The 71,781-nt window shown below is 44.1% G+C and overlaps 1 protein-coding gene across 1 annotated transcript; it reads left to right on the forward strand.

The window, feature by feature from the left end:
* The first annotated feature begins 382 nt into the window (after positions 1-382).
* Positions 383-39,114, forward strand: SIAH2 (siah E3 ubiquitin protein ligase 2). Its single transcript, XM_077290762.1, has 2 exons — positions 383-1,082; positions 36,723-39,114. Exons 1-2 carry the CDS (start codon positions 693-695, stop codon positions 37,278-37,280), a joined length of 948 nt encoding a protein of 315 aa, XP_077146877.1. The 5' UTR covers positions 383-692; the 3' UTR covers positions 37,281-39,114.
* The last annotated feature ends 32,667 nt before the right edge of the window (positions 39,115-71,781 follow it).

Raw genomic sequence — 71,781 nt, forward strand, 5'->3', positions numbered from 1 at the left:
TGGCCCTGACCGGAGAATCACACGGACATCACGTCCTCAAAGCCAACACAAGGCGGGAACTGCCGGCTGCACTGTGCCATTAGGTGGTCGTGCTCCATGTCACCCCGACATACAAGGCGAGGCCAGCAGCGAGACACCGAACACAGCTCGCCGGCCATGAGGGGAGAGAACTACCGCCACCCTCCTGCCCGGCAGCCGAGAACAGCACAGGAGAGGTCCGGCATCTCAGCCCCTCCGGGCTCCACCAGCATCTTCTCCTCCGCCCATCGCCAATATGGTCACATGACTTCATCTCGCACTAAAAAAACAAGAGTGATGTCACATGACTGCGCTGTACCATGTGACTGAGTCTCGTCTCCGCACCACAGCCCCCCACCCTGTGCAGTGGACACTTTCCCGCCAAGTTTGCCACACTGACAGCTGACGTCACATCCAGAGACCCAGTCTCATGATTTCAGCAGGCTCCGCCTCCGCTCCTCACATGGCGGCTGTGACGTCGGCGGCGATGACGTGTGACAATGTTCCAGAAGGTAGGCAGAGCCGTGTGGCCGCTGACAGCCTGGAGGGGCGGACTGTGTAGGAGCCCGGTGACCGCGGAGTGCTGAGCCGTTCTGCCTCCCTCCGGTGCCCGGAAGCTTCCTCTCTGCTTCCCCGTAGCGCTCCGCCCAGTTCCATGGTTGATTCGGACAGACATGAGCCGCCCGTCCTCCGCCGGACCCTGTGCCAGCAAGCCCTGCGGTAAACAGAAGCCGCCGCCACCGCACACGCCATCCCCCGCGGTCACCAGCACCACGATATCCGCTGCCTCCGGCCCTGCCGCCCCTCCACCGTCCCCGGCGGCGGCAGCGGCGATCCCGGGCCCCGTGTCCCAGCAGCACCACGAGCTGACGTCGCTGTTCGAGTGTCCGGTGTGTTTTGACTATGTCCTGCCCCCCATCCTGCAGTGCCAGGCCGGGCACCTCGTGTGTAACCAATGCCGCCAGAAGCTGAGCTGCTGCCCCTCGTGTAGGGCGTCCCTCACCCCCAGCATCCGGAACCTGGCGATGGAGAAGGTGGCGTCCGCTGTGCTCTTCCCGTGCAAGGTGGGTGCTGCCGCTGATCCCCGCCCGGAAGTGTGTGTGATGGGGCTGCTACCGTACAGGAGTATACCTGCAGATAAGGGGCTGTTACCGTACAGGAGTATACCTGCAGATATGGGGCTGCTACCGTATAGGAGTATACCTGCAGATATGGGGCTGCTACCGTACAGGAGTATACCTGCAGATATGGGGCTGCTACCGTACAGGAGTATACCTGATGTTATGGGGCTGTTACCGTACAGGAGTATACCTGCAGATATGGGGCTGTGTGACCGTACAGGAGTATACCTGAGGTTATGGGGCTGTGTGACCGTACAGGAGTATACCTGCAGATAAGGGGCTGTTACTGTACAGGAGTATACCTGCAGATATGGGGCTGTGTGACCGTACAGGACTATACCTGGGGCTGTGTTACCGTACAGGAGTATACCTGCAGATATGGGGCTGTGCTACCGTACAGGAGTATACCTGCAGATATGGGGCTGTGCTACCGTACAGGAGTATACCTGCAGATATGGGGCTGTGCTACCGTACAGGAGTATACCTGCAGATATGGGGCTGTGCTACCGTACAGGAGTATACCTGCAGATATGGGGGTGCTACCGTACAGGAGTATACCTGCAGATATGGGGCTGTTACCGTACAGGAGTATACCTGCAGATATGGGGCTGTGCTACCGTATAGGAGTATACCTGCAGATATGGGACTGTGCGACCGTACAGGAGTATACCTGCAGATATGGGACTGTGTGACCGTACAGGAGTATACCTGCAGATATGGGACTGTGCGACCGTACAGGAGTATACCTGCAGATATGGGGCTGTGCTACCGTACAGGAGTATACCTGCAGATATGGGGCTGCTACCGTACAGGAGTATACCTGCAGATATGGGGCTGTGCTACCGTACAGGAGTATACCTGCAGATATGGGGCTGTGTGACCGTACAGGAGTATACCTGCAGATATGGGGCTGTTACCGTACAGGCTGTCAGTATACCTACAGATATAGCGCTGTTACCGTACAGGCTGTCAGTATACCTACAGATATAGCGCTGTGTTACCGTACAGGGTGTCGGTATACTTACAGATATAGCGCTGTGACTGTACAGGAGTATACCTACAGATATAGCGCTGTGTTACCGTACAGGAGGAGTGTCCTACTGCCCTCAGGGCCCTATATGCCAGTGTAATGGTCTCTTATTCAGTGCAGTGCCATGTGTGTAATCAGTCGCCAAGACATCCGCCTGTTGTTGTGAATTTTTCAATACTTTTTTTTATAACTAGTGCCATTTTATCTGTGTGACTGATACCTGTAAAATAATGCGGTCTCCTTTTTAAGGTATTGTCCGTGCTGAAATAAAAATTCCGCAGTCACTTTGGAAGACTGCAGGCTGGTGACAGCATGCTGAGCGCACACTCACGATTCCCCTGCACCCCGTGGGCGTTCATGTGCTGACACCTTTCCTGCGCTTTTCTTCTATGGAGAAGAGCCAAATGAGACCTGTCGTTATATGATCGCCCACTACAGTGGAATCATGACCGTGTGTATTATATTACATACACAGTCACTATTCAGCAGTCTCACAGAGCAAACAGACATTTTTTTTTTCTTAAACTGAACAACCCCTTTAACCAAGGTGTTATGAGGTTTTCAGTACATATCTGATGCACACTCCTCTTCAGTATGGGTGACGAAGGTCTGTAATGACATAAACCTCAATTAACTAAAGTCCACACGATTATTGTGGCTTCTGCCCCCATGAGGTAGGACTCTGGCCTCCGTCTGAATACAAAGGCATGGTATTCACCAACCTCAGGGATTTGATGCAATAATAGTGTACCGCATGCTATGTGTTTTTGTGGTGAATGGAGGCCTATGACATCAGTCTATGCGGGGAGCAGTTCCTGGCAGATTAGCATTCAGACTTTGACCATAGTAACGTAAACTAGACTTGCCAAGACACGGATCACATTATTCAGTTGTGTTGTGGTCCTGCTGTGTCGTGGCTATATGCAGGGCTGTGGAGTTGGGAAGCCAAACCACTGACACCGACTCCAGACTCCACAGCACGGGTCACTACTGAGCATGTGCATAAAGTGCAGCACAGATTCATCTCCGCTAAAAGCCCAGATTCCTAGATCAAGAACAGAACAAACATAACATTTCATAACTTCCCCAAATCCTTATGATGATGCAGTGCCCGGGGGGGGGGACTAGATGTTATAAGTGCCAGGGTCGGCCAATAATAAAGAAATTACTAATGTCACAGGCGGCGTTGTGGCGTGCTAGCCCTGTGGCCCTCACACTGAGCCCATACAGCCTTGGTGTGTGTGTGCACGCAGTTTCAAGGATGGATTCTGACAAGGGTATTAACATAATCACAAGGGAGTCTTTACTGTATTCACTTCAAAACACATAGTACATAGCGATGGTAACACAGTCTGTCTTACAAGCTTGAAATTTTAGGTAGCAAGGGAGATGGTCACCATGACGTTTAAGATAAAATCTTCCCTGATAATGGTTTAAATAAAGTGACCGGCTGACTGCTGGTTATATACCGGGTTACCAAGGATAGGCCTACACAGTTTGGCTCACTGTGGAAATCAGGGCTGTGGAGTTGGTAAGCCAAACCTCCGACTCTACCAAAATGGCCTCCCACGCTATGACTCCGACTACAGCTCTGGTGGAAATAGTGTTCACTGCTTACTCACAATTGAGTCCTGATACAGCTCCATGTCGCAGGGCGTACAGTAGAACATGAGGCACTCACACTGGCGGAACCATTAAAAGCGTAGAGTGTAGCAGAAGAGCCCTCTATTATTATTATTATTATTATTATTATTATTATTATTTATTGTTATAGCGCCATTTATTCCATGGCGCTTTACAAGTGAGGAGGGGTATACATAATAAAAACAAGTACAATAATCTTGAACAATACACGTCATAACTGGTACAGGAGGAGTGAGGACCCTGCCCGCGAAGGCTCACAATCTACAAGGGATGGGTGAGAATACAGTAGGTGAGGATTCTCTTCTGTCTCTATGAAGATTGAAATATTAAGATGCTCTCCTGGTGTAGGCTGGTGCATTTTCCTGGCCGATTGAAGATTAACCCCTTTACGACATCGGGCGTAATAGTACGCCGCGGTTGGACCCACTCCCTTGGATGTGGGCTCCGGCGGTGAACCCACATCTTTCCTGGCACGTCAGCTGTTTTGAACAGCTGGCATGTGCCCGGGACAGCCGCAGGTGGAATCGCGATCCACCCGCAGCTATTAACCTTTTAAATGCTTCTGTCAAACGCTGACAGTGGCATTTAACATGCGCTTCTGGCAATCGTGCCAGAAATCCGCCCATCGGATGGGGGTCACCCCCATCATGTGATCGGTGGTCACCTATGAGTTGACATGACAACCAGAGGTTTCCTGGAGACATCTATGGTTGTCACTGCCGGCTTGCTGTGAGCGCTGCCCAGTGGTCGGCGCTCATAGCAAGTGAGTAATCTACATACAGGTTAACTGATCATCGCCTGTATGTAGCAGAGCCGATCGGGTTAATGCAGCAATAAAAAAAGGATTAACCTGATCACTAAACAGCGCAGCAAGGAAAAAAAAGTCAAAATGTCAGAATTATGTTTTGTTTTTTTGTTTTGGTCGCAATAACGTGCAATCAAAAGATTGTATATGTACCAAAATGGTATAATTAAAAACGTCAGCTCGGCACGCAAAACATGAGCCTTCACCCAACCCGAGATCACGAAAAATGGAGACTAAAAATAAAAAAAAATTGCACCATTTTCTAAGTTTGGATTTTTTTTCACCAGTTAGGTAAAAGAACTTAGACATGTTTGGTGTCTATGAATTTGTAATTACATGGAGAATTATAACGGCAGGTCAGTTTTCAAATTTAGTGAACCTAGCAAAAAAGCAAAACAAAAAACTCTGGGATTGCACTTTTTTTTGCAATTTTTCCTGCAAAAAACAAGCCCTCTCATGGCCATATTAAATAAAAAGTTATGGCTCTGGGAAGAAGGGGAGATGAAAACGCAAAACCGAAAATACCTCCGATCATGAAGGGGTTAAGGATAGCGGGGCCTAGGCTAAAGGCAGAGCAGCCTAGGAAGTAGACTTATCCTCAAGATGCTCTGGCTGTTTTTTCTTTTTCTTCGCTCCTCACAGGAAGGAGAGGAACTCCTCCCCTTCTCCTCCCACAGCAGCTTCTAGAGGCTTCCGCCTGAAACCAAGCGCAGTGTCATGTGACCAAACTCTTGCACCTTTACACTTTGGACAGTAGATGGCACTATAGGACAGGTTATCAAATAAAAAAAAAAAAAAATGTTTCCAGCTCCTGGTAAAGTTCCCTCCTTTCTGTATGTTCTACACCTTGTTTCACCTGTTTTGGATTTGTGAATTATCTGCCTGTGCATTTAAGGGTATGTGCACATATAGATTGAATCTCTGCGGATTTTTCCACACCTTTTTTTGTAAATCCGCAGGTAAACCGCACTACGGATTACCTGCGGAATTACCGTGGATTTACCGCGTTTTCTTTGCGGATTCCACCTGCGGTTTTACACCTGCGGATTCCTATTATGGAGCAGGTGTAAACCGCTGCGGAATCCGCACAAAGAATTGACATGCTGCGGAATAAACAACGCAGCGTTTCAGCGCGGCATTTTTCGCAGCATGGGCACATGTCTTCCATAGGTTTACATGGTACTGTAAACGCATGGAAAGCTGCAACGGATTGGCCGCTGCGGATCTGCAACAAAATCCGCAACATGTGCACATAGCCTAAGGGTATGACATGAATTGACATGCTGCGGAATGTAAACCGCTGTGTTTCCTCACATTTTTTCTGCAGCATGTGCACAGCAGATTGCATTTCCCATAGGTTTACATTGTACTGTAAACGCTTGGGAAACCGCTGCGGATCCGCAGCAAAATCTGCAGCGTGTGAACATAGCCTAAGGGTATGTGCACACGTTGCGGATTAGGCTTAGGAATTTCTGGTGCGGATTCTGTCTCTCCTGGCAGAAAACGCACCTGCAGTTTTTTGTGCGGTTCCGCAGCGTTTTTTTGTGCGTTTTTGCTGCGATTTTCTTGCGGATTTGCTGCGGTTTTCACCCCTGCGGTTTTCTATAATGGAATGGGTACAAAAACGCTGCAGATTCACAAAAAGGAAGTGACATGCTACTACTTTTAAATCGCAGCGGATTTTCTGCAACGTGTGCACAGCATTTTTTTTTTTCTCATTGATTTACATTGTACTGTAAATCAATTGCGGATCTGCAGCGTTTCTGCACCTCAAAATAATGCTGCGGATCCGCAGAGAATCCGCATCGTGTGCACATACCCTAAGACTGGACTACTTGAACTGGTGAGCTGGCATAATACTCTTCCTATTTTAGTGCAGAGGAAGTGCCTCAAGTTCCCTAAGGCCGGTTTCACATGTCAGTGGCTCCGGTACGTGAGGTGACAGTTTCCTCACGTACCGGAGCCACTGACACACGTAAACACATTAAAATCAATGCATCTCTGCAGATGTCATTGATTTTTTGCGGGCCGTGTCTCCGTGTGCCAAACACGGAGACATGTCAGTGTTCGTGGGAGCGCACGTATTACATGGACCCATTAAAGTCAATGGGTCCGTGTAAAACACGTACCGCACATGGACGTTCTCCGTGTGCCGTGCAGGAGACAGCGCTCCAGTAAGCGCTGTCCCCCCACATGGTGCTGAAGCCGCGATTCATATCTTCTGTGCAGCAGCGTTTGCTGTAAAGAAGATATGAATAATCAATTTTTTTAGTGGTATTTCGTGTTTAAAATAAAGCTCCATGTCCCCACCCCCTGTGCGCCCCCCCCCCCCCCTGTTCTGAAAATACCCGGCTCCCTCGTTGGCTGTCGCTGCTTCCTGTCCTGGCCGCACCTTCTACTGTATGCGGTCACGTGGGGCCGCCAATTACAGTCATGAATATGCGGCTCCACCTCCCATAGGGGTGGAGCCACATATTCATGACTGTAAATGAGCGGCCCCACGTGACCGCATACAGGAGAAGCTGTGGCCAGGACAGGACACTGCAAGGGAGGCGGGTGAGTATTTTCAGAACAGCGGGGGGGGCGCACAGGGGGTGGGGACATGGAGCTTTATTTTAAACACGAAATACCACTAAAAAAATGGATTATTCATATCTTCTTTACAGCAATCGCTGCTGCACAGAAGATATGAATCGCGGCTTCAGCACGATGCAGGGGACAGCGCTAAACTTTAGCGCTGTCTCCTGCACGGTGTGTGTGGTACCCAGTGGGCACACGAGAGGCACACGTGTGCCACAGAAACGCAGGGGCACACGGACACGGATAATTCCGGTACCGATTTTTTCCGGTACAGGAATTATCTTGACGTGTGAGACTGGCCTCAAGCGGTATATGAAACTGGGCTTTGGAGAACTCCTCAGCGTTCTTTAGATACATGTGTATGCCGTTTGTTGTATAACACCTAACAAATGTCCAATGACTAGGCAAAAAGAGGACATAAAACTCAAAAATATGTATACACAGCACAATAAAGGTATCCACAAGACCACAAAAGAGTATAATCCTTCAATTAGTGTTTATTAAATATACAAGATACACAGAGAAATTTCTTTTAAGTAACCACAATAAAAAAAGAGACCCACTGGAAACCAATAACAAAGGACACACTGTGACCAGCCCAATTTGCCACTGCTGTTGAATAACCATGAGTTGATGACTCTCATATCTCATTTCAAATAGAAAATGGACAATATACGTCCAAATGTGCAAAAATACATTTACCGTAGCTATGAATTTACATATATATTAATAAAGTGCATAGTGCATCAAGGTCAAAAACCGACCGTAAGGTGCAAAATCAAGCTAATGATAGAGAGACAAAATATACTCACTGTGTAGGCTGGCTAGGTGCTGGCAACAAGAGGTCCCCGCCGCCCCTCTTTTTGCCAGCACCTAGCCAGCCTACACATAGTGAGTATATTTTGTCTCTCTATCATTAGCTTGATTTTGCACCTTACGGTCGGTTTTTGACCTTGATGCACGATGCACTTTATTAATATATATGCAAATTCATAGGTAAATGTATTTTTGCACATTTGGACGAATATTGTCCATTTTCTATTTGAAATGAGATATGAGAGTCATCAACTCATGGTTATTCAATAGCAGTGGCAAATTGGGCTGGTCACAGTGTGTCCTTTATTGGTTTCCAGTGGTTCTCTTTTTTTTTTTTTTTTTTATAGTGGTTACTTAAAAGAAATTTCTCTGTGTATCTTGTATATTTAATAAACACTAATTGAAGGATTATACTCTTTTGTGGTCTTGTGGATACCTTTATTGTGCTGTGTATGCCGTTTGTTGTGTATAATGTTGAATTCACAAATCCACGTGTCACGGTCGGAGTACTTGACAACGGTCTTCTAGGATCTTTTGTGGCTGCCGGTTTCAGGCTGGGAGACCTGCAGCCGTTCCGTACACAAAGCATGACACGAGTGTGTGAATACAGCATGATTCATGTGGTTACATGAAGGTAATGTCCTATTTATATGGCAGTACCGTTTAATATGGAAATACTGCTTTAAGACTCAGCCAGACTTGCCAAGCTATTATCGGCGGTTTTCTTTCACTTGCCCTAAATGGTGTGATTTTTTTTTTTTTTTTTTCTGGGAAAAATAGCCCTGCTACATTCTTTCCTATTTATAGGTGAATACAAATAAATCTGTGCAGTAGAGGATACGGAGGAGAGTCTTTAGTATGAGGGTCAGTGCGCACAGAACGCCAGCCCAGAGACCTCAGCTATTGGTTTTGCTTTGAGCCCCCGGCATTTGTGAGAAGAAAATTTTACTTGTGATTGATCTGTCATAAACAACTGAGGTCATACGTGGCTGCACCTGATGTGTGTGTGCTATGCGGAGAGCTGCCCTCTTGACACACGGAGGTGGAATAGACCTGGAGCAGCAGCTAGAAATGGCCAAACATGTAATTAGCCCTATCCTTCCATTAGGTCACCACGTGCCTTCTATAGGCTCTGTACTGTGGAGCTTTTAATACTCAGTCCTGTTAGTGGTTGTGTACTGTACTGAAGCTCCCCAAATAGATGATGATTTCCCATCTCCCTGGAGAGAGGTGCTACCACACTATGCAGTGTCACTTATTTAGGGGCAATTAAAGTCCCATTCTAGGGTTGGGGTTATTGTTTTTTTTTTTTTTTTTTTTTTCCCATCTGTGAGTTCTGTTGTGTGTATTGTGATCCAGGAGAAGGCCGACTTATCACTTGAAGTGTCAGTAGACAGTGACTGATAGGTATTTTCATGCACACACTGTACATGCCTTGCTGATGGCTAATAGATGGTGAAATAACATTAAAATATAATTATTTTACTGAGCAAAATATATTTGGTTCCTATTTCGCAGAATACATAGGTTCTCCTAATTAGACATGAGATTTTTAGCAGACTATGTCGAACACCAGCTTTAGGAAGTGGTTGAGGTAGAACTGTTTGTTAATTTTGCTGCGGATTAAATCTGCTGTAAATTCAGCACATAGAATTGGCAAGTTGCAAATTTTCCATGTCAGTATCCGTGTAAGGATTGCCAATAAAGTGTAGATAAGGTTTGTTGAAATCTCATCTACTTACCAGGTCTACTATTCTGGTGCAGATCTTCCACCGCAAATATCTGTTGTGTGGCCATATTGTCACTGAGCTCAAGCTGAATTGTCGCACCACAACTCTAGAAGGTGATCTGGCCGAAGTACAGACCATGGTGCACGCATCGGCTGCTGGTGTTCTGGCCGAACTTGACAGTCTGAAATGGATGCCTTTGAGGCTGTTGAATTCAGGTTGTGAGAAACCTGCCGGACCATGAAATGTGGAGCATGACACACACGTGTGAATGTAGCCTTAGTATAAAAGGGTAAAACCATGAGTGACTTTAGAGCCCAAAGCTGTCCTGTCTGAGTGGCAGCGCCACGTGGTGGTCTATCATGTTAGCGATGCGAAGTTTGAACCTCTTAGTGATGAGGCCAAATTTTTCAAATCTGACCAACTTTGAATGATTTTCCCTTGACTCCAGATAGTCATAGCACACAAAAAAGATAATAAATGGCATTTATCTCATGTCTGCTTCACTTAAGCACCATCTGTATAATGTTTTTATTTTGTGAAGATCTTAAAGGTTTAACCCCTTTCTGCCATCCGATGTAATATTCTGTCCATGGACGGAATAGTACGTCATGCCCTTTAATGCAACACTGCGACTTAAGTCGCGGTGATCGCATTAAAATTCCTCAGGGAAGATGGTGTCGGAATCCCAGGCTGCGTGCTCCCCCATCTGGCCTCCCGATCGCTGTGATTGATTGTTCAATTCTGAACAGCCAATCGCATCCTTTCTCATTGTTTCAGACAATCAGATTGGCTGAAACAGTGAGGTCCCAGGCTAGGATCAAGTACCAATGTACTCGATCCTAGGCCGGTGCCTGGCAAAGCCATTCATTGGCCAAAACTGCTTAGATTGGCGTGATCGATCACATCGATCGCGCCAATCGCCGGGCACAGCGGCGATGTTACCGCGCTGTGCCCTGCCTGTACCGGCTTGGACCGGTGCTGTAATAGCACTGATCCTAGGACAGGCCTAGTATGGCCTGCATCTGCTGATTGGCGCGATTGATGTAATCGTCGATCGCACCAATCACAGGGCACAGCTGCGGTGTGACCGTGCTCTGCCCTGCTGGTGACCTGCCGGTGAGCTCCGATTCTAGGCCGGTGCATAGCATCACCTGCGTCACCAGGGCCACCTCTGATTGGTGGGATCGTTGTGATCATCGATCCCACCAATGACAGGTCACAGCAGTGGTATGACCGCTCTGTGACCTGTCTGACTGCTCTGCAGGAATCCTCAGACTAGCTGAGGATTCCTGCAGAGCGGTAACACAGCTAATCTCCTCCTGTGCTGGGACTTGTGGTGTCACAGTAGCCATATTTTAAAAACCGCACCCCACGACGTGTTCAAAACCGGTCAGGTAGTCTATTAACTCTTCAGGTGCTTTATGGAAATTAATGTAAAGTGACATGAAAGAAAAACGTTGATAACTACTGAACAGACCGATATAGCCAGCAGACTCAAAGGCTGTGAATTGGCATGACGACCATCAGGACTACACAGTCATGATCTGAGTGCTGATGGGAATAAAGAGGGAGCCCCACACTCTGTCTAGATGCCATAGTTGCTTTTGACATCAGCATCTAAGGCGTTAACAGCCATAGTCTGTGTCCTCACTAATTGAGGCCGATGCAGCAGGGTGAGAGCTACAGTGTACAGCCGACAGCTGCTGCATGTTCACCAGTCGGCGATGTTATTCTCTTGTATGTCAGGGCAGTAAAAATATGTATTGGCCATCACTATGGGGCTAGAGGGGTTGTTCTCTACTAGGACAACCACTTCTTGAACTAAATGTTTGGTCCCAATCTAATATATAAAGGTGTGTGTGTGTGTGTGTGTGTGTGTGTGTGTGTGTGTGTGTGTGTGTGTGTGTGTGTGTGTGTGTGTGTGTGTGTGTGTGTGTGTGTGTGTCCGGGATTGGCATCTGAACCGTCACAGCTACAGCCACAAAATTTTGCACAGTCACACGTCTGGACCCCGAGAGCGTCATAGGCTATGTTGTGAGGTGAAATTTTAACCCCGCGCTTTCCAATTCACCAAACAATTTTGCCCCTATCTACATAATGGGGAAAAATGAAAGGAAAAGTGTTGGAGGCAAATTAACAGCTGCCAGATGTGAACAAGGGGGACTTAAAGAATGACAGCGATGGCACCAAAGAGTATATACTGTACAGTTGCTAAGGTGGGGCCCCAACATGGGATAATCACCACACCACCACGGGGATATGAACACACACACAAAATGCGCCACACACTACCACGTGCTCGAACACATATACCACCCTCAGCGCACATTTCACCACACATACACCAACCTCGCCACATAAAAGTAGAAACACAAAAGTCGCCGCTCAAAACTCGCCACGCGCAAAACTCTCCACATGCAAAACTCGCCACACGTGCAAAACTCACCTCATGGAAAACTCGCCACACGCAAAGCTTGCACACGCAGAAAAATTGCCACATGCACAAAAGTTGCAACACATGCAAAAGTTGCCTCACACAAAACTTGCACATACTCAAAAGGCACCACACATAAAACTCGCCACGCGCAAAACTCGCCATGTGCAAAACTTGCTGCACACAACTTGCTACACTAACCTGTCACATGCAACTCGACACACAAAAAGTTGCTACACGCATGTCGCCACACAAAACTCAACACACACAACTTGACACACGAAACTCGCCCTAAAACACACACAAGTCTGGTATTATCCTTCAAAAATAAAAATCTGATTAATAAGCAGACAAACTACAAGAGCAACAAATGTACCATATAGGAATCCGGCAGCTGTCAGTCACATGACCTGTCTATTATGTGTATGTGTGAGCTAATATATACTGCCAGGGGGTGGGCTTCCTGTTGGCTGGGGATTTATCAGGCTGCCAATTTAGCTTACAAATACTGTGGTAAAAATACTGACCAAATAACGTGTGAACGAGGGCTAATACAGGAGGAGATGACATACAGATATATACTATATACAGGAGGAGATGACACACAGGTATATACTATTTACAGGGGAGATGACACACAGGTATATACTATATACAGGAGAGATGACACACAGGTATATACTATACAGAGGAGGAGATGACATACAGGTACATACTACATACAGGAGGAGATGACATACAGGTATATACTATATACAGGAGGAGATGACATACAGGTATATGCTATGTATAGGAGGAGATGACATACAGGTATATACTATATACAGGAGGAGATGACACACAGATATATACTATATATAGGTGAGATGACACAGGTATATACTATATACAGGAGATTACATACAGGTATATCTAATATATAAAGCTGAATGTGTGTATGTATGTGTGTATGTCTGGGATTGGCATCTGCACCGTCGCAGCTACAGCCACAAAATTTTGCACAGTCACACGTCTGGACCCCGAGAGCGTCATAGGCTATGTTGTGAGGTGAAATTTTAACCCCGAGCTTTCCAATTCACCAAACAATTTTGCCCCTATCTACATAATGGGGGAAAAAGTGAAGGGAAAAGTGTTGGAGGAAAATTGACAGCTGCCAGATGTGAACAATGAGGACTTAAAGAATGAGAGCGATGGTGCCAAAGAGTATATACCGTACAGTTGCTAAGGTGGGGCCCCGACATGGGATACTCACCACACACTGGGATATGAACACAAACACAAAATGCGCCACACACTACCACGTGCTTGAACACATATACCACACTCAGCACACATTTCACCACACACACCAACCTCGCCACATAAAAGTCGAAACACAAAAGTCACCGCGCAAAACTCGCTACATGCAAAACTCGCCATATGCAAAACTAGGCTCACGCAAAACTCGCCACACGTGCAAAACTCACCTCATGGAAAACTCACCTCATGCAAAACTTGCACACACAGAAAAATTGCCACATGTACAAAAGTTGCCTCATACAACTTGCACATACTCAAAACGCACCACACATAAAACTCGCCATGCACAAAACTTGCTGCACACAACTTGCTACACTAACCTGTCACATGCAACTCGACACACAAAATGTTGCTACACGCATGTCACCACACAAAACTCATCTCACAAAAGTCGCTACATGCATGTCGCCACACGCAACTCAACACACACAACTTGACACATGAAACTCGCCCTAAAACACACACAAGTCTGGTATTGTCCTTCAAAAATAAAAATCTGATTAATAAGCAGACAAACTACAAGAGCAACAAATGTACCATATAGGAAATACGGCAGCTGTCAGTCACATGACCTGTCTATTATGTGTATGTGTGAGCTAATATATACTGCCAGGGGGGAGGGCTTCCTGTTGGCTGGGGATTTATCAGGCTGCCAATAGCAACCAATCACAGCTCAGCTTCTATTTTGCTACAGTTAATTAACCTGAGCTCTGATTGGTTAATATAGGCAACAAAGACATTCTCAGTATAACAAAGCTAATATATGTTGTGAAATTCTTCTATTAGCTTAGTTTTTGCCTTTTAATAATTACATTTCTATGTATTTGTTTTGTGGTTTTTGTGTGCAGAATGAATTTTTGTTAACACATTCTATTTTGCTAACAGCAGTCATTAACCCGGGCGAAGCCGGGTAGTACAGCTAGTATATATATTTATTATTATTATTATTATTATTATTATTATTATATATATAATAATATATATATATTTTTTTTTTCAACATAAGAGAGCAGCACAAAAAAATAGAAAAAAGTGGACTTTATTGCCTGAACGGCGTGGCAACGTTTCGGATATGAAATCCTTTTTTCAAGCAGTGAACACATGGGTGGAACAGTCATTTATGTGAAGCTCATACTGGTCTCATTAAAAAATTCATTATGTGCAATATCTTATGGATTGTTCTTTTTTGTAATTTATTAATATTTATGATAAGTGAATCAATGTGAAGTGGGATACTTTCATCAAATTCATAGTCGGTGAACATTACATATTAGGCTACTTTCACACTAGCGTCGGGCCCGGCCCGTCGCAGTGCGTCGGGCCGAGGTTACCGACGCTAGCGTTCTCTGCGCCGCACAACGGGGGCAGCGGATGCATTTTTCCAGCACATCCGCTGCCCCATTGTGAGGTGCGGGGAAGTACGGGGAGGTGGGGGCGGAGTTCCGGCCGCGCATGCGCGGTCGGAAAAAGCGGACCGTCGAGAGCAAAAAACGTTACATGTAACGTTTTTTGCTCCCGACGGTCCGCCACAACACGGCGCAACCATCGCACGACGGTTGCGACTTGTGTCAATGCGTCGCAAATGCGTCGCTAATGTTAGTCAATGCAGAAAAAACGCATCCTGCAAGCACTTTTGCAGGATGCGTTTTTTCAGCAAAACGACGCATTGCGACGTATTGCAGTTAACGCTAGTGTGAAAGTAGCCTTACGTGTCGCGTGATTATTTCTAAGATATCCTCAACAATCAAATAAAAATCAGGTGTTCCAATCCCATATATCATTAACATATCTATATATATATATATATATATATATATATATATATATATATATATATATATATATATATATATATATATATATATATATATATACATACACACACATACACATTATATATGTATGTTTATTTAATATCTATGTATAATTATTTAATATATATGTATATTTATTTAATATAATTTCTCAATCGCAGATCTGTCTGCTTTAAAAGGGTTTTTAAAAACAAGGAAATTACGGGTACCTTAATGTGATCACCACGATTGCGGTCCGAGGTTGGTAAGTAGTTACCTACCATGATGTACTGGGTACATCCAAGGTCGGGAAGGGGTTAACCATGAGCGATCACTATTATCTTTCAGTGTAAATGCAGCTTTAGGCCGGGGTCACACATGCGTGTTTTACGTACGTAAGAGCGCAAAAACTACGTACGTAAAACTCGCATTACATACGGCACAATGCTTCTCAATGGGGCTGCTCCTATTAGCCGTATATTACGGTTCAGTATTATACGGCTTTCTACGGCCGTACAAAATCGCAGCATGCTGCGTTTGTCACCGTATTGCGCAAAAAAATCGCCAATGAAAGTCTATGGGAGCGAGAAAAATACGGATTCCACACTGACCAGCAGTGTGACTTGCGAGAAATACGCAGCGGTGTTAGTGAAAAGCCGGTAATTCAATTGCCGGCTTCTCATTTCTCCTGCACAAACCCGACAGGATATGAGACATGGTTTACATACAGTAAACCATCTCATATCCCCTTTTTTTTTGCATATTCCACACTACTAATGTTAGTAGTGTGTATGTGCAAAATTTCAGCGCTGTAGCTGCTGAAATAAAGGGTTAAATGGCGGAAAAAATTGGCGTGGGCTCCCGCGCAATTTTCTCCGCCAGAGCGGTAAAGCCAGTGACTGAGGGCAGATATTAATAGCCAGGAGAGGGTCCATGGTTATTGGCCCCCCCGTGGCTAAAAACATCTGCCCCCAGCCACCCCAGAAAAGGCACATCTGGAAGATGCGCCTATTCTGGCACTTGGCCACTCTCTTCCCACTCCCTGTAGCGGTGGGATATGGGGTAATGAAGGGTTAATGCCACCTTGCTATTGGAAGGTGACATTAAGCCAGATTAATAATGGAGAGGCGTCAATTATGACACCTATCCATTATTAATCCAATTGTAGGAAAGGGTTAAAAAACACACACACACACACACACATGATTTAAAAGGATTTTAATGAAATAAACACAGCGGTTGTTGTAATAATTTATTGTTCTCTCAATCCATCAGGAACACCCTCGCTTGGAAAAATAATAAACGCACAAGATACATACCTTCTGGTGAACCGTCTCGTCCCACGAAGTAATCCATCTGAAGGGGTTAACTAATATTACAGGCAGGAGCCCTGCTAAATGCAGCTGTGCTCCGTGCCTGTAATCCCCAGCGAATGAATGAAATGTAGGTCATTGACCTACATTTCCTTCAGTCGCGGTGAGGCGCCCTCTGCTGGATGTTCTCATGAACTGCAGCCTGGGAACTTTTTCCCACGCTCCAGGTCATATGAGGACATCCAGCAGGGGGCGCATCACCGCGACTGAAGGAAATGTAGGTCAATGACCTACATTTCATTCATTCGCTGGGGATTACAGGCACGGAGCACAGCTGCATTTAGCAGGGCTCCTGCCTGTAATATTAGTTAACCCCTTCAGATGGATTACTTCGTGGGACGAGACGGTTCACCAGAAGGTATGTATCTTGTGCGTTTATTATTTTTCCAAGCGAGGGTGTTCCTGATGGATTGAGAGAACAATAAATTATTACAACAACCGCTGTGTTTATTTCATTAAAATCCTTTTAAATCATGTGTGTGTGTGTTTTTTAACCCTTTCCTACAATTGGATTAATAATGGATAGGTGTCATAATTGACGCCTCTCCATTATTAATCTGGCTTAATGTCACCTTCCAATAGCAAGGTGGCATTAACCCTTCATTACCCCATATCCTACCGCTACAGGGAGTGGGAAGAGAGTGGCCAAGTGCCAGAATAGGCGCATCTTCCAGATGTGCCTTTTCTGGGGTGGCTGGGGGCAGATGTTTTTAGCCACGGGGGGGCCAATAACCATGGACCCTCTCCTGGCTATTAATATCTGCCCTCAGTCACTGGCTTTACCGCTCTGGCGGAGAAAATTGCGCGGGAGCCCACGCCAATTTTTTCCGCCATTTAACCCTTTATTTCAGCAGCTACAGCGCTGAAATTTTGCACATACACACTACTAACATTAGTAGTGTGGAATATGCAAAAAAAAAGGGGATATGAGATTGTTTACTGTATGAAAACCATGTCTCATATCCTGTCGGGTTTGTGCAGGATAAATGAGAAGCCGGCAATTGAATTACCGGCTTTTAACACATATCGCGCTGAATGAAATCTAAATACAGAATATATATGTATATGTGTATATGTGTATATGTGTATATGTATATATATATATATATATATATATATATATATATATATATATATATATATATATATATATATATATATATATATATATATATATATATATACTGTGTGTATATGTGTGTGTATATGTATATATATATATATATATATATATATATATATATATATATATATATATACACACTGTATATATATATATATATATATATATATATATATATATATATACACTGTATATATATATATATATATATATATATATATATATATATATATATATATATATATATATATATATACACTGTATATATATATATATATATATATACTGTATATATGTTTTCCCGAACATTTGAGCACATAAATCCATTAGATGTCGGTTTTGCAAGCCTGCGCGAAAATCTCGCAGTACGGATGCCATACGGATTACATACGGAGGATGCCATGCGCAAAATACGCTGACACACCCTGACTACGGAACAATATTTTGGGAACATTTCTCCGTATTACGGCTGTAGTACGGACGTATAATACGTGGCGTATTGTCTTACGCCATGTGTGACTCCAGCCTTAGACTTTAAATACAGCAACTAAAGTAAGAATGATATAAAGCGCACCACAAACTATTACCATATATGTTGGTCCCAGCCCCGGACGTCAGGCCTTCTGTGGTCCCCTTTCTGCAGGTTGCACTATACTAAATAATATAGAAATAGCTTTACACAAATATATTTTTGCATTATGTAAGCACCAGTGCCCCGTATGTTTGTTTGTTTTTGATGGATATGCATATTTACCGGAATATAATTTTGCAATTGTTTCATAAATTTTTTTGGACCAATTCATGAAGATATTTTCACTCCTCTTTACAACAGTCCCATCTAGCCTTGTTGTGAGAACCTGAGACATGGCTTAGCAAAGCCTGCCTGTCTAATGCATCAAAATGTATGTGATTTCAGTGGGATAAATGATGTTAGAAATGTACCCCCAGTCACATCGTATGCCGGCATGGGGACGTGTCATTCTGTCAGTCTCTGACAGCGGCATTTAACAGGTTAACCCCTTCCCGACCCATGACGCCTATGTGGCGTCATGGAATGATCGCATCCCTGCAGATCGGGTGAAAGGGTTAATTCCTATTTTACCCGATCTGCAGGGAGAGGGGGAGTTGTACTTCAGCCTAGGGGGGGTGGCTTTGCCCCCACGTGGCTACGATCGCTCTGATTGGCTGTTGAAAGTGCAACAGCCAATCAGAGCAATTTGCAAAATTTCACCTATGAAAATGGTGAAATATTGCAATCCAGCCATGGCCGATGCTGCAATAGCATCTGCCATGGCTGGAAATCATGTTCTGGCCCCCCCCCACCGCCCCCGATCTCCTCCCCAGTCCTCCGTTCTGTCCGGTACCCCCCTCCGTCCCCCTGTTCGCTCCCCCGTGCTCCTGTCCGCTCCCCCGTGCTCCTGTCCGCTCCCCCCGTCCTCCGATTCCCCCCCCCCCCCTGTGCCCCGATCCACCCCCCCACCATCCCCTCATACTTACCGATCCTCCCGAAGTCGGTCCGTCTTCTCCCTGGGCGCCGCCATCTTCCAAGATGGCGGGCGCATGCTCAGTGCGCCCAAAGAATCTGCCGGCTGGCAGATTCGTTACAAGTACATTTTGATCGCTGTGGTAGGTTCTACCACAGCGATCAAAATAAAAAAATAATAAATAAACCCCCCCCTTTATCACCCCCATAGGTAGGGACAATAATAAAATAAAGAAAATATTTTTTTTTCTTTTTCCACTAGGGTTAGGGTTAGAACTAGGGGTAGGGTTAGGGTTACGGGTAGGGTTAGGGGTAGGGTTATGGCATGTGCACACAGAGCGGATCGGCCGCGGATCCGCAGCGGATCGGCCGCGGATCCGCAGCGGATCCGCAGCGGATTGGCCGCGGATCTGCAGCGGATTGGCCGCGGATCCGCAGAGGATTGGCCGCTGCGAATTCGAAGCAGTTTTCCATCAGGTTTACAGTACCATGTACGCCTAAGGAAAACCAAATCCGCTGTGCCCATGGTGCGGAAAATTCCGTGCAGAAACGCTGCATTGTATTTTCCGCAGCATGTCAATTCTTTGTGTGGATTCCGCAGCGTTTTACACCTGTTCCTCAATAGGAATCCACAGGTGAAATCCGCACAAAAAAACACTGGAAATCTGCTGTAAATCCGCAGGCAAAACGCAGTGCCTTTTACCTGCAGATTTTTCAAAAATCGTGCGGAAAAATCTCTCACGAATCCGCAACGTGGGCACATAGCCTTAGGGTTAGGGTTGGAATTAGGGCTAGGGTTTGAAATAGGGTTAAGATTAGGCTTGTGGTTAGGGTTACGGATAGAGTTAGGGGTGTGTTGGGGTTACAGTTGTGGTTAGGGTTGGGATTAGGGTTACGGTTGGGATTAGGGTTAGGATTAGGGTTGGAATTAGGGTTACGGTTGTGTTGCGGTTAGGGTTGTGGTTAGGGGTGTGTTGGGGTTAGGGTTGTGATTAGGGTTATGGCTACAGTTGGGATTAGGATTAGGGGTGTGTTGGGGTTAGTGTTGAAGTTAGAATTGAGGGGTTTCCACTGTTTAGGCACATCAGGGGTCTCCAAACGCAACATGGCGCCACCATTGATTCCAGCCAATCTTGCGTTCAAAAAGTCAAATGGTGCTCCCGCCCTTCCAAGCCCCGACGTGCGCCCAAACAGTGGTTTACCCCCCACATTTGGGGTACCAGCGTACTCAGGACAAACTGGGCAACAACTGTTGGGGTCCAATTTCTCCTGTTACCCTTGCAAAAATAAAAAATTACTTGCTAAAACATAATTTTTGAGGAAAGAACAATTATTTTTTATTTTCACGGCTCTTCGTTATAAACTTCTGTGAAGCACTTGGGGGTTGAAAGTGCTCACCACACATCTAGATAAGTTCCTTCGGGAGTCTAGTTTCCAAAATGGGGTCACTTGTGGGGTGTTTCTACTGTTTAGGCACATCAGGGGCTCTGCAAATGCAATGTGACGCCCGCAGACCATTCCATCAAAGTCTGCATTCCAAAACGTCACTACTTCCCTTCCGAGCCCCGGCATGTGCCCAAACAGTGGTTTACCCCCACATATGGGGTATCAGCGTACTCAGGAGAAACTGGACAACAACTTTTGGGGTCCAATTTCTCCTGTTACTCTTGCAAAAATAAAAAAATTCTGGGCTAAAAAAATATTTTTGAGGAAAGGAAACACATTTTTTATTTTCACGGCTCTGCGTTATAAACTTCTGTGAAGCACTTGGGGGTTCAAAGTGCTCACTACACATCTAGATAAGTTCCCTTGGGGGTCTAGTTTCCAAAATGGAGTCAATTGTGGGGAGTTCCTACTGTTTAGGCACATCAGGGGCTCTGCAAACGCAACCTGACGCCCGCAGAGCATTCCATCAAAGTCTGCATTTCAAAACGTCACTACTTCCCTTCCGAACCCCGACGTGTGCCAAAACAGTGGTTTACCCCCACATATGGGGTATCAGCGTACTCAGGAGAAACTGGACAACAACTTTTGGGGTCCAGTTTCTCCTTTTACCCTTGGGAAAATAAAAAATTGTTGCTAAAAGATCATTTTTGTGACTAAAAAGTTAAATGTTCATTTTTTACTTCCATGTTGCTTCTGCTGCTGTGAAACACCTGAAGGGTTAATAAACTTCTTGAATGTGGTTTTGAGCACCTTGAGGGGTGCAGTTTTTAGAATGGTGTCACTTTTGGGTATTTTCAGCCATATAGAACCCTCAAACTGACTTCAAATGTGAGGTGGTCCCTAAAAAAAATGGTTTTGTAAATTTTGTTGTAAAAATGAGAATCACTGGTCAAATTTTAACCCTTATAACTTCCTAGCAAAAAAAAAATTTGTTTCCAAAATTGTGCTGATGTAGACATGTGGGAAATGTTATTTATTAACTATTTTGTGTCACATAACTCTCTGGTTTAACAGGATAAAAATTCAAAATGTGAAAATTGCGAAATTTTCAAAATTTTTGCCAAATTTCCGTTTTTTTCACAAATAAACTCAGAAATTATCGACCTAAATTTACCACTAACATGAAGCCCAATATGTCACGAAAAAACAATCTCAGAATCGCTAGGATCCGTTGAAGCGTTCCTGAGTTATTACCTCATAAAGGGACACTGGTCAGAATTGCAAAAAACGGCAAGGTCATGAAGGGGTTAACAGTTGCACGCAGGCCTCCATTCCACCCGCGGCTCTTACAGGTGGGTCCTGGCTATGTCCCAGCCATTATCTGCAGGTATGGGATGGGCTCACTCTGCGAGCCCGCTCCATACACCCGCTCCGGAATTGCTTCGTACATGTATGGCGGATGTCATTAAGGGGTTAAGGCTGAGGCTACACGGCTTCTTTGGTTTTGACATCTGTTTTGCCCTATGCCGCTGATTCATCGCAACGCAAAACAAGTGAATAGTCGCATTGCGACCATGAGGATGCTGTGACAAACAAGTAGCACAGAGTTCAACCTCTCCGTATCTTTGACTTGCTTTTTGCAATATCCTAATGGTTGCAATGCTGTGTAGCTCCAGCCTAAGAGTAAATCCTGAGATCAGCACTGGTCTAATTCTTCAGCAAATGTCTAGAGACGCATCTTTTGGTTGATTTCAGTTTCCGGTAGAGGTCTTCTGCTTGAGGGGAAAAAAGGTATTTTAAGTATGTAGGGCATGTCCTGATTGAGGCAGATTACATTACTGTACAATGCTGTCCTTTGTGTCCTTTTACAACTATAACAGGCTGTTCTCTGTAGTATTTTGACTACAGATGTTATATGGTAGCCAGTTGAATGTACACTTTGTGGCCTTGTCAGATTACATAAGCAACATTAATGGAAGTGGACAATGAAGGGTTAAATTAAGGGGCTTTCATTAATTTGAAGCAAAATTGTAGTTCTGTAACTAGAAGTGTGTGTATAATATGATTGGAAAATCTAGGCCCTTGTATACGAGAAACGCCTTTATCGTGGCTACAAGGTACACATCAATTGGCCAATTTATGGGCTAAACTTTCTCAATTTTTCATATTTCTAGTGCAGTAATGCAATTCAATTTTCATGTTTCATATTTGCAGGTTTTGGCGCGCTACAGTGTGCTGCCTTATTTATTTGACTGGAAAATCCAGGCAGACGCTTCCGTTACATGTGTGACCCCTGGCAGATAACCCTCTTGCCACTCTACCCTCTGTCTGCAGGGGTTTGTGCCATCTGCCAGTACTAATGTTCTCTGTGCACCATATACGAGTTGGGGTTAGTCCCACAACCATATTTTTCACATGGCACAGTACATAAATACTTGTAACACTGGTGTACAGTCATTTTGGTGCCTGAATGGTCTTATATAAAAGCGAACCTGTCATGTCCTTTGTAGTAAACAGTCTCCAGTGTGTTAGTGATACAATGTGCATCACTGTTAACCCCTTAGTGACAGCCAATCTGGTACTTAAAGGTAAGGTACCGCGTTTGTAGATCATTAATAAATCACTGTAATGTAGCATAACATGCTGCTATAACCAAGTTTTAAATGCATGTGAAACAGATTTTGTGTGTTATATGTGTTTAAAGAAGGAACTGGGGGCTGACATCTTGGTTTTGCAGCAGTAGCAGGGCACTAACAGTGTCATTTTACAGCACCCCATGGACATAGGGTCAGGGCCGGTCTATTATCTCCTATCTTTAACATTGGAGAGGTGTTAGCAGTGAGCTGGGCACGCCTCTGTGGGCTGCACAACTCACTGCTGTAGGTGTGACTAGCAGCCATTTTACTATAGCCCAGTGCTCTGTGCCCAGCAACACTTACTCTCTATCACAGGAGCTCCATTCCCAGCCTGCAGAGAGAGGTGACACCTGACACCTCTCTCAGCCATACAATGTATCTCTCCCCTCCCTCCACAATGCCTGGCCATTCACTGCAGACCTGGAGCTCCTTCTTATCTTACTGAGGGATGAGTCACAGACAGCTCTGCACAGACAATGCTGCTCCATACACACCACATAAACTAACTGTGCTTCTGATGCACTAACTGCTGGTGATAGCAGATCACAGGTCAGTCACACACAAAATGGCTCTGCCCTGTGATGCTGCTCTTCATTCTGCCCCAGGGATATTAGACCACCCAAAAGGGGAGGGAAATGCTGATGTCAGCAGTTACTGCCCAGATTTTCCAGCTAACAGTAAAGCTGGTAAGTCTTACTATAGCTGCTTGAGGTCTAAAACGGAAAATGCTCCCCCTAGTGGTCAATATATATATTTGTAAGAAAATATATAATATTTTTCATATAGAAATGTTTGCAAACAGTGCAAACATTGCATTAATACATTTTATTTACTATTTTAAGCTTAATTTCACAAAAAAACAAACTACAAGAAAACTGGTGGCTAGGGTTGAGCGACCTTAGCTTTTTTAGGATCGAGGTGGGTTTTGTGAAACCCGACCTTCTCGGATGTCGGATCGTGTGGAATCGGCCGATTCTACTGTAAAGTCGGGTTCCGGACCCGGAACACGAAACCCAATGTATGTCAATGAAATTATTTTTTTTTATTCTCTCTCTCTCTCTCTCTCTCTCTCTCTCTCTCTCTCTCTCTCTCTCTCTCTCTCTCTCTCTCTCTCTCTCTCTCTCTCTCTCTCTCTCTCTCTCTCTCTCTCTCTCTCTCTCTCTCTCTCTCTCTCTCTCTCTCTCTCTCTCTCTCTCTCTCTCTCTCTCTCTCTCTCTCTTTATGCCCTTAAATCAGAGAGAAAAAATAGTTAATAAATAACATTTCCCACATGTCTACTTTACATCAGCACAATTTTGGAAACAATATTTTTTTATTGTTAGGGAGTTATAAGGATTAAAAGTTGACCAGCAATTTCTCATTTTTACACCATTTTTTTTTTAGGGACCACATCACATTTGAAGTCATTTTGAGGGGTCTATATGATAGAAAATAACCAAGTGTGACACCATTCTAAAAACTGCACCCCTCAAGGTGCTCAAAACCACATTCAAGAAGTTTATTAACCCTTTATGTGCTTCACAGGAACTGAAACCATGTGGAAGGAAAACATAAACATTTAACTTTTTTTGCAAACATTTTACTTCAGAACCATTTTTTTTTTATTTTCACAAGTGTAAAAACAGAAATTTAACCATAAATTTTGTTGTGCAATTTCTCCTGAATACGCCGATACCCCATATGTGGGGGTAAACCACTGTTTGGGTGCACCGCAGAGCTTGGAAGAGAAGGAGCACCGTTTGACTTTTTCAATGCAGAATTGGCTGGAATTGAGATCGGACGCCATGTCACGTTTAGAGAGCTCCTGATGTGCCTAAACAGTGGAAACCCCCCACAAGTGACACCATTTTGGAAACTAGACCCCTTAAGGAACTTATCTAGATGTGTGGTGAGCACTTTAAACCCCCAAGTACTTCACAGAAGTCTATAACGTAGAGCTGTGAAAATAAAAAATCTCATTTTTTCTACAAAAATGATCTTTTTGCCCCCAAATTTTAATTTTGACAAGGGTAACAGGACAAATTAGACCACAAAAGTTGTTGTGCAATTTCTCCTGAGTACGTCGATACCCAATATGTGGGGGGTAAACCACTGTTGGGAGCACCGCAGAGCTTGGAAGAGAAGAAGTGCAGTTTTACTTTTTCAATGTAGAATTGGATGGAATTGAGATCGGACACAATGTCACGTTTGGAGAGCCTCTGATGTGCCTAAACAGAAACCCCCAAAAGTGACACCATTTTGGAAACTAGACCCCTTAAGGAACTTATCTAGATGTGTGGTGAGCACTTTAAACCCCCAAGTGCTTCACAGAAATTTATAAAGTAGAGCCGTGAAAATAAAAAATCCTTTTTTTTTTTTTTTTTCTTTTCCTCAAAAATGATTTTTTTAGCCTGCAATTTTTTATTTTCTCAAGGGTAACAGGAGACATTGGACCCCAAAGTCTGTTGACCAGTTTGTCCTGAGTACGCTGATACCCCATATGTGGGGGGGGGGGGCACTGTTTGGGCACCCATCGGGGCTTGGAAGGGAAGGAGCGCTGCTTGGAATGCAGACTTTGATGGGATGGTCTGCGGGCGTCATGTTGCATTTGCAGAGCTCCTGATGTACCTAAACAGTAGAAACCCCCAACAAGTGACCCCATTTTGGAAGCTAGACCCCCAAAAGAGCTTATCTAGATGTGTGGTGAGCACTATGAACCCCCCAACTGCTTCACAGAAGTTTATAATGTAGAGCCATGAAAATAAAAAAAATCATATTTTTTCCACAAAAATTATCTTCTCATCCCCAAATTTTTACTTTCACAAGGGTAACGAGAAATTGGACCCCAAAATTTATTGTGCAATTTATGCTGAGTAGGCTGATACCCCATATGTTGGGGTAGACCACTGTTTAGGCGCATGGCAGAGCTCGGAAGGGAAGGAGCGCCGTTTTGGAATGCAGACTTTGATAGAATGGTCTGCGGGTGTTATGTTGCGTTTGCAGAGCCCCTGATCTACCTAAAGAGTAGAAACCCCCCACAGGTGACCCCATTTTGGAAACTAGAACCCCCCCCCCAAGGAACTTATCTAGATGTGTGGTGAGAACTTTGAATGCCCAAGTGCTTCACAGAAGTTTATAATGCAGAGTCGTGAAAAAATATTTTTTTTTCCACAAAAAAGATTTTTTTAGCCCCCCAAGTTTTTATTTTCACAAAGGTAACAGGAGAAATTGGACTCCAAAAGTTGTTGTCCAATTTATTCCGAGTACGCTGATGCCCCATATGTGGGGGTAAACCACTGTTTGGGTGCACGGCAGAGCTCAGAAGGGAGGGAGCACCATTTGACTTTTTGAGCACAAAATTGGCTGTTGTGTTTGGAGACCCCCTGATGTACCTAAACAGTTTTAACTCCAACCCTAACCCCAACACACCCCTAACCCTAATCCCAACCCGATCCATAATCCTAATCACAACCCTAACGATAATCACAGCCCTAAACACAAAACAACCCTAATCTCAAGCCTGACCATAACCCTAATCAATCTCAACCCTAACCTCAAACCTAACCCTAATCCCAACCCTAACCTTAACCCTAATCCAAAAACCTAACCCTAATCCCAAACGGAACCCTAACTTTAGTCCCAACCCTAACCCTAAATTTAGCCCTAACCCTAAGTTTAGCCCCAACTCCTCTAGCTGCCGGCCGGCAGATCATGGCATGCGCACTGCGCATGCGCTCGCCATTTTCTTACCGGATTAGGAAGCCGGCGGGCAGCAGGGGACGCAGGAGGACCCAGGGACACCGATAAGTATAACAGGGTCCCCAAATCCCCATATTTCTGTCCTCTGATGTGCGATCACATCAGAGGACAGAGAATGACACACCGCTTTTTTTTTTTTTTTTGCGGTCGCCGGTAAACAGTTAATTACCTGCGAACGCAAAACAGGGGTCTGTAAAAACTGACCCCGATCATGTTCTTCGGGGTCTCGGCTACCCCCGGCAGCCGAGACTCCAAAGATCTTCCGAGTGCCGGCCGGCAGGCGCCCGCTATTTTTTGGCCGGAACAAGATGGCGGCGCCCATCGGGAGTCACGAGGAGCACCAGGGGAGACAGGTGAGGATCGGGGAACCAATTTCTCTGTCCTCTAATGTGCGATCACATTGGAGGACAGAGAAATTAAATGGGAAATCGTGTTTTGTTTTGTTTTGTTTTTTTTTTTTTTTGCGACCGCCGGTAAACTGTTAATTACCGGCGATCGCAACCCGGGGATCGGTAAAAAAAACCCCGAATCATGTTCTCTGGGGTCTCGGCTACCCCTGGTAACCGAGACCCCAGAGAAAATCCGACTCTGGGGGGGCGCTATTCACTTTTTCCACAGTGCCGTTAATTAACGGCGCTGTGGTTTAAGTACCCTTAACTGCCGCAGTTAAAAGGAGTATCGACGGTCGTTAAGGGGTTAAAGGGCACGTTTCCTACCTAAAATACTAAAATAGTTATTGAAGGTGAACTCTTCGTCCACCTCTATTGAGGTCTGATATTAACTATTAATGTTGATCTCGACTAACATGCAATTTCAGCACTCCCACCTATGGCTCACTATCCCTAATGCCTTGTGAGTAAGAGGTTAGACAATACTCAGCCGTGTGATCTTCATGTTGTCCAGAAGAGAGAGAGACAAAAGAACACCTCTTGTATTTATATGTCCAGCTAAAAAGGTGTCCAGGTGTGGGGGATTTGGCAATCCGTCGCAATGCGTCGCTAATGCAAGTCAATGGAGAAAAAAACGCATCCTGCAAGCACCTTTGCAGGATGCGTTTTTTTCTCCAAAACAACGCATTGCGACGGAGGCCAAACGACGCTAGTGTGAAAGTAGCCTGACTCCGACTCCTCAATTTCCATGACTCTGACTCCACGACTCCCTCATACATGGCTCATGTTTTAGTAACATCAGACTTTTAATTATTATTATGATACAATAATCAAGCCATTTAGATAGCACATTAAATATATTTATTGGAATACAACTTTAGAACAAATACTTTCATATTTACAATTTATTATACACTCTGCAGTAAGTGTAAAAAAAAAAAAAAAAAAGTTTTCAACAAAAATGTACTGAATAGCATTTGTGCAGTCTATGAATTTGTTCTGAGAAATAGTATCGCCCCCATCAGATCCTCCTTCATAGATGACCTCAAATCTGACCTAATTATTTTAAGGCTAGAGAACAACCTCTCTACACTAAATTGGGTTGGCAGCAAAGCAGTAACCACATGGGCAATGTCTCTTAACAATTTCAGGGTATAAAAGAATTGCCTCGTGCACAGTCAGTTTTGATGAACGATTGAACTCTTATACTTTGAGAGCAAGTGGAAAAACATTGCTGAAATATGGTCAATCTGTTTTCTATGGGAGTGGAATCTTTTTCCCTGCAGCAGCGCTTTGCCTGCTCCATGTCGTTCAAATACTTGTCGAAATCAAACTCCTCATCTGATGAGGATGAAGGAATGGCAGCAGCAGCATTGACAGGACCCGAGTCCTCTTGCTCTTGGCCGTCCTGTAGCTCATCCTAACTGCTACCTCAATCAAAGCTTCTTTTCCTTTAGTAAGCTGTTGATTATCCAGCAATATACGATGACTCTGGTCCACATAAACAGCTGCTAGAAGAATTTTTTTCTTATAGCAGTGTCTGTTTCATTGAAGCAGCAATGTCATCTGAGTCTTTTTAAGATCTTCCTTTTGGTTAAGGGCTTCTTCAATTACTAATATTCTAATACGTTCTCTTTCAAGAGAAACTCCAAGTTTGTGGGCCATTTCTCTATTAAAAGCTCGTCATGCAAATAATTATAATGGTACACAGTCCTTCACAACAAGCTCGATGAGCTGTCTTTCAAACACATCTTCTGTCATTGTTACAGTAACTGTCACTTACAAAATATCTTGTAACTGATGTTGGAGATTCTTTCCTCCTCCTTTGCCTGGCAGGAAGTGCTGGTTTCTTGCTGCTGCTGTGATCTTTTTCAATCACCGCTTTGTAAATTTCTGGGTGTCAGCATTGTAAATGTCTTCTTAGATTGGAAGCTCTTGAAGGAGCATTTTTATCACTGCCTGAGTATGCACTGATTTTGTCATCACAGCATTTGTTTTCATCTGGGTCACTTATACACTGATACACAAAATGTTTTTTTTATCTTGAGTCACTGTGAAATGCTCAAATACAGCTGACTTGATAAGATGCTTCTTAGCCATTTTGCAATTATGTAAATTCACTCTTAAAATATTTTTGATATATATATATATATATATATATATATATATATATATATATATATATAGTAATTCTTGCAAGATTACTGAATCGTGCACTGTATAATTTAGGATACTAATAAAACACTTTGCATAAATCAATAGGACAGATGAGAAGTATAAAGTTTGTAAAATATGTTAGATGGCTTTAGGCTGAACTTTCAATGTCAGGCTTGTCTCAGTGTACAGCTCACTAAATGCTTCACATCATATTTTTTCACAATCTATGAAGAGGGGAGGAGGGAGGGAGCATGTTTGTGTTGAATCATATTGCAGAACACACACACAAATGTATACAGTTAAGTCCATATATATTTGGACAGAGACAACATCTTTCTAATTTTGGTTGTAGACATTACCACAATGAATTTTAAACAAAACTGTTCAGATGCATTGAAGTTCAGACTTTCAGCTTTCATTTGAGGGTGTCCACATTAAAATTGGATGAAGGGTTTAGGAGTTTCAGCTCCTTAACATGTGCCACCCTGTTTTTAAAGGGACCAAAAGTAATTGGACTCATCGATCCTGCTTCTGTATTTCTGAATTTGGGATGTTAGAAAACATTTTTTTCCCCCTTTTATATTCTATGTATAGTGTATATGTCATCAGAGGAGCTAATTTCTCCAAACATGAGCTAAGAGGAAAAACAAACTAAAACATCAAGCATACAGAGACAACATATCCTGGACTATTGATTTATGCAGCTTATTGAAAGTTTAGATATGCTTTAGGAAGTAATTACCTTCTTTAATCCTGCTTTCCTGTTCACTCCTGAAGTTCTGAGATGAATGTAGGCTTTCCTTCCCTGTTTGTTTATTTTTTCCCCTTATCTGTAGAGGAGGAGCTTCACTACTTATCATGAACATAAACTGCAGCACAGATTCATATCTGCTAAAAGTCTAGACCTTAGATCAGGAATAGGACAGACATTTATAGGACATTTCATAACTTTCCCAAATTCTTATAAAAAAATATTCCCCACAAACTGCATTGAACTACTGTACCCAATTTATTATATATTTTCGAAGTCGGTCCATTTTATTCCGACTCCACGAAAATGGACTCCGACTCCACAGCCCTGGTTTTTTCTGGACATACTGTACTTCATATTAGTGGTAAAATTTCTTCAATATGACTTTTGTTTATGAATAAAACAGAAATTTGGCAAAAATGTTGCAATTTTCAAACTTAATTTTTGTACCCTTAAATTAGAGAGTAGTGTCACACAATAGTCCATAAATAACTTTTCCCACATGTCATTTACATCAGCACAATTTTGGAAACATGATTTTTTTTGTTTTTTTTGTTAGGACGTTAAAAGGGTTAAAAGTTGACCAGCGATTTCTAATTTTTTCCAACAAAATTTACAAAACTATTTGCTTTAGGGACCACCTCACTTTTGAAGTGAGTTTTGCAGGTCAATATAACAGAAAATACCCAAAATTGACATTATTATAAAATCTGCACCCCTCAAGGTGTGCAAAACCTTATTCAAGAAGTTTATTAACTCTTCAGGTGTTTCACGAGAACTATAGCAATGTGGAAGGAAAAAATGAACACTTTTTTTTTTTTTTTTTTTTTTTTTTAATTATTTTTAGCTATCTGGGGGGGGGGGGTTGATTTACTTTTTTTTTTTTTTTTTTTTTTATCACTGTGATAGGGAAATCCGGGCCACTGGTGGGTAGGCATGACAACCGGAGGTCCCCTAAAGACCTCTTTGGTTATCACTGCCGGCTTGCTGTGAGCACCACCCGGTAGTTGGCGCTCATAGCAAATGAGGAATTCTGCTACATAGAGGCGATCTGATCATCGCCTGTATGTAGCAGAGCCGATTTAATTATGACCGCTTCTAGGCCCATGGAGACTATTGAAGCATGCTAAGAGTTTAATATATTTATACACATTTGCTATCGCTGTGTTCAGAATCGCCCAATCAATTAAAAAAAAACCTGATCACTAAACGGCATAGCGAGAAAAAAGTCAAAGCGCCAGAAATACATTTTTTGGGTCGCAATGATTTTACATTAAAATATTGGGCGATCAAAAGATCGTATCTCCACCAAAATGGTATGAATTAAAAAGGTCAACTGGGCACACAAAAGATAAGCCCACACCTAACCCGAGATCACGAAAAATGGAGACGCTACGGGTATCGGAAAATGATGCAATTTTTTTTTTTTCTTATATAACAAACTTTGGATTTTATTTTCACCACTTAAATAAAACAGATCCTAGACATGTTTGGTGTTTATGAACTCGTAATGACCTGGAGAATCATAATGGCAGGTCAGTTTTAGCATTTGATGAACATGGTTAAAAAAAAATCCCAAACATTTATGGAATTTCACTTTTTTTTGCAATTGCACCGCACTTGGAATTTTTTCCCCTTTTTGAGTGCACGGTATGGTATAACTAATGGTGTCGTTCAAAAGTACAACTTGTCCCCCAAAAAACAAGCCCTTACATGGTCATATTGATGGAAAAATAAAAAAGTTATGGCTCTGGGAAGAAGGGGAGAGAAAAACAAACACAAAAATGAAAATGGGCTGCGGCGCGAAGGGGTTAAAGTGAACCAGTCAGCGGGATTTTGCGAAGTAAACTACAGGCATTGTCAGTTTGGCATTGTTACACTGATTAAAATACCTGGAGTGAAGAAATGTGTTAGAAATTTTCAGTTAATGAGATGCCCGTGCTCCAGGTCGGGATTGTAGGCAGAGTCTTATCTTCGTACTCTAAGCCAGAGAAACCAAGGAAAGACCAGCCCACAGGCCGCCCCGAAGCACAAACATTTCTTTGTCGTAGAGGCAAAAAGACACTGCTTGTGCTTCGGAGCAGCCTGTGGGCAGATCTCTTCCTGGCCTAAAGCAATGTCTGTAGTTTACTTGGTTTACTTGGCAAAATCCTGCTGACAGGTTCACTTTAAGAGTATAAAATGAGAGAGCCTACCACGGCGCTAGTACTTCGATGTTCATGCGTTTTTGTAACAGCCAGATTCATGAGCAGCAGTTGGCATATCTCAACTAGTATGTAGTGCTCAGCTTGACCCCTTAGTGACAGACAAATTTTAAAAATCTGACCAGTGTCACTTTATAGGATAATAACTCTGGAACGCTTCAACAAATTCCAGTGATTTTGAGATTGTTTTTTCGTGACACATTATACTTTATGATAATGGTAAATTTAGGTTATGTTTTGTGTTAAATTAAAGGGATAATCATTCAAAGTTTGAAAATTGCTAATTTTTCTTTTACATTTGTCAAATTTCTGATTTTTTTTATATTTAAAAAAATCAGAAATTTGACAAATGTAAAAGAAAAATTAGCAATTTTCAAACTTTGAATGATTATCCCTTTAATTCAGATAGTCATATCATAGCAGAACATTAATAAATATTTCTCACATGTCTGCTTTACATCAACACCATTTGTCAAATGTTTTTATTTTGTTAGCATTTTAGGAGGTTTACAAATGTAGCAGTAATTTTTCATTTTTTCATGGAAATTTACTAAAATTATTTTAGGGACCTATCCATGTTTGAAGTGACTTTGGGGGTCCTATATATTGGAAAACCCTAAAAGTGATACCGTCTTGAAAACAGCACCCGTCGACATATTAAAGGGAACCTGTCACCCCATTTTTTCAGTATGAGATAAAAATACCGTTAAATAGGGCCTGAGCTGTGCTTTACAATAGTGTATTTTTTGTGCCCTGATTCCCCACCTATGCTGCCGAAATACCTTACAAAAGTCGCCGTTTTCGCCTGTCAATCACGCTGGTCTGGTCGCCGCCGATAAACCGGTGAATAGCACAGATCGCGCTCTTTTTCTGCCGCTGCGCAGTGCATTCGGCTGTTGCACATGCGCAAACCACTACGCCGAGGTGGGGGAGAAACAGCGATTTCACCACGCCCATTTGACCAGACCAGCGTGATTGACAGGCGAAAACGGCGACTTTTGTAAGGTATTTCGGCAGCATAGGTGGGGAATCAGGGGACAAAAAATACACTATTGTAAAGCACAGCTCAGGCCCTATTTAACAGTACTTTTATCTCATACTGAAAAAACGGGGTGACAGGTTCCCTTTAAAATTTGCCATCACGTAGTTTATTAACCCTTCAGGTGATTTTCAGGAATTAATGCAAAGTGACATGACAGAATTAAAAAGTGTATTTTTACCACCTAAAAGTCACTGACTTTTGAACAGGTCACTGTAGGCGGCAGACTCTAAGGCCGTTATTTGGTCGTGAATTACCATGCCAAACATCAGGACCATACAATCATGATCTCAGGGTGCCGATGGGGATAAAGAGGGAGAAGCCACACTCTTTTAAACATTTATAATGATGTAGTCACTATTGACAGCAGCATCTAAGGGGTTAAACAGATATGTACGGTGCAAACACGGATCGTGGCTGATGCAGCAAGTTGTCAGCTATAGTGTACCGCCGACAGCTGCTGGATTGTCACCTGTATGGGAATGCTAGTCTCTTATATCTCAGGTCAATTAAGACATATTGACGGTCATTAAGGGGTTAAAACAATTGTAGAACATTGCTGACAAGGAAATAAAGAAAGCAGTACTCACCAAGTTGATGAAAATGGGGTCCTTTATTCCACCCTCCCTGCATCCCTCTGAACCTCCCACATACCCTGTCCATATCCTGAAATAGGGAACAAAGTACCCTATTTTCATTGACTTGGAGAGTGATACTTTATTAATTCACTTTAAGAATATGACTTTGGTTTTTCCACATTGGGTGGATGCATTATTTTCATGGATGAATTATCTCAAAAACTAGAACCAATTCGGCAAAAGTAATGGGTTTCTTTAATTTGGCATTCTCAAAATGCCCTAAATCCATTCCAAAAATCTTGGCATCTGAAAAATTAAATATTTTTGTAGACATGTTATTAATATACAGATTAACACCAAGATAAAGTTTTACTTGTACATTCTGTGAATTTTTTTATTCAAAATCGTTCATTATGCATCCAGTTTTGCATAGCTGAATTGGCGGTCATATTCTTATTTGCTAAAAATACATTTCCCAGCAGGATGTGCTTCTCCTGCATGCTGCAGACCCCCTCCTACCCCTTTTCCTTGTCCCCTGATAAGTCCTACATCTGAATTCACATTACTCAAATTTAAGTGTAGAAAACACCTTGAGCTCCTAAGTAGAGATGGCCAAACCCAAACAGTAAAGTTTAGGGTCCTTACCGAACACCTACTGTTCGAGCACAGACCTCAAACACTGACATCTCCAGGAAGTCGGTGTAACTGTTTGGATTCAGCACCCTGAATTCCCAGTGTTTCTCTCGTTATCATGCATGTGCATGACAGAACGAGAAGCACCTGAGGCTCTGATCAGTGGTAAGATTACCACTGGTCAGAGTGCTGTGGTTCTCACGCTGTCAGATAAGTGTGAGCCAGCAGCTGTGATCAGAGGTAAAAAGTTTACCTCTATTCACAGAGGCGTTGGCTGAAGGGAGTATTCATCAGCTGGCATCTGCACAATAAATTGAAAAACCTGGCATGGGTTCCCCTGTTTTTTTGATAACCAGCCAGGCAAAACTGACAGATGTGGGCTGCAACCCTCAGCTGTCAGCTTTACCATGGCTGGTTATCAAGAATAGAGGAGTCTCCAGACGTTTTGTCTTTGTTTTTTAATTATTTACATAAAAAAAACAAACACAGGGCTGTGGATTCGGTAAGGAAAACCTCCTACTCTGACTCCGACTCCACAGCACTGGGCACTACTGAGCATGTACATAAAGTGCAACCAGGGCTGTGAAGTCGGAGCCCATTTTGGTGGAGTCTGTGTCATTCAAATTGAGGAGTCGTAGGTTTGGCATACCGACTCCACAGCCCTGAGTGCAACATAAATTAATCTCACCTAAAAGCTGAGATCCTCAGATCAGGAACAGAACAGACCTTTATAGGACATTTTATAACTTTCCCAAATTATTGTGGAAACATTTACAGCACATCCTGCACTGAACTACTGAACCCATTTTAGGAGTCGATCCATTTTATACTGACAGACTCCACGACTCCGACTCCACAGCCCTGAAAAAAATGACGTGGGTTTCCCACCCATTTTTCACAACTTGCAGAGCTAAAGCAAACAGCTGGGGAATGTTATTCTCAGGCTGGTAAGGGGCTGTGGATATTGCCCCACTTTCCCCACATCCTAATAGCAGCCTGCAGCTGCCTCAGAAAAGGTGCATCCAGTTCTGGTTCTTTTCCTATCTATTCCCACTTGCCCTGTTGTAGTGGCAAGTGAGGTATTATTTTGAATAATGGCACCTTTGCATTGTCAGGTGACATCAAACCCGTAGGTTAGCAATGAATAGGCGTCTGTAAGACTCCTCTCCATTACTAATCCTATAGTTGTATTGTAAATAATCACATAACTAGAATAAAGTCCCTTATTTTGAAATAAAGACACACAATTTTTACTTTTTTCTTTAAAAATAACAAGCATAGTTATTCTAACCTTATGCCCATTCCATAGAAGCCCTCATCCCCCTGTAAAAAATAAATAAATAAGTAGACAGCAATAATACTTGGCTAATGCCCATGAAGCCCTGGTCTCCTGTTAAAAAATAATTAAAGAATTAAAAAATAAGCATATCCCTCACCTGTCCAACGTTTGGTCCTATGCCGTAATCCATGTCTGCAATAAATGTTTTCAGCTGGACGGTGCCAAGATGGGACCAACCAGACTGAAAACCATTGGAGAATGAGCTGCTGTGAGCCGCAGTGACTGGTGGTGATGTTATTAAGGTTACCGCTGGTCACTGAGGCTGTGTTCCCAGCCGGGCAAATTAATTTCGGTGACTTCATTGAGATCAATGCTCGCTCCGTGAGGAAAAAGTCACTGCAGCGCTGAGCTCAGTGAGTGAACTCGGTGAGTTCACCCTTGGGGATTGTATTACAAGTTTAATTTTTACAGATGTGGATAACAGGGAAATAAAACACTGAATATTTGAAACTACTGTAGATGGTGGCTGTGCACTTGGTTCAGTATTTGCATGTTCATATCATTGTCGTCATCAGTTTTATGTTCCTTGTTTGGGAAGCTGTGAGCCCACTAGTCATACATTGATCCTTTTTATGTGGCCATCAATGCTTTATTTAATACTGTACTGCTTTATTCTTTTCTAGTATTCTTCTACCGGATGCTCTCTGTCTCTACATCACACAGAAAAACCTGAACATGAGGACATCTGTGAATATCGCCCCTACTCCTGCCCCTGCCCTGGAGCTTCGTGCAAATGGCAAGGTTCACTGGAAGCGGTTATGCCCCACCTTACCCATGCTCACAAGAGCATTACCACACTTCAAGGAGAAGACATAGTCTTCCTTGCTACCGACATTAACTTGCCAGGAGCTGTTGACTGGGTCATGATGCAGTTCTGTTTCAGCCACCACTTCATGTTGGTTCTGGAGAAACAAGAGAAGTATGAAGGACACCAACAGTTCTTTGCCATCGTCCTCTTGATAGGGACACGAAAACAGGCTGAAAACTTTGCCTACAGACTTGAGCTGAATGGAAACCGTAGGCGTCTAACCTGGGAAGCCACACCGAGATCCATCCACGATGGAGTTGCGGCAGCCATCATGAACAGTGATTGTTTAGTTTTTGACACAGCTATTGCACATCTTTTTGCTGATAATGGGAACCTGGGCATCAACGTGACCATATCTACTTGTTGTCCGTGATCTTAGTTTTTTTGTGTTCTTTGTAATGAAGGTAGATATTTATGTGGCTCATTTGGAAGTGCTGTCCACATTTTATATTTTAATAAAGTGAACTCACTTTTTTCCAATTATCATTGCCAACCTTTTCTAGAGACTGGATGTAGTTGAATTTTATGAAAAAGTCTGATTACCCGAAAAGTTTTATTTTTTTCCTTTAAATTTTTTCCCAAATAAAATGACTTTCCTTTTTAACCCCTTCCTGCCGCGGCCCGTTTTCGTTTTTCGCTCCCCTCCTTCCCAGAGCCATAACTTTTTTTATTTTTCCGTCAATATGGTCATGTGAGGGCTTATTTTTTGCGGGACGAGTTGTTCTTTTGAACGACACCATTGGTTTTACCATGTCTTGTACTAGAAAACGGGAAAAAAATTCCAACTGCGGTGAAATAGCAAAAAAAAGTGCAATCCAACATTTGTTTTTTGATTGGCTTTTTTGCTAGCTTCACTAAATGCTAAAACTGACCTGCCATTATGATTCTCCAGGTCATTACAAGTTCATAGACACCAAACATGTCTAGGTTATTTTTTATCTAAGTGGTGAAAAAAAAAATTCCACATTTTCTAAAAAAAAAAAAAAAAAGTGCGCCATTTTCCGATACCCGTAGCGTCTCATTTTTCGTGATCTGGAGTCGGGTGAGGGCTTATTTTTTGCGTGCCGAGCTGACATTTTTAATGATACCGCTTTTGTGCAGATACGTTTTTTTGATCGCCTGTTATTGCGTTTTAATACAATGTCGCGGCGACCAAAAAAACTTAATTCTGGCTTTTCGAATTTTTTTCTCACTGCGCTGTTTAGCGATCAGGTTAATCCTTTTTTTTTTTTTTTTTTTTTTTTTTTTTAGTGATCGGGCGATTCTGAACGCGGCGATACCAAATATGTGTAGGTTTGATTTTTTTATTTATTTTTTTTTTATTTCATTTTGGATGGGGCAAAAGGGGGGTGATTTAATCTTTTATTTATTTATTTTTTTTCTTTCATATTTTTAAAAACCTTTTTTTTTTTTTTTTTACTTTTGCCATGCTTCAATAGCCTCCATGGGAGGTTAGAAGCTGGCATAGCCTGATCGGCTCTGCTACATAGCAGCGATCATCAGATCGCTGCTATGAGCGCCGACCACAGGGGGGCGTTCGCAGCAGGCCGGCATCAGTAACCATAGAGGTCTAAAGGACCTCTATGGTTACCATTCTGATGCATCGCCGACCCCCGATCATGTGACGGGGGTCGGCGATGCGCTCATCTCCGGCTGCGCGGCCGGAAGCGCCGGTTAAATGCTGTCAGCGTTTGACAGCGGCATTTAACAGGTTAATAGCGGCGGTTGAATCGCGATTTCACCTGCCGCTATTGCGCTCACATGTCAGCTGTACAAAACAGCTGACATGTCGCGACTTTGATGTGGGCTCACCGCCGGAGCCCACATCAAAGGGGGAGACACGACATGCGCAGTAATAGTACGGGGCATGTCTGGAAGGGGTTAATTGATGAGAAGAGATTTGTCAGAAAAAAAAATTACAGGACGAGAAATCTCAGCCTCACTGCATGGCGTTTACGTGTCATAAAAAGGGTCATGTTTTGTATGTGCAAATGAACCGCGTTCAGCAGAGCATTGCTGTGTAATGTTTTGTGGGCGATGTATTGACCAAATTTTCTATGTGCCAGAGTCCAATTTGTTTATTTCATGTCTTTATATTAAAGCACACACTTTGCAATGTTTCATCCAGGAATGTCAACCTAGTTTGCCTTCAGTTTTGTTGAGTTGTATATTTGACCATCTCCAATAAAATGAAGTTTAGAAGTTTATTTGGATGAATACTTTAATAATCGGATCAGATTCTGTGGGCATTTTGCTGTCTGAGTTGACTGGAGTATCTGCATTATAACTATAAACTTAAAGGGAACCTATCATGTAAAATTTGTACTAACCTGCAGGTATGGGGTTAATTATGCAGATTAATAGCATTCTGAGGTGCTCAGCTCCCAAACTGAGAGCCCCACTGCCGGGAGGAAATTAATTTATTCCTTATGGCAGCCTCCGGCTATGTGCACACGTTGCTGATTTTGCTACGGATCCGCTGCAGATTTGACGCTGCGGATCTGCAGCTGTTTTCCATGCGGTTTACAGTACCATGTAAACGTATGGAAAACAAAATCCGCAGTGCACATGCTGCGGAAAAAAACGAGCGGAAACGCAGCGGTGTTTTTTCCGCAGCATGTCAATTCTTTGTGCGGATTCCGCAGCGGTTTACACCTGCTCCATAATAGGAATCCGCAGGTGTAAAACCACAGGTGGAATCCGCACAAAAACCATGGTAAATCTGCGGGTAATCTGCAGTGCGGTTTACCTGCGGATTTTGCAAAAAGTGCTGAAAAATTCGCACACCAATCCGCAACGTGTGCACATAGCCTCAGGCTTTCAGTCATAGAAGTGGGTCTTCAGTCACCTCTCTCGGTGCATAGTCAGCAGCTGCTGTAACCACACCCCTGGCACTGGCTGACAGCCAGTTCTAATGCTGAGCTTCATTCGGTGCCGGGGCATGGTTTCAGCCACCGCTCACTATGCACTTAGCAGTGACTGAAGCCGCACCTCTATGACTGAAAGCCTGAGGCTGCCAGGAGGAATAAGTTAATTTCCTCCCGGCATTGGGACTCTCAGTGCAGTCGCTGGCCTGCGTCAGAGTGCTATTAATCAGCATATTCTGTATTTGCAAGGTTTTTTTTGTAGGTGTTTTTTTTTTTTTTTACATAAAAGGTTCTTTTTAAAAGTATAGCCTGCAAGTTAGAAATGAAATGGGTAAGAAATGGTATTTTTACTATTATGCATGATTGTTTGTAGCAGTCAAGGTAAAAAAAAAAATAAAAAATTGACAGTTCTCCCAAATTGATAATTTCAAGTTCCCCCTGCACATATGTCCGGCACTGCGTCTTGGTTTTCATCCAACCTTTAACTAACACACCGGATGTAAAATAATGGAGGAACTGATCTCATTGTTTCCATTGGGCTAATTCCCACCTGGCCGGAGCACTGGAGTGGTGCAGGTGGTGGTCCGGTGGCCTGAGAATGACTTTCTGTAGTGTTGGGTTCTGGCCTTAGACCAAGGCCAAGGTTTAAAACGGATGGTGGGTGGAGGAGGACTAACGGCAACTTTTGCATCAGTTGTGCCATCATCTGTGAGCCAGCTGATTGCAACAGGCTTATAGGGGTTGTCCACTACTTTCAATTAACCCCCCCAATGTACCCCCCCCAGGGCACCTAATGAATTGTGTAAATACCTTCCGTTGCCGTTTTCACCTGTGAGTGGCGCTATGCCGGCGGCTGAGTCCAGGTAACGTGACCCCCAGGCTGCAGCCGCCGCTAATTTCCGCCGACGTCACGTCAATTTCCAGACTCTGGAAATTGACGTTGTCAGCAGCAGGCGTGACCCAGCCTCACAGTCAGCGGTCACTCATCAAGAGTAACTGGGCTGCAGGGCTGTGCTGGGGGCTGCAGGGCTGTGCTGGGGGCTGCAGGGCTGTGCTGGGGGCTGCAGGGCTGTGCACACTGTCCTGGGATGGACGGGGGCGTGGGTCTGCGTGCCGGGCTGTGCGGTGGGGCTGCGCCAGGATGTGCGGGCGCCGCACGGTGCTGGGGTCTGCGGGTGGGTCTGCTGGCCGTGCTTTGGTATGCTGCTGGCTGGCGGGGTCATTGGTGTGTGTCTCTCTGAGTACAGGCATCGTCCGAAGGGACTACAAGTCCCATCGGGCTATGCCTGCTACAGTGGCAGTGAGTGACACATTAGCCAATGATGGGACAGTAGTAGTCCCATCATCTGGCTAATGTGTTGAATGTAAAAAAAAAAACAACACACATACAGTACATACATACAGACATACACCGTGCAGCATGTGACGTGTGACGTGCATATGTCATTAAACATAGAGTACATTCTCACCATCACTTGTCACTTTGATCCCCGAAGCCAGTGTCATCTGTAAAAAAATATTAAAATAATAAACGCTATACTCCCTGATCCGCAGATATCCAATTAAAACGAGTGTCCCACGACGATCTCCCGTGGAGAGCATCAGCTGATGCGACCGCTCTCCAGGGGCTCCAGGAATACAATGATGGAAGGTATCCTTCCACAATGTATTCCTCACAATGTATTCCTACGCCCCTGTGAGAAAATAGTCCCTAGTCTCACTTTTGGCATTGCTGTGTGAGAAATTTCCCATGCAGCAATTGCCAAGAAGTGAGACTCTGAACTCTAGTAACCTCTCAGTGATGCACTGCAGGAGCCATTGTCTCCTGTCAGTGTGTCACTGAAGGTCCTATAGAGCAGTGACATCACCCGATGTCACTGTTCTATAGGGGAGATCGTCGTGTGACACTCATTAATTGGACTACGGCGGGCAGGTAGTATATTATTTTTAATTTTTATCATGTGATCGAGTATGATAAGTATGGTTAAATTAAGAATATTAAAATACTTTTTTCTGGCTGTGTCTTTATTTTTTTTTTAACTTTCACTACTGTAGGATTAATAATGGATAGGCGTCTTATTGACGCCTCTCCATTATTAACCCGGCTTGATGTCACCTTACAATAGCAAGGTGACATTAACCCCTTATTACCCCATATCCAACCTCTACACGGGAGAGGGAGTAGAGGGGCTAAGTGCCGGAATTGGCGCATCTTACAGATGCGCCAGTCCTGGGGTGGCTGCGGGCTGGTATTTGTAGCCGGGGGGGGGGGGCAATATCCATGGCCCCTCTCTAGGCTATGAATATCAGCCCGCATCTGTCTGCGTAGCCTTTCTGGCTATAAAATATAGGGGGACCCCACATTATTTTTTTTTTTTCTAAAGGACGTACCGAGAAAAAAAAATTCAAAAGCCAAAATTGTTTTTTCCAGTTCACCATCCTGACAGCACCATTGGAAGGACGTTCTTTTTACCCTCAGTGGGACAGGACCAACAAGCGGTTAAAAGGACCCTCCCCACTCCACCCACCAGTGTTTTTCCTGTCCCACTGTGGATAGGAACGGCAAGCTTTTCCTCCAACGGTGCGGTGCAGAGGGTGGGGATCGGGGGGGCCCAGCCTTTCCCTTCCCTGCCGCGAGATATCTGCGGCTGATACCTGCTATGGGGGGTCCCTCAGCCTCCCCAGTGTAGCGCTGCTCCTGGGGTCGGGTCCGTCTCCTCCGCTCAGAGGGCTCTCGGTCCGGGCGCTTTCTGCCGGGGGCGTGAGTGCGGCGGCCGCTTCCAGCAGTGGCCGGTCCCAGCATGCGGCCGCAGCGTTCCCCATCAGCTTCCATGGCTTCCGGGTCCAGCGGCCGCGTCACTTCCGGTCGCGGCAGCGTGGGAGAATGGCGCCGGCAGCAGCGCCGGCCTCGAAGCATGGCAGCACCTTAAACCGCAGCGGCGGTAAGGAGGCCAGGATCAACCAGGTAAATCCTATATAGACGTCGTATGTGGGTCTGTATGCCGCTGGCCATCCTGAAAAGGAGCACTCGGCTATATGGTAAATTGTCCTCATTATGGAGGCAACAGCCAGACCTGAGGGGACTCGCCAGCTTCAGGGGCACGTGAGTAGGCTATACTAAGCCATACCACAATGCTCACCCCTCCCCCTACTTGCCTATCTACAAAGTGTATCTATCCTAGGCAGAGCCTCCTATCCCCGCATCCGAAAGGAAAAAATCAGGGAAAAATAAATGCCCGATATGTGCTGCTAATTTCCGGAAAATTGGCGGAAGCCACTATGCAAGTCGTGCACATCTAAAATTGTGGGTGATGAACAGACTGCATTATTAGCCAGTATGAGGACAATGATTCGTCAAGAGGTTCAGGCATCCATCTCAAGCTTGAATCTTCCCCAGACAAGCCAGTCGGAACCGCAAACATCACGGAAAAGGCCAAGAGAGTCTAGTCCCTCTTCTGAAGGAGAGATTTCGGAGGATTCAGACCAGGAGGAAAGAGACGGATCATTGGGCAGAGGAAAGAGATATCTCTTCTTGGCGGCAGATACAGATGAGCTTCTTCATGCAGTTCGTAACACCATGCAGTTACAGGACACGCCAGAGGAGACCTCGATCCAGGATGAGATGTTTAGCGGATTACATGCCCAGGTCACAAAGGTTTTTCCAGTCAACAATCACATCCGTTCCATGATTCTAGAAGAATGGCAGGAAGCGGAGAAGAGACTAGTAGTTCCCAGAGATTTCAGACAGTTTGCCTTATAATCCAGAGGACATTAAAGTGTGGGATGAAGTTCCCAAGATTGATGTTCCGTTGGCAAAAGTGGCGAAGACCTTTATTCCATTTGAGGACTCCTCCGCTTTAAAGGATCCAATGGATCGCAAAGCAGATGGACTGCTTAGGAGAACTTGGGAATCCTCCGCAGCAATAATACGGGCCAATATAGCTGCAACATCGGTAGCCCGGTCAATGCATCTATGGATAGATGGTTTGGAGGAACATCTTAAAGCTAAGACTTCCAGAGATGTTATTCTCAAATCTCTACCGTTACTTAAGCTCGCAACAGGCTTTATGGCAGACGCTTCAGCAGAATCTGTACGCTTCGCCGCCAGAAGCGAGTCCTTATACAACGCGGCCAGAAGAGCTATCTGGCTAAAGACTTGGTCGGGGGATATCCAATCAAAAAATAAATTGCGCGGAATCCCATTCTCAGGGAGTAAAGTATTTGGGCCTATTCTAGATGACATCTTAGAAAAAGCCTCTGATAAAAAGAAGGGGTTCCCTGAGGAAAATACAAAAAAGTACCAGCACTTTCGTAGATCCCGACCTAGTCAGAAGACAGACTACAGGAAGATAGGGAAGACTGGGAGGTGGTCTTATCCCTAGGGTGGAAAAGGTAGAGACTCCATCTTCCCAAGTGCAGGTGCAGGAAAGTAGAATTAATGACATCAAGGTGGGTGGTCGGTTACAAAAATGTCTAGGGGGTTGGCAGAAAGTATCCCAAAATCCTTGGATTCTGCTGGTAATTGCTCAGGGGTACAAACTAGAGTTCTCCAGCAGTCCCCCAGAAAGATTTGTTGTAACCCGACCATGTCCGCTCTCAGACTCCTCTATGTGGACAAACGTCGCTGGACTCCCGAACGATCATAAATTTAAAACCCCTAAACAGGTGGATCCGATACAAAAGATTCAGGATGGAATCTATAAAGTCCACAACGCCTCTCATAGACAAGGACATGGTGATGTGCACCTTAGATCTAAGCAATGCATACTACCATGTCCCAATACACACTGCCTACCAAAAGTTTCTGAGATTTGCCCTAATGAACAAGGGAATAATGTATCATTTCCAGTTCAGATGTCTCCCCTTCGGGCTTGCTTCGGCGCCCAGAATATTCACCAAACTAATGTCAGAAGTTGTGGCCTATCTAAGGAACCAGAATGTGACCATAGTGCCATATCTGGACGACTTTCTGATAATGGCGAGATCAGAGAAACTTCTCAAAATAGACTGCAGCTTCACACTTTCCATCCTACAGGACCTGGGGTGGATTGTGAATTGGAAGAAATCTTGCCTGGTCCCAAATTCCAGAATAAAAATTTTGGGGGTCATATTAGACTCCAGCGTCAGAACATCTTTTTTACCAGAAGACAGACAGGAGGCCTTGATCAGGCACATACATAAATTCAGGAGAAGTACCCCCTTCATAAGAGAGGCAATGAGGATTCTGGGCTTTATGACGGCATGCATACCCTGTGTGAAATGGAGTCAATTCCACTCGCGGGGATTACAAAGAGAGGTTTTGAAATCTTGGAACAGGAAACCGAGTTCCCTAGACAAGAAGATGATTGTGTCTCCATCAGTAAAGAGATCCCTAACCTGGTGGACCGCACCGAAAAACCTAAAAGAGGGAGTTCCATGGATCCTCGATCCCTGTGTTACCGTTACCACAGACGCCAGTCAATTCGGATGGGGCGGTCATATAGAAAGGACATACCAGTGAAAATGGACTCCCCAGATTGCCGCAAGGTCGTCAAACTTCAGGGAGCTGTATGCGATCTGGAAGGTGTTATACCAGGCCCAGTCACAGGTCAGGGGCAGACACGTAAGGATACTGTCCGACAATGTCACGGCAGTGGCATTTCTAAGACACCAAGGAGGTCCGAAACATCCACCGCTGCAACACCTGGCAGACCGAATTTTCAGATGGGCGGAGAAATCTGTCAAATCCATCTCGGCAGTTCACTTGGAAGGCACCAAGAATCAAGTAGCAGACTTCTTGAGCAGAACGTCTGTACATCCCGGAGAATGGGAACTGAACCCAGAAATATTCAGCAGTCTGTGCCAGAGGTGGGGGAACACCTCAGGTGGACCTTTTTGCCACCAGGTCAAATACAAAGACCAGAGCATTTTTTTCTCTCAATCCTCTAGACGGAGCCACAGCAGTAGACGCCTTGTCTCAGTATTGGGGAGAAGGTCTCCTGTACGCATTTCCGCCTCTTCCTCTGATACCGAAGACACTCAGGAAGAGACGAGAGAGCAACCGTAATCCTGGTGGTTCCTTTTTGGCCAAAAAGGAGCTGGTTCTCTCTACTATCCAGAATGTCAACAGAGAGACCAATCTTATTACCGAACAGGCAGGACCTTCTACTACAGGGGCCGGTGTTCCACGAAGACCCAGACTCTCTTCACCTGTCTGCTTGGATCCTGAACGGCGAACCCTAAGATCCAGAGGCCTGTCAGATGAAGTCATTACCACACTCCAGGCAAGCAGAAAGCCGGTGACTTCAGCGATTTATAACAAAATCTGGAAGCGGTATTGTTCCTTTCTGGGTGAGGTTTCTGTGGATACTTCAAAACCTGACATTCCCGGAATCCTCAACTTCCTGCAACTCTGTTTTGAGAAGGGCCTCCGGCCTAGTACTTTAAAAGTACAGATTGCAGCACTTGGTGTCTTTTTTGATACGTCACTAGCCTCCCATCCTTGGATAGCAAGATTTTCCAGGGCCACACAGAGAATGAGACCACTTGTGAGAAAATCAACTCCTGCTTGGGACCTAAACCTGGTCCTTAATGCCCTGTGTAAAACCCCAAACTTGTTATCAGAGGATATGGGCATAGCCAATCTCTCCTTTAAAACTGCCTTTCTGGTTGCCATCACGTCAGCTAAAAGATTGGGGGAGATGCAGGCTCTTTCCACTCAGGACCCATATCTTCAGATCTTTGACGACAGGATAGTCTTAAGACTTAACCCAGCCTTCCTCCCCAAGGTAGTGTCCTCAACGAATATAAATCAGGAGATAATCCTTCCCTCATTCTGCCAACACCCTAGAAACACAAAGGAGGGGGTCTACCATAACCTTGACGTTAGGGAGACTGTTCTAAAATACCTGGGGGCAACGGAAGGTTGGAGACGAGACACTAACTTGTTCATACAGTACGGGGGTCCAAATAGAGGTTGCAAGGCAGCAAAATCAACCATTGCTAGGTGGATCAAAACCATGATAAACCTTGCATATACAGACCAAGGGAAAGATCCCCCGGATATTCTTAGAGCCCATTCAACCCAAGCTATCTCTACATCATGGGCGGAGAAGGGGGGGGGCTTCAGCTGAGCAAATTTGTAGGGCGGCGACTTGGACCAGTCTTTCTACCTTTGCTAGACACTATAAATTAGATGTCTCATCAGATCAGTTAGCTTTTGGTAGAAAAGTATTACATGCAGTAGTCCCACCCTAGTTTAACATCCTTTGGTATTTCTCCAATGGTGCTGTCAGGATGGTGAACTGGAAAACGGTAATTAGTCTTACCGGTAATTGTATTTCCAGGAATCCATCCTGACAGCACCATTGGGAGGACGTCCTTCTTACCCTCAGTGGGACAGGAACAACAAGCGGTTAAAAGGACCCTCCCCACTCCACCAGATTTTTGTGCATATTTCTTCCTTTTCTTACCCCTGCAAATTTCTATTATGGAATGGGTGCAGAACGCAGCAGATCTGCACAAAAGAATTGACATGGTCCTTTTTTGAATCTGCTGCGTTTTCCGTGCATATTTTTCCGCACCATCAGCACCTCCTTTTTTTTTTTTTTTTTTTTTGCCATTGATTTACATTGTACTGTAAATCACTTGCAGATCTGCAGCGTTTCTGCAAGGAAAAAAAAGCTGCAGATCTGCAGGAAATCCGCAACCTGTGCATATACCCTGATTCAGTTTCTGCTGCAGTATTTGGTGCGTTTTTTTGCACGTTTTTGATTCAGTTTTTAATGCGTTTTTGTTGCGCTTTTTGCTCGGTTTTGATGCAGTTTTTTGCGCGGTTTTGATGCATTTTTTTATTCGTTTTTGGTGCGCTTTTTGCGGGGTTTTGAATCGGGTTTTGATGCAGTTTTTGTTGCGGTTTTCATGCAGTTTTTGGTGCAATTTTGATGCAGTTTTTGGTGTGTGTTTTTGCGCGGTTTTGATGCATTTTTTAATTTGTTTTGTGCGTTTTTGTAAGCTAAATAAAGATGTATTATTGAACCAAAAAAAATATTTCTGATGTCATTATTGTCCAACCTCTTTTACATTTGTCCAACCCACTCTCCATTACACACACAGATAGACAGATAGATGAAATGGATAGACAGATCTACATATAGATAGATCTATAGATGCATACATCTATCTATTCATATATCTATAGATATATCTGGATAGATATATCTATTGATAGATGTATGGATAGTGTAGGGTGTGTGTCCACTGTCTGGATTACATCCAAATTAGCTGCAGATTGGATGCTGCGTACTTGCAGTCCCATCGGATGATGCCTGCACACACCCGAACAGCCCCGCACACACCCGAACAGCCCCACACACACCCGAACAGCCCCGCACACACCCGAACAGCCCCGCATACATCCGAACAGTCGCGCACACACCCGAACAGCCCCGCATACATCCGAACAGTCCCGCAAACACCCGAACAGCCCCGCACACATTCTGCCCACACACTTCCCTCCTCCCAAACTGCAGCGTTTCTCGGACCCACATCCGCAGCAAAACTGCAGATCTTTTTTACATCTGTGGTTTTGCTGCGGATGTGCCCGACTCAATGCAAGTCTAAGGGTGCAGAAACTCTTACAGTGCGGCACAAAACAAGTGACATGCTGCGTAAAAAAAAAAAAAGCTGCGTTTCGGTGCGGCTTTTTCCGCAGCCTGTGCACAAGTCTGCGGCTCGCATAGGCTTACATTGGTTGTGCACTACACTGCGGATTTGATACAATTCCGTGCGGCAAAAAACGCTGAGGATCTGCAATCAAATCCGCAACGTGTGCACACAGCCTTAGCATTTAGGGAACCTAGCAAAAAAGCCAAGCAAAAAAACAGTGTGGGATTGCAGTTTTTTGCAATTTCATCGCGCTTGGAATTTTTTTCACATTTTCTGTTATACGACATGGTAAAACCAATGGTGTCGTTCAAAACTAGAACTTGTCCCTCAAAAGATAAGCCCTCACATGGCCATATTGATGGAAAAATTATGGCTCTGGAAAGAAGGGGAGTGATAAACGAAAAAAGCTCCAGGGGTGAAGGGGTTTAGAAACATTGGTATGGACATATCTATGGAAATAGACATAGATATATCTGTATGTATCTATCTATCTATCTATCTATCCCATATCTATCTATCTATCTATCTATCAATCAATTCCATCTATCCACGGTTCGCTGTATCCTGGGAAGACCACCCCGGTACACAGTTTGCATGAATAAATCAAGAGCTGGTGAAGAATTGGTTTTCTTTTTTACGTTGCTCCTCGTGCGGTATAAGTGATTAAATGATTTTATTTTTCGGGATAGTGCAATTACAGCAATACCAGATTTATATCTTTTTTTTTTTTTTTTTTTTTTTGCGTTTGGCTGCTGTCACACACTTAGGCCTCCTTCACACGTCCTGGTCATTCCTGTTCAGGAAAAAACAGTACTGGTGAAATCGGTAGTCCGAGTCCGTATGCCATCCATGAAGGCAGCTCTCATCATTGTTGATTGGTCTACCTGAGATCAGCGCAACCAGACGACATTGATGGGAGTTGTATTCAGCAGCAGCTGTGTCCCTCCTGTGTAAAATAAAGGATTAAATGAAAAAAAAACAGAGTGGACTCCCATACAATTTTCATAAACAAAAGAGGGAAAGCCCACGGATCTGGACTGATATTAGTAATCTGGGAAGACTAACAATATCCCAAAAGGTTCCCAGACTCTCGATAACAGCTCACAGCTGTTTGCTTAGCCTTTCCTGGTGAAATTCAGAAAAAAACTATGCAAGATCCCCCTATAAATTCAAACCAGCAAAAGCAGATGTGGGTCGAGATTAATAGCCTGGAAAAGATCCAGAAATATTGCCCCCCTCTGCCCCAGGCTACCAACATTAACATTCAGCCGCCACAGAAATGGCACATCCATAATCTGGCGATTAGCCTTGCTCTTCCCACTTGCCCTGTGGCGGTGGCAAGTGGGGTAATAGGGTTGTGGTTGATGTGAGCTTTGTATTATCAGTTGACATCAAGCGCTGGGGTTAGTAATGGAGAGCCTTCTATAAAATGCCCCCATTACTAACCCCATAGTATTAAAATAAGCACACAGCAAGAATAAAATCCTTTATTTGAAATAAAAATCCATACCCTGTTTTACACATTTACTTTAAAATAAAAAACTAACTTATGCTCCCCTTTATTTTTAATCCATTGAAGCCTATGTTCCCTGTAAAAAAAACAATCATATCCATTACCTGTCTGACATGAAGATAATCCATACTGTCCTGCGCCATAATCCATCTCTGGGACATCTGGTTTTCAAAATGGACGGTGCCATGATTCGACCATTCACGCTGACAACCAGGAGACAATGAGGTGTTGCGAGAGCGCAGCTTCAGTGATGAGCAGTGATGTTATAGAGGTTACCGCCAGTCACTCAAGCTGCATTTCCACGGACAGTTTGCTGTGAGCGGCCGATGAACTGCAGTTACCTCAACGAGATCACCGCTAACACCATGAGATTTTCCCAGATTATTAACATCAGTCCCCAGCCATGGGTTTTCCCTCTGCCGGTTATGAAAAATACACGGGAGCCCATGCTGTTTATCTTTACTTAATTCTTTATTTAACACAGAAAGGACACAGTGGGTGCTAAATATAACTTCCATCATTGTTGCCTGGTCGCGCTGATCACATTGAGACCAGGCATCAATGATGAGAGCTGGCTTCATCAGCAGGCCGGCGCCTGGGAACAGCGTGAACTGACCACTTCTTCACAGGCGCCAGTACGTGTCACGCTGATGATACACGGATGTCATCAATGTGCCATCAGTGCGCACATGTGTGGCACGCATTTTGTCTGTGCTGCTGATATGACTGACATGTCTGTGGGTTTTTCACACGGACCATGTTTTCAAACCTGACATGTGCACAACACCATAGAATGCAATGGTGCACGTGTCTGTATTTGCAGCCCTTAAAAAAAAAAAATGGACCGCATGTGGACAGAAAAAACAGACATGTGAAGGGGGCCTTAAAGATGCTTTTTTTTGTTTGTTTCAAAAACATTGCCATATTTGAGAGCTATCATTTCTCTATATTTCTGCCAACAGAGTCATGTGAGGTCTTGTTTTTTGCGGGATGAATTGACATTTTTATTGGTGCCATTTTCTGGCACATAACATTTATTGATCGCTTTCTATTCTGATTTTTGGTGGGCAGAATGAACAAAAAACAGCAATTCAGGAATTGGTTTTTTTTCTAATGTCATTCTGAGTGTAGTACAATTGATAAGGCAGCTTTATTTTTCGGTCAGTATGATTACAGCGATACCACATTTATATTGGTTTTTTTTATGTTTGGTGCTTTTATAAAATAAAATCAAATTTTTTAGAAAAAAATGTTTGCATCTCTATTCTGAGGGCTATATGCTTTTTTATTTTTCCACTTTTGGAGTTGTATGGCGGCTTGTTTTTTGCAGGACATGATGACGTTTTCAGACACACTTTTAAATTTTAATTTGTCTTTTTGATCGCGTTTTATTCCACTTTTTGTTCAGAGGCATGATGACAAAGCATAGTCTTTTCATTGTTTTTTATTTATTTTTTTACAGGGTTAACTAGTGGGACAGTTTTATGAGTCAGGTCTCTTTGGATGCGGGGACACCAAATATGTGTACTTTTTTGTTTTTGTTTTTATATAAAATTACGTATTTATGGATATAATATAAACATACATTCTAATTATTATTATTAGTTTGCAAATTTAAAAAAAATATATTTTTACAATTCTTTTTAAAACTTTTTTACTTAGTCCTTCTATGAGGCTTTGACTTTTATCACTCTGCTCGCTGGTATAATGCATTCCATGCAACATCACTGCAATGTCTTATACCTGTCAATGCTTCACTGACGACCTCAGGTTGCCATGACGATGATAGGGCCCTTGCTATGGCATTGCCGGAATGCCAGTCGGATGGTAGAGACAGCCCCCTCCCTCTCCCAGCCTCCTAAAACTTGCAATCGCTATCAATCAAGGAATTAGATCAGTCAGTGGAGGTGCGGACACCATTCCTGGCCGTGAGAGCTATCATGCAAGCTGAGTTCCTGGCAGCGATCTCACGTGCACACACGATTGCCATGATGTACCTATATGTCATCAGTCGGGAACCCTTATCCGAACATGACATTTAGGTATGTCAAATGTCTTGAAGAGGTTAAGCAAGTGATGTAACAAGTAAAGCAAAATTCGACACAACCTGTCAGTATTCTACGATTTGGGTTGAGGACACATATGTGGGCTGGTGAATTTTGTGTACCATTGCTGCTTTTTAGTCCCAGTCCGGCCCTGAATCAAACTTGTGCTAATTGTGCAGTTACACTTTGTCATCTCTGCTCCGTCCTGTCTTCCGGCACATGATTAAAAATGTTTCAACTCCATATCTGGCTTCATGGCTTGATTGTAGATGCTATAGTGCCTTGCGAAGGTATTCGGCCCCCTGGAACTTTTCAACCTTTTCCCATATATCATGCTTCAAACATAAAGATACCAAATGTACATTTTTGGTGAATAATCAACAACAAGTGGAACACAATTGTGAAGTTGAACGAAATTTATTGCTTATTTTAAATTTTTGTGGAAATTCAAAAACTGAAAAGTGGGGCGTGCAATATTATTCAGCACCTTTAACTGAATGCTTTGTTGCGCCACCTTTTGCTGCGGTTACAGCTGCAAGTCTCTTGGAGTATGTCTCTATCAGTTTTGTACATCAAGAGACTGAAATTCTTGCCCATTTTTCCTTGGCAAACAGCTCGAGCTCAGTGAGGTTTGATGGAGATCGTTTGTGAACAGCAGTTTTCAGCTCTTTCCACAGATTCTCGATTGGATTGAGGTCTGGACTTTAACTTGGCCATTCTAACACCTGGATACGTTTATTTGTGAACCATTCCATTTTAGATTTTGCTTTATGTTTTGGATCATTGTCTTGTTGGAAGACAAATCTCCATCCCAGTCTCAGGTCTTTTGCAGACTCCAACAGGTTTTCTTCAAGAATGGTCCTGTATTTGGCTCCATCCATCTTCCCATCAATATTTACCATCTTCCCTTTCCCTGCTGAAGAAAAGCAGGCCCAAACCATGATGCTGTCACCACCATGTTTGACAGTGGGGATGGTGTGTTCAGGGTGATGAGCTGTGTTGCCTTTACACCAAACATATCGTTTGGCATTGTTGCCAAAAAGTTCGATTTTGGTTTCATCTGACCAGAGCACCTTCTTCCACATGTTTGGTGTGTCTCCCAGGTGGCTTGTTGCAAACTTTAAACTACACTTTTTATGGATATCTTTGAGAAATGGCTTTCTTCTTGCCACTCTTCCATAAAGGCCAGATTTGTGCAGTGTATGACTGATTGTTGTCCTATGGCCAGACTGTCCCGCTTCAGCTGTAGATCTCTGCAGTTCCAATGTTTACAGAGAAACAGCCGCACACATGAAACTTGAAGGTTTATGCAAAAATTATGCTTTGTTTGACGGACAATAAGTTAGAGTTAACGTTTCGACCAAGGATGGTCTTTGTCAAAACATCACTTTCAATAGAGAAATAGGGTGTGCCAGGAAGAAAATCAGTCTGGAATGGGCGGAGTCTGTAGAGGTCCAGGAGCGCTATGTCCGTCTCATTGGTGATGCAGTGTCTCTGCAGATCATTGGTGATGATCTCTGCAGTTCATCCAGAGTGATCATGGGCCTCTTGGCTGCATTTCTGATCAGTCTTCTCCTTGTTTGAGATGAAAGTTTAGAGGGACGGCTAGGTCTTGGTAGATTTGCAGTGGTATGATACTCCTTCCATTTCAATATGATCGCTTGCACAGTGCTCCTTGGGATGTTTAAAGTTTTGGAAATCATTTTGTATCCAAATCTGGCTTTAAACTTCTCCACAACAGTATCACGGACCTGCCTGTTGTGTTCTTTGATCTTCATGATGCTTTCTGTGCTTCAAGCAGAACCCTGAGGTTATCACAGAGCAGGTGCATTTATACGGAGACTTGATTACACACAGGTGGATTATATTTATCATCATTAGGCATTTAGGACAACACTGGATCATTTAGAGATCCACAATGAATTTCTGGAGTGAGTTTGCTGCACTGAAAGTAAAGGGGCCAAATAATATTGCACGGCCCCACTTTTCAGTTTTTGAATTTCCACAAAAATTTTAAATAATCAAAAAATTTCATTCAACTTCATAATTGTATTTCACTTGTTGTTGATCCTTCACCAAAAATGTACATTTGGCATCTTTAAGTTTGAAGCATGATATGTGGGAAAAGGTTGAAAAGTTCCAGGGGGGCGAATACTTTCGCAAGGCACTGTAGATCCTGACTTCCAAGAAAATCCCACCTGCCGAAGATTGTGAAATGCCCAGTACACTTTTATTGGATGTTAAATCAACCAAATTTTATTACAAATCACTTTATTATTATTTCATTCAGTGTCTAAAATTTAGAATCAGCCGATTGCAATGAAAAAGATACTGAAAATGGCACAACCCCCGACTCACGAAGAATCATCTTTCAGCACTCAGGAGAAGAAAAACCCCTTCTGGAGGAAACCTCTATGGAATCATGGCTGGAGGACTGCCCTTCCCTTGGGCATAGTCTACGTTCACATTTGCGGTGTGCGCCGCAGCGTCGCCGCATGCGTCATGCGCCCCTATATCTAACATGGGGGCGCATGGACATGCGGCGCAAAACGCAAGTGCGCCGCATGTCCATGCGCCCCCATGTTAGATATAGCGCAGAGGGCGTCCGGGCGCAGAGGACGCAGCAAGTTGCATTTTTGCTGCGTCCAAAATCAATTAAAGAAAAGGATGCATGCGGCGCAAAACACAGCGTTGTGCATGCGTTTTGCTGCGTTTTTGTTTGCGTTGTGCGTTACGGCGCCGACGCTGCGGCGCACAACGCAAATGTGAACGTAGCCTTAGAAGGTTAATGCCAACATAATAATAATAATCTTTATATAGCGCTAACATATTCCGCAGCGCTTTACAGTTTTGTACACCTCATCGCTGTCCCTGATGGGGCTCACAATCTAAATTCCCTATCAGTATGTCTTTGGAATGTGGGAGGAAACCGGAGTACCCGGAGGAAACCCACGCAAACACGGAGAGAACATACAAACTCTTTGCAGATGTTGTCCTTGGTGGGGTTTGAACCCAGGACTCCAGCGTTGCAAGGCTGCAGTGCTATCCGCTGAAACAGTGGATCCAACATGAAACAGCAAATTATATCAGAATTTGTACATTGTGTCATATTTGTGTTTTTTGCATTGGTGTACCACACGACCAATTCCTGATTGAAGGCTGGCTGTTTCATTTGGTATTGCACCTATGCAGTTGCCATTTTACTTGGGTCCGCTGCACCCTGGTAGTGCAATTGTATTGAGGCCCATTTAGACAGGTAAGCATCTCTGCCTGTTTTTGTTTTTTTACTTGAATATTGGAGGATGTTTTCCTATTTTTGTGGTTTTCATGTTAGAGTAGGACTGGCAAATGTAAGGACCCTTGACGCGGGTTGCCAGCTTACATATGGCCAGAATATCAACCAATACCTTACATATATTGATATGTTTTTTTGCACGTTATATTTTTTCAGGGTGCAGTTGGGCCCAAATAGTTCTGTAAACTGCGGCCTCTGTTCACACAGGATGCATCATAGTTAGCACTGTAAGAAGCATAGAAAGCTAGCACTGGACCACTGTGACTAACGGTGCCAGTGAAAGGGGCCAGAGGTCCCATAAATCATAAAGTCAAGTAATCGCTGCACTCGTCAAATTGTAGATTGCACACTCCTTTATCCAGATTACACATCCCACTACATTAGGACCATATGGTATCAGTTAGTCTGAGGTACTCTCACCCACAAATATCACCAGTACATCTTGCACAGACGCTGGCCCCTTAAAGGGACTCTGTCACCTGAATTTGGAGGGAACAATTTTCAGCCATAGGGGCGGGGTTTTCGGCTGTTTGATTCACCCTTTCCTTACCCGCTGGCTGCATGCTGGCTGCAATATTGGATTGAAGTTCATTCTCTGTCCTCCATAGTACACGACTGCGTAAGGCAAGATTGCCTTGTGCAGTCATGTACTCCGGAGGACAGAGAATGAACTTCAATCCAATATTGCAGCCAGCGGGTAAGGAAAGGGTGAATCAAACAGCCGAAAACCCCGCCTCTATGGCTGAAAATTGGTCCCTCCAAATTCAGGTGACAGAGTCCCTTTAAGTTTAGGTCACCAGATCTTAGCCACACAGCACGCAGACGCAGACATACACTAAGCTGTGACTTAGCTCCGAAGGATATTACCGTTCCCTTCACAGGTACATACACTGTATGCAGATGCCATTTTCCACACCACTAGTCCCACCTTTGCACACACTGCGCAGGCGCCGGTTCCCTGTCACATCCAGCCTTTGCACACATTGCGCATGCGCCGACAACTCCACGGAGACTCCGAGATACGGCCCGGCTCTCTCCTCGTGTGTCCATAAAGCGCGGGCGTTCCATGTCACGTCTGGTCACATGATCGCCTGGGACTCTATAACAGCCTGATGGCTGTAACCTAGTACAAGCGTTTCCTCTGCCTAGACACGGACGGTGTCTGCGTTTTCCCACTCGTCCACCAACGTCAGGGCTCTGCACGCAAGGAACAGCATAAGGCTACCCACTGATGTGAGAGGACAACATGCCCACAGATAAGTGTCTTATCCTCTTATGCTACATTGCAATCTTATATCATTTCCTCCTCTACAGCTCTATCCTCCCCTGCCTCTTGGAGGACACAAAAAACAGAAAAGGAACTTCATAACCTGATCTTTAATTTGATTGACTTCATATTCAATACAGGTAGTGCATGGCTCAATTACACCTATATATTGGCAGTTTAAGATATTCTATTTTTTTTTTGCACAACCTTACCATTACTTCCTTTACAGCCATACCCTTAAAACAAACATCTTCACTATTGTGTACCTGGCGCGGGCTGCCTCAGCAATACACTGGCAAGTACAGCGTGATCATCACGCTATCTGAGTTTACAACATGTTATAATATATACGGTAGCTTTGTTCACTCTGAGTAACAGCATGATTTCACTAAGACCGTTAGGTCCTTCACTCTGATCAACTTACAGATATTGCCATATACCATGCACACCTATAATCCTGGCTATTCTATGACACCATAACACCAGTCACAAGGTGCAGCAGTTGGCTATTTGCCTTCGTATCTAGGAGGTATTTGACTCAGTCCCTTAGGGGACCCATGCATGCTTCTCCCACCAATATATGCTGATTGGCCTGTGTTTCATATGTATATGTTCTCTCTGTATGCCTTTTGTGTGTGTGTGTGTGTGTATATATATATGTATGTGTGTGTATAAGGCCGGAGACACACTGCTGCAAGATGCGGCCGAGTCTCGCTGGTTAAAAGCAAGCTGTGGCACCGGCACTCCGGAGCGGAGCGTGCAGCTGCATAGCAATACATGGAGCTGCACGCTCCGCTCCACAGTGCCGGTGCCACAGCTTGCTTTTAACCAGCGAGACTCGGCCGTATCTCGCAGCAGTGTGTCTCCGGCCTGACTCTCACTATGTACTACTCTGTATTATCTCTGACAGGTTTATACAACTGTGTCCCCAATCAGAATTGACACAGCATACCTATTTTTACAAAAACTTCTCACTAGGGTATGTTCTTTTGTCTTACCAGTCTGGATATTGTATGCTTTGTCTCTGCAAACCAGTCTCTCCTAATCATGTCCTGACAGAATGCATTGTCTATTTATCCGTTTAAACATGTATCAGTAATTCTTGCACTATATTTCACTTCGGCGACTATCTTCGACATGTATTCTGAAATGTATATATGCTTCGGCTATTGTGTATATATGTATATTTTTGGTTGTTCGATGTTTGATTAAAAAATGTTTCTCTGTTACAGCGATATTGTGATCAAGGCCACGGGTTGGCCGAAACGTTATTACCTATTGCTTCACCATAATTGTTGTATAAATACACTTTCACTTGAAACAAGCAATCTACAATTTGACGAGTGCAGTGATTACTTGACTTTATCATAGTTAGCACTGGGCAGCCCGCCATAGGGCATCATTAATAGGCTGAGAACCAGATGCTCTGCATTCCTTGTGTGAACACGCCACATACAGAGTATATTTTTTTGCATTGGTGTACCACACGGCCAATCCCTGATTGAAGGCTGGCTGTTTCATGTGGTATTACACCTGTGCAGTTGCTATATTTGCAGTGAGACATAATATACATCCACTATAGATATGATAGCAGTGACCTCACATAGTCACACAGGTTACACATTACATCAGCAGAAAACAGGCAGTAATAGAGAAGATCCGAGCCGATGCCCTGTGCGAGCGCCATATGGAGAAGCCTAATGCGACCTCTCCAGGCCGTACACAGAAAGGTGAAGGCGGCTAGTACTGGATGTGAGGGAGATATGGCTGCAACATCTGTCACCCCATTGGTCACTAGAGAAAGGCTGATCTGGCTCGTGTCACCCTCGCACCCAGACTGGGTGGCGTGAGCGAGGGGATTGTGGCCCCACTGTGCCACAGACCAGACTACCCTGGAAGGGGTGTGACTAAGCAGCTACCTTGGTGTTCACTGGAGCCTCTGATGGTGAGGTCAGACTTGTGCGATAGGTAGCTGCCATGTACCACTCCAGGGTGGTGTCTGGTTGTGGCTGCTGATCCCACTGGGGGCCGGAACACTAGGACAGGATCAGGCAATGGGCTTGACTGGCAGGCGGGCACGGCTGAGACACTGGCAGGTGGGCACGGCTGGCACTCTGGCAGGACAGACAGACATGGCTGGTACTCTGGCAAAACAGGTACTGACTAAGTAGGGACAGGAATACAGGCAGGTATATGGAAACAGGTAGGGATCTGTTTAGACTGGAGAGTATATGGGAACAGGTAGAGACCTGACCCGCAGGTTGCAGAACGGAAGTAGAGCAGGACCGCAAGGTTGCGGAGCCGAGAGCAGAGCAGAGATGCTGGTTGCAGTGCAGCGAGCTGAACCGCAAGAGGCAGAGCAAAGAGCAGAACCGCAAGAGGCGGAGCAAAGAACAGAGCTGAAGGAGGCGGAGCAAAGAACAGAACCGCTGGAGGCAGAGCCAAGAGTAGAGCCGAAGGAGGTGGAGCAAAGAGCAGAGCCGAAGGAGGCGGAGCCAAAAGCAGAACCATTGGAGGCGGAGCAAAGAACAGAAGCGTAGGAGGCAGAGCTAAGAGCAAAATCGCAGGAGGCAGAGCTAAGAGCAGAACGAGTGAACACAAGGAAACACACAGCAGAATAGGAAAGACTACAGACATGGATACAAACGGACAAAGGTATAGGACTAAGTTCAGACAGGGTCAGGTACGGGACAAGGCATAGGAACAAGGACTCAGACCAGGGAACGAAGCCCCTCTGCGTGGCTGAAACAAGAGACACAAGTACAGGCCAGGGTATGAAGCCCCTCTGGGTGGCTGACACGAAAGATAAAGCAAGACACAGGTACAGGCAAGGGTACGAAGCCCCCTCTGGATAGCTGACACAAGAGACACAGTAAGACATGACCTGGTAACTCAGTAGCAAGACACTAACTGAGGAAGTGAGATGTGGCTCAAGCATCCCCCTATGGGTGGGTGGGAATGCTTTAAGTACCTGATGCCTCTTGGCAATTGGCAGGGGACACCTGAGGAAGGTGCACACAGTCTCTATAAGAGCCAGGGAGTGTCGGCGCCGCACCCCCCAATGCCCACAGCCAGGAAGCATGCAGAGAGCAGGCAGAAGACAAGAGGCACCCAGGATGGAGCTGGCAGAAGACAGAACTCACAGCATGACCCGGGATGGTAAGTTGGTGTGTTAGGCAGGTGGGGATGGGAGACCATCCTGTGATGCCGGCAGGGTTGTTACCGCTGGCTAGGCGGTATGGCTGATTTGGCTGGCTAGGCAGCAGGGCCGGACTGGGACTGAAATTCAGCCCTGGCAGTTTTAAGAACACAAGCCCACGTCTTGTAACTTCTGTAATCTTGCTCTCTAGATAGTCTACACTCAGTCTGTGACTTCACATGACTACTCTGTCTTCACTCAGTCTGTGACTTCACATGACTACTCTGTTCACTCAGGGCTTGTTCACACGTTCCTTTTTTTGCTGCGGATTTTTCAGCTGCGGATTTGGAAAAACCGCAGTGCAAAACCGCGGTGGTTTTCACTGCGGTTTTTTGTGCGGTTTCAACTGCGGATTCCACTGCGGGTTTCCAGCTGCACTTTCCTATTGGTGCAGGTGGAAAACCGCTGCGGAATCCGCAGAAAGAATTGACATGCTACTTCTTTTTTTCCGCAGAAAATCCGCGCTGATTTTCAAGCGGAAAAACGCAAAGTGGGCACAGCGGTTTTTGTTTTCCATAGGGTAACATTGTACTGTACCCTGCATGGAAAACGGCTGCGGATCTGCAGCTGCAAATCCGCTGCGGATCCGCAGCAAAAACCGCAAAGTGTGAACATAGCCTCAGTCTGTGGCTTCACATGACTACTCTGTGTGTTCGCTCAGTCTGTGGCTTCACATGACTACTCGGTGTCTTCCCTCAGTCTGTGGCTTCACATGACTACTCGGTGTCTTCCCTCAGCCTGTGACTTCACATGACTACTCTTTGTTTGCTCAGTCTATGGCTTCACATGACTACTCTGTGTGTTCGCTCAGTCTGTGGCTTCACATGACTACTCGGTGTCTTCGCCAAGTCTGTGGCTTCACGTTACTACTGTGTCTTCGCTCAGTCTGTGACTTCACATGAATACTGTGTTCGCTCAGACTGTGGCTTCACATGACTTCTCTCTGTCTTCGCTCAGTCTGTGGCTTTATGTGACTACTCTGTGTCATCGCTCAGTCTGTGACTTCACATGAATACTCTGTGTTCGCTCAGACTGTGGCTTCACATGACTTCTCTCTGTCTTCGCTCAGTCTGTGACTTCACATGACTACTCTATGTCCTCACTCAGTCTGACTTCACATGACTACTCTGTGTCTTCGCTCAGTCAGTGGCTTCATGTTTTCTCTCTGTCATCGACATCGTGACCATGCTCCGCTCAGCACAACCACCGCGATCACACACCCAGGCAGGTGACTGCCTCCTGCATAACCATGGCACTGATCGGATGACACCTAGAGGTATTTATTTGCATAGCATTTGTGTGCAGCAGATGTAGAAAATACACGACTGGCTGAAAAGCATATAAATGTAAACTCTAGAAAGGTGTTTGAATATGGATGTATGGATATTGGTCCTGTGGACAACAAAAAATAGGCAGGCACAACTATTCGGGATCACCTAAAGCATGCTACAAAAACACAGGATAATAAACAAAAGAAAAAGGGGTAGCATGCAAGCAAAAGGGATCACCAAGACAATGATTTTACCAGAAAATATATAAATTTTTATTAAGCCACAATGCTGAAACACTAAATACCAAAGTTAAAAACATTTAAAATTTGCAAAAACAAAGCAAAACATAGATATAGCCTAGACCAGTAATATGATCAAGCCTCAGTGCCACCCGCCAGGCTACCTACGGAACCATGATGAAAGATCCCTAAGTGGCTATAAATGACCACACTATAAAGTAACCTATACTACCTGACCAGGTATAGCAGGCTTCCAAGGTAGCATCCCCATGGATCAATCAGGGCAATAGGAAGTGGTAAGTAAAGCAGATGGATAGATAAATAAAGCAGGTGGCACCGGGCACAAGTGATATTGGTCCTGTGGCACGCAGAAATACAGACATCTAAAATACTTACAGAAGGGTTTATGACTGAAGGTGGAGGAATTAATGTGTACAGTTTATTGCTGCTTAAAACTTTATAATGACTTAGGCTGGTGTCACAAATCCATGACGGCACGTCCACGCTGAACTTTCCTCCCACCTCTCATCTAACTTGCTCTTTGACAATGTTAAGTCCTTCTCAGTCCCTGGCTTACTGGAGGTAAGCTTCCAGGTAAATGACACGCAAACAAAGTATTGTGTGATCATATACAGGGGAAGCTCAGGAGCGCGTCTGCCTCTCTGGGCTTTACCCCTCCTTTATAAAGAAAAAGAGTTATGCATTTGCAGACATGCGCACAAGCGCTCATTATTTCACATTCTCTTACAAAGCTTATCTATACTGTGAAATTTACAACCTCTAGTATGTAGGTAAAAGGCTATAATAACAGAAGGAATGCGTGCATAAAAAGGAAATGTCAACTTGCTCAAGTTTCTTGATATGAGCCAGATGTTTCAGGAGAAAGATACAATGGATTCTTTCAGTCTAATCTCTACAATTCCCCCCTTTGACATATTCCTTTTATTTATTACCATAGGGCCAAAGACAAAGCCTTTATTTTTGGTATTACACATACACACACTTATATTATTAATAAGAGAATCAAATCTAGTATTAATTCTTCTATCGCAAATTATTTTCTTCTTTAGCAGTATACTAAAATATAAAAACAAAAATTAGTACAGTAATATTAATCAGAATCACTAGAGGATAACATAAGAATAAAGGAGAAAGAAAAAAAAACTTTATACTCTTGCATCTATTACACAAAGTTTATCTGTGCATACTGAGATACCCTTGAGCACAATCTGGAATAGTACGTATATGACTACAATAATCATAACTATATGTATTATGCTCTGCATAATCCCAGCAACCCACCCACCGATTCCTCTGAACCAGTTGGCTGGGTTAAGAAAAGAAAAGGTATCTGACCACCAGTTATCCTTATTCTGGTCATTATCTTTGTCATACTGATCTCTGAGTCGTTGTACGTCCTTTAATTTAAATGTCATACTCATAGTACTATTCGGGTCTATATAATGACAGCAGGTGGGTCCGATGATTTGACACATACCTCCTTGTGAGGCAGTTAGGTAATCCAATACCAGAGTATGTTGGTTGATGACTATTATAAGCTGATTCTGTACAGCTATACTAGTGTTTAGTATATCCAATATATCCCAAATCTGATCATCTAGATAATCCGTGGCTCTAACTAATTTATCCCACATCTGTGTTAACATTATTAACATCAATATCATGAGTTTTGTACTGCTTTTTTGCAGTGGCTTGCATGTATCCATGATGCCTTTCCTTCAAGCTTGACTGATGTAGGTGTTGTCAACAGGACTTGGAAGGGTCCGTCAAATCTTGGTTCAAGAGCCTTTCTGGTGTGTCTTTTTACATAGACTTGATCACCTGGTTCCAACTTGTGACTTCCTTCAATGTTGTCAGGATCTGGAAGGGAAGCAAAAACTTGTGCATGCACCTTAGTTAATTGTTTCTGGAGGTTTTGCACATAAGAAGTCAATGACTCAATATTTAACACAAGTTGTTGTGGAAAATAACATCCTAAATTGGCAGTCCTGCCAAACAAAATTTCATATGGAGACAGTTTAGTCTTACCCCTTGGGGTATTGCGTATTGAGTAAAGGGCCAGTGGAAGGCATTCTGTCCAAGGCTTTCCTGTTTCAGCCATGGCTTTCTGTATTTTTAATTTTAAAGTTCCATTCATGCGTTCCACCTTACCAGAACTTTGAGGATGGTGTGGAGTGTGTAACTGACTTTCAACACCCAACATTTTCAGTACATTTTGAAATATTTCTCCAGTGAAATGAGTACCCCTATCTGACTCGATCACTTCAGGGAGACCGTAACGGGGTATCAGTTCGGCAACTAGCTTTACAGCAGTGTTTTTAGCTGAAGCCTTCCGAACTGGATAGGCCTCTGGCCACCCTGAGAACATGTCCACACACACCAACACATACTCATACCCATTACTTTTTGGCAGCTGGATAAAGTCTATTTGTAATCGCTGAAACGGATAGAGAGGTCGGACGTGGTGCTTCATAGGGGTCTTTGTCGTCTGTCCGGGATTATGTGCCAGGCATATAACGCATGCAGCACAATAGTCTCTTGCGTAGTTGCCAAAACCTGGAGCCAACCAGACTTGCTTTGCCAGTAGTGTCATTGCATTTGCAGACACATGAGTAGGGTGGTGTAGTCCACCAACTACAATCGGGTACCAGGCTCTAGGTAGACATATTAGTCCATCTTTCTTCCAAATTCCTGCTTGTTCTTCTGCCCCTTCCTTTTTCCACCTGTCCCTCTCCTCTTCTCCTGCATCTTCCTGTGCTTGTCTCAGTCTATCTTCAGTATTTTCTGTGGGGTTTACAGTATGAACCTGCTGTAAGGGTTTGACCGCTGCTGCCTTGGCTGCTTTATCAGCCCTATCATTTCCCCTAGATTCCCTAGTGTCGAGTCTCACATGTGCAGCTACCTTAATTACTGCTACTTCTTTTGTTTCTTGTGCAGCCTCTAAGATCTGTTTGATCAAAGAAGCATGTTTTACAGATTGTCCTGACGCTGTCATGTAACCTCTAGCTCTCCAGATTACTCCAAAATCAAACACAATACCATGTGCATACCTAGAATCAGTGTATATATTAGCTGTCTGATTCTCAGCTATTTTTAGCGCTTCAATCAATGCTGTTAGTTCTGCTTCTTGTGCAGACTGTTTCGGTGGAAGAGGTTCTGCTTTGAGAGTTTCAGATTCTGACACAACTGCATACCCTGTATGGAAGTTACCTGTGTCATCTGCAAACCTACTACCGTCTATAAACAGCTCTAAATCTGGATTTTGAAGTGGTGTTTCGGATACATTGGGTAAGCCTACCGTTTCTTGTAAAATGAGCTCTGTACAATCATGTGTGTCTGTAGGGAAAAAATTTGCGTGTGGATCAGTGTCCTTATTCCCCCCTTCAGACTCGAGAGGTAGCAGTGTAGCTAAATTGAGAGTCTGAAGCCTTACAAATGTGATAGTAGAGGGAAGCAGCAAAGAACACTGTAGCCGCAAATGTCTGGCCATGGAAATGTGTTTTGGTTGGACCTGGTTTAATATCCCATAAACATCATGTGTGGTTTGAACTGTGAGTGGATGCTCTAGGACAATTTCTGATGCTTTGTCCAACAATAGCGAGACAGCAACAACTACACGTACACAGGTTGGCGCTGCCCTGGCTACTGGATCTAACCTTGCTGAAAGATATGCAATTGGTCTTTGTTTCCCTGCATGCTTCTGGGTAAGAACTCCTGTAGCATGGGAATCAACTTCTGCAGCCATAAGCTGAAATGGTTTGGTGTAGTCTGGTAGCCCTAACGCTGGAGCTGAAACAAGGGCATCTTTTAATTGTTGGAACGAAATCTGACCTTCTTTTGTCAACAAATAAGGTTCACTTTTTACACAGTCATACAGTGATTGCATTAGTTGACTGGCATGTATAATCCATTGTCTACAATGAGACACTATTCCTAAAAATGCTCATAGCTGTTTATGATTTCTAGGCTCATTCATCTGTCTTATTGCTTCAGTTCTTTGAGGTGTAAGATGCTTTTTACCTTGAGAAATGCAATGACCTAGAAAGACCACTTTGATCTGACAAACTTGTAGCTTTTGTCTATTCACTTTACACCCTTCTTTTTCTAGAAAACATAGTAAACTCACAGTGGACCTTTCTGCAGTTTCTAGATCTGGGCAGCAAAGTAGTAGGTCATCCACATACTGCAAAATTACTACCTGTGATTCAGGTTCAAACCTTTGAAGAACTGTTTGTAGGGCATTTGAATAAAGAGTAGGGGAGTGTATCATTCCCTGTGGAAGGCGTGTCCACGCCAACTGTTTGCCCTTAAATGTAAATGCAAACAAATGCCAACTATCTTGGTGTAAAGGAACCGAGAAAAATGCATTTGAAAGATCTATTACAGTAAACACTTGAGAACTGGCTGGTATCTGTGATAGTAACGTATGAGGATTGGGTACAACTGGGGTGATTGGATCTAGAACTTTGTTTATTTCTCTTAGATCATGTACCATACGGTATTTGGGCATAGAACTCTTATCAAGAGTTCTCTTCTTGACTGGATACAGAGGAGTGTTAGCAGGTGATTGTATCTCTACCAAAACTCCTTTCTCTCTATATCCCTCTATCTGTTTTGTAATTGCTAATTCCTGCTGGGCACTCACAGGGTATTGTCTGAGCTGTGGGAGAACAGCTCCTGGTTGCACAGATAATTTTACAGGAGAAATATGCAATAATCCCACATCAGTGTCACCCTGTGCCCACAGTGCTTCTGGGACCGTTGAGAGGTCTAGATCTGTGTTGTACTCTTTTTTCTTCAGTATAATCCTCAAAAGCCTGAATTCTGACATATTGTTCTAATGATTCTGCATCATCAGGGATAGTCAGCATAACTGTGCCATCGTCCCTAAATTTGATGTTAGCTTCTAATTTCTTTAGTACATCAGTTCCTAACAGACATGTTGGGGCACCTCTGGCATACAAAAATCTGGATGCAAAACATTTAGGTCCTAATGAGACCTCTAGGGGCACAGTATATGGCAGTGTTCGAATTACCCCATCATAACCCTCAGCAAAAGTTGTTTGTTCTGAAATATCTTCCGGATTCGGAAGAAAATCTTGATTCAAAATTGAGGAAGTTGCATCTGTATCTATCAAAAATGGAATCTCTCTCCCCCCCACATTCACCTGTATCATAGGTCTTCTAGCTGGTAGGGAAGTTTGTAACACATCGAGTCAATCTGAATCTGGTATGGGACCATCTATGATGGTAGATTTCTGCTGGTTGTCCGTTTGGGAAGGGTTATTTCTGGGAACAAATTTGCCTGACTTTATATCTGCCAACTTCTTCCTGCACTCTCTTTGGAAATGACCTGGCTTTTTACAGTAGTGGCAAAGAAAATTGTGTCTCACTCTTCCTCCTGTATTAGCTTGTGCTATTCTAACAGGCTTACGATTCTCTCTCATATCCATGGCTATTCCTAAACATCGTTGTTTCACAATATTTGGTTGTTCAATTGTTCTCCAATCTGGAGTAGAGGATTTAAATGTTTCTCTGATTTTCGGATCTAGCCCCTCTATTAATTGTTTTGTAAAAAGTCTCCTTACTGAAGCATCAGTCAAATCCAATCCTTCATCCCTAAAGCTATTTTCTAGTTCTTGACTATATTCTTCAATACTTTGCCCAAATTTCTGCATAATCACACCTGTAGACCCCCTTTCCCTCTGTTTTCCTCTCATGAAAATTATTAATGCCTCTGTGAACTGGGTACCTGATGCTTCTGTCTGTAAGGCACCCCCTTCTGCCACTGGTCTATTGGGCTGTAGGTGTGTCAATAATTCCTGAAAAAGTCCGGGGGACATTTTCATTCTACATAATTCTTCCCCGTCCGCCCAGACCCCAGCATGAGTCTGCATGATTTGTTGTATATACTGCGCAAACCTTATGGGGTATTGAGTGGGATCAGGCGCATTATGCAGGAGGGACATACCCTCAGCAGGGGACCAAGGAAAGTATTGTCTGGTCTGATGATATCTGGTGTTCATTACCCCGTCAGCACCAGCTTCTCTAAAAGGTCTTGGTACTACCCTAACAGGGGCAAGTACAGCGCCATATCTAGGTGTACCACAGGCTAGGCAATCATTTCTCCAATCTGGATTTTGTTGTCCACAGTGTGAACATTCCCATCCTCCTACCCCACCAAGATTGGGATACAAGGCTGGAAATTGTTTTCCTCCTTCTGCTCTTCCAGATGGTACAAATGATTGGGCTTTTGGATCTAGGTAAGGTGGCGGGATTATGTCACAACTTTTTCCCTTCCCCATGATCCATTTGGAAGTGTCTGGATCGTACTTCCAATTCTCCTCTTTAGCTGTTTTTGAGACCTCTATCATACAATGTATGATTTCTTCCCACCCATTGTCTTTGATAATTCCACCTCGTTCTTTACTCAGTCTTTCCCATTCTGTACTGAACATAAGTGCTTCTGAAATTCCCAATTTTTCTCTTACCCTTCTAATCTGCCTTCTGACTGTCTTTCCACATCTTTCCTGTATGATATCTGCTGCTTCCACTTGTCCTAAGACAGTTTTGGTCTGTTTATTTCCCATTTTTCTTTTCAATATTAGCTATGACTACCCTAGGTGACGTTTGGACAATCACTTACTCTATGGTGATGTCTCGTTGCCTTCTCTCCTAGGGAGCTAAAATATTGAAGGGCTTGTCTGCTCCGTTTCTTCTAATATGCAGGACGTACTTAAGTGCTATTATGCACACAAACAGACCCAGCAACACCATACAGATCACAAAACTTTCTGTGTCAGTTAGCATACTTGTCCCAGGCTCATGAAAACCCGCGTCCTGGGCTCATTCTATCAAACCTTATCCAGAAATGAAGGAAGTTAAGCACTTAATTGGAGTCAAGCATGGGCGGAGGTCTCCCAGAAGGACGCTACCACATGACCCAGTTAGGCTGACTTCCGTGTATAAGGCTTATACCCCAACTATTTCGGCTTATTTTTCTACGCACTTTTGCTCTTCTTTCACAACATACCACAACCTTCACACTGTTCACACACTGCCAGGGACAGGACTCATAAGTCTATACAATATGGTAACCCGAGTTTTATAGGTATCTACTCACTACTAGACTAACCCAGCGTGACACGGCTCATAGAGATCTTTCGGATAATACAGGGCAGATAAAAGAGAACTAATAATGTCTCTTACCTGGCCAGGTTTTTCAGTTCATTTGCCGTCCATTATCCCAGATCTCCGTTGTCCGTATCCGCAGGTAAATCTCGAGCAAATACTCTTATCTCAGGTCCCTGTTCGGTGCGCCAAAGAAATGTTAAGTCCTTCTCAGTCCCTGGCGTACTGGAGGTAAGCTTCCAGGTAAATGACACGCAAACAAAGTATTGTGTGATCATATACAGGGGAAGCTCAGGAGTGCGTCTGCCTCTCTGGGCTTTACCCCTCCTTTATAAAGAAAAAGAGTTATGCATTTGCAGACATGCGCACAAGCGCTCATTATTTCACATTCTCTTACAAAGCTTATCTATACTGTGAAATTTACAACCTCTAGTATGTAGGTAAAAGGCTATAATAACAGAAGGAATGCGTGCATAAAAAGGAAATGTCAACTTGCTCAAGTTTCTTGATATGAGCCAGATGTTTCAGGAGAAAGATACAATGGATTCTTTCAGTCTAATCTCTACAACAATCTATAATCTGGTTTCTGCCACTATCATTCTACTGAGACTGCCCTGACCAAAATTACTAACTACCTACTTACAGTCAAAGCTAACGGACAATACTCTATACTCCTCCTTCTAGACCTGTCCTCTGCTTTCGATACAGTTGACCACTGCCTCCTACTACAGATCGTCTCTCCTCCTTTGGCATCAAAGACCTCGCCCAATCCTGGATTTCCTCATACCTTTCCAACCGCACATTCAGCGTCTCCCACTCCCACACTACCTCCTCATCCCACCCTCTCTCTGTTGGAGTCCCCCAAGGCTCTGTTCTAGGACCCCTACTCTTCTCAATTTATACACTTGGCCTGGGACAACTCATAAAGTCTCATGGATTCCAGTACCACCTTTATGCTGACACTCAGATCTACCTCTCTGGCCCAGACGTCACCTCTCTGCTGTCCAAAATCCCGGAGTGTCTATCAGCCATATCCTCCTTCACCTCTCACTTCCTAAAACTCAATGTAGACAAAACAGAACTCATCATCTTTCCCCCATCTTACAGATCTTCCTTACCTGATCTGTCACCATTAATGACATCACGCTTTCCCCTGTAACTTAAGTCCACTGCCTCGGAGTAACCCTTGACTCTGCCCTGTCCTTCAAACCGCACATCTAAGCTCTTTCCATCTCCTGTCGCCTCCAGCTCAAAAATATCTCCAGAATCCGTCCTTTCCTCAACCCTCAATCTACTAAAATGCTTGTGCATGCCCTCATCATCTCCCGCCTTGACTACTGCAACATCCTTTTCTGTGGCCTCCCTGCTAAAACCCTTTCACCTCTCCAGTCCATCCTTAACTCTGCTCCCCGACTAATTCATCTCTCTCCTCGCTACTCCATCGCTTCTTCCCTCTGCAAATCTCTTCACACTGGCTCCCATTCTCTATGCGTATCCAGTTCAAATTACTAATAATGACCTAGAACGCCATCCACAACCTGTCTCCTCCATACATTTCTGACCTAATCTCCTGATATCTTCCCTCACGTAATCTCCGGTCCTCCCAAGACCTCCTTCTCTCCTCCACACTTGTTCGCTCCTCACCTAATCGCATCCAAGACTTCTCCCAAATATCCACCATCCTCTGGAACTCTTTGCCCCAACACGTCCGACTATCAACCACATTTGGATCCGTCAGACGGAACCTGAAAACCCACCTCTTCAAGAAAGCCTACAGCCTTCAATGACCCTGCTGCCTCCTCACCACCACCAGAGCTACCCCCTCATCAACACAGGAGCTGCCGCAACCCCCCAGCCCATTATCTCCTCCACCATCCTGTAGAATGTAAAGGTACCTTCACACATAACGATTTCGTTAACGATATCATTGCAACGTCACGCTTTTGGTGACGTAGCAACGATCCCGCTTAACGATCTCGTTATGTGTGACAGCGACCAACGATCAGGCCCCTGCTGGAAGATCGTTGGTCGTAGGGAATGATCAGGACCTTTTTTTGGTCGCTGATCACCCGCTGTCATCGCTGGATCGGCGTGTGTGACGCCGATCCAGCGATGTGTTCACTTGTAACCAGGTATTCCAGGGATGTGCCACTTACTTGGCTGCTTGCTGCAGTTTTGATAAAATCAGTTCTATCAGAAGGAGATTAACACTAGAAGATTAGTTACCTGCTACCAGGTAGTCCTCCATATTCTTGAGCTCTGTATAACCCCATCCCCACTGACTGGCAGGGTTGGCAGATAGGTGTCTCATGCACTTTGGTTGGCACATCTGGCCATGTATGATTGGGTTACCTGCAGCTAGTATAATGCTAGTCATACACAGTCAGATGTCCGCATTGCATGTTTTAAGTCGCAGGCCACGATATTTCTAGTGATGTAGTCACCAGAACAGATTATGGCTATGGGGCCGTGTTTTGCTTTAGGATGGATGACACCAATGCAAAGAATAGGGCAGAATACAAGCATAGCCTGTAGGATGAAGGGATAATAATTGTAACCTAACAGCATAGCCAAGAGCATAGAATAAAGCACCAATATCAATAATGCTTGTTATTTATCAATAACCTCTGTTAAAAAAAAGTAAAATAGGCACAAATCCCCTCCTCTGAAGTAAGAAGAAATGCACCCTGTAATCTAAAGCAGGGGTGTACAACCTTGTCTGTCCCTGGGCTGTGAATGTCCACCTTGCAATGGTCACAGTAAGATTTAGAGACATATGAGACATTTGTACTGTACATATCTGACAGGTGGGAGCCCAGGAGTGTAAGGGCTCGCTCCCACTTGGGATTAAATCGGACTAATGCAATCAGATTTAACATCTGATTGCATTCGTACCAATTTAATCCTCTGATTCTGTGGCGATCAAGTGGAAAAAAAAAAACGCAGCATGCTGGGATTGCATGCCGAATTAGGATCACACGCACCCATATAAGTCTACAGTAGTACAGTGCGATTCCCTCGGATGCCAACAAGGGAGAAGTAGAAATTACTTTCTTCGTCTCCACCACAGCTGGACTGTGATCCTGTCATGCGAGAGGATCGTAGCACAGAGCACTGACACTTGGATTACGCTGCAGAGCAGGAGCCGAGGGTCATTAGTATATCGCATCTGATGCTCCCACATCGTTAGTCATACACATTGGAATACCCTGTTAATGGAGTAAGGTGGATATATTTAGGGCCTGAATAGGCAGTATTAGGGCAGAGACAGACTGCTGTATTTCTCGTGCGAGAATCGCATCGCACTGCATGGACTGGCCTGGCACCTCTCATGACCTGAGCAAGACAGCGTGATGGATTACTATGCAGCTGTCAAGCTC

This window comes from Ranitomeya variabilis, chromosome 2 (assembly GCF_051348905.1).
Source record: "Ranitomeya variabilis isolate aRanVar5 chromosome 2, aRanVar5.hap1, whole genome shotgun sequence".
NCBI lineage: Eukaryota > Metazoa > Chordata > Amphibia > Anura > Dendrobatidae > Ranitomeya > Ranitomeya variabilis.

Coding starts and splice junctions, on each gene's coding strand:
- SIAH2 (XM_077290762.1), top strand. CDS start 693: ATGAGCCGCCCGTCCTCCGCCGGACCCTGTGCCAGCAAGCCCTGCGGT. Junction 1,083..36,722: donor CTGTGCTCTTCCCGTGCAAG/GTGGGTGCTGCC, acceptor ATTCTTTTCTAG/TATTCTTCTACCGGATGCTC.